A 60,948-nucleotide genomic window follows, 5' to 3' on the forward strand; every position below is an offset into this window, starting at 1 on the left:
CAAAAGAATATTAGTTGTGCTTTCAAAAGTATATGTATACTTTTAAGCCCCACAGAACTATGTAGTAGATATACAGTAAGCTGACAATTACAACCAAAAAAACTATTGCAAGGTAGAAATGGGCTGTGCTAAGAAGAGTGCAGCAGTGAGATGTGTGGCAAGCTAATGTCCTGTGTCGTACAGGAGCTGTGCTACGTGTGTATGCAGAGGGCCCAGCGCAATGTGCCCTTCTACGTGAGAGAGGAGAGGAAGAGGCAGGAGAAGGAAGATGAGAGACTGCTGATGATCAAGCAGCAACAGGAACTGCTAGAGGAACTACAGCAAGAGCAGGTCCGACCGCCACCCTATATCTGTATCAAATTCTCAGGAACATTCCTTTAAAAAAGTATTACACAATATTTCCCTCTATTAGAATTACTATAGTATTACTATTACTGTATTCTAGAGAACTACTATTATTTTCATTGCCGTCAGGACAGATGTCTAATAAGAATTCCCTTTGGTACACAGGATAAACTACAGGCCGCCAGAGAACAAGCCCAGAAGGTTGCTGCCATCAATCTGAGCCTCTCTGAAGCCGCAAAAGGGAGGAAGCCTGCGAGCTCCACGCAGGTTTGTGTAAAAAGCAGCACACACTCCACTTCAGCTTTATTAATGAGATGGGCGTACCCTACTTGGATTTAAACACCTGTCTCTCACCACAGCACCACTGCTGTTGGACTGGGCGATTTTGGCTCTGATCATCCTCCTAGTTCTTAATGTCATCGTTGTCAGGTTCAAAATGAAGCTGTTTGAAAAGATCCAGTACTTGTAGAATTAAAATCTGAGGCCACAGTACACCCATCGTATACACATCAACACATCCAGTTTGTCTGAGCTCAGACACACACCCCCTCACCGCATCTTGGATAAAGGAGTCTACAATAACAGTGACATTCTTTGTGTCTGTGTGCCTTTCTTGAGGAATCCTGTACCTGTCTGTGCACCTGTATGAGTGGTACTTATTCAGAATGTGTGTATTGAGTGTCTTGTTTTTGGACTTCTTGCAGAACTCCTTCATCTTCCCGAATCGGCCCCTGACACCCCCACACGACCCAAAGCAGCAGCACTACCACCGGAAGCTGAATGAACAGATCAGGCAGAGGAAGGAAATGGAAGCCCAGAGGAGGAAAGACAAGGAGCTCAGAGAACGGCGCCGACAGGTTCAGCTTGCTCAGGAGTGAGTCTGGTGCTTTTCTCAACCGTCTGTCCTGATCAGTGCTCTGAATCCCTCTGTGGACAGCACTAGGAAAGGGAGCCTGCTGTAGTCCGGAGGGGTCCCAGCCTTATAGGATCATTCCTGTTCCTGATTTATAATATTGTACACATTGTCCATGTTCATTATTTTGTTACAGAATTGCAGCCCTGAAAGAGCAGAATTGGAAGAAGAAAGCTGAGGAAATCCAAAAGTACAACAAGGCATTGGATATGCAGGTAATGCCTCACACATCTGTCCTGAATGTTGTGAAGAGCAGCACAGTACATAAATGTGACTTGAAAAGGCAAAACTGCAATGTATTATGCCTACTCATCAATTATTATAATAGCCTATTGTATTGCTAGGGGTTTCCTCTAGTTTGAAAACTTGGGTAGTTATGTTCCTGGTTACGTTCCTAATGAGGTCTAGTATAAATGTGGCCTGAAAGAGGTGACATCAGCTCAGTGCACACCCAGGCGCCAGCCAGTAGATTAATTATCGTTAAAACAGTTGACATTTTTATTTTTTTTAATATAAAACTTTAGTACCCTGGTTAAAACTCCACTTTGTTGTGAACAGATTGAGCAGAAAAGGCAGAGAGAAGGGATACCAAACAGGATCAGCGTCAGGTTTCCGAGCATCCACCCAGAGAGGGTAGGGAAACGAGTGAAATCACCGGTGGGCTTTTTGTACAAACAAGAGACAACAAAATATTATTCCTTATACCCATTTTAACCCCCCTCCTCATGCACAAGAGAGACAAAATTCTTTCACAGCAAGACAATCCATCACGTCTTAGTTTTCAGCACATTTTGGGACTGCTTGCCTAAACTTAGTATCAAGACTAAGCTTCACTTTTCTAGAGCACATGTATCGTGTTCATTTTGGACACCTGTTGCTACATAACTTGAGAATACATACAAACCCTTTAATTGATATTTGATTGGATAGTTCTCCTTGTATATGGAGAGTTGACATCTTTTAAGCCCATGCTGTTTTTAAGCTTTAAATGCTGGTGTATGGGGTCAATTCTTCCTTATCTGAGCCTCTGTCAGTCACACTGCGTTCCCATCCCTTTAGGTGAAGGTAAAACCATCAGGTCTACCCACCCACGAGACAGATTCAGAGGGGCTCGTCTTTGGGGCCTATGACACCACCTACCAGGATCTGCAGGAGCAGAGGAGGCGCGCACGCCAGCTGCAGAAGGAGCATCTGGAGACGGCCACCCAAAAGAAGAGAGAAGCAGTCTTCAACCACATCCTGGAGCAGAAGAAGGAGCAGGAGGTGTTCAAAAGGACCAGGAAGGAGTGAGTGACCCAGGGGTGACGTGGGGTGGGGTAGGATAGGCTTTATAATAACCCAGGAACTATGTGATATTAGTGTTTTGTTTTGATTATCATGACCACCTGACTCACTGTGAGAAGGATGTTTGCTTGTCATAGAGCCTGATTGAATCCATGTGGTCTCAGGCCTTACGCTGGACTGACTGCACCTTACAAAGTGTCTGGAGGAAATCTGTACTTGCTGGGCTTGCATATGAGACAGATGCACCTCATAACACTGCTCTCTTTTCTTCTATCAGGCTGGAAGCAGATCAGATCGCTCACCATGAGAAGCTCCACAGCATGCGCGTGTGTCTGGAGGACGACTGGGCCCACAGCAAAAAAGCCAAATGCGTCAGAAATCAGGAGGAGCACAGTTATATTAGGTAACAGTCAAAATAAAACTTTTATTTCTGTGTTTTTTAAACCATTTTTGAGTTTCAAGTAGCTTAGTAAATATCTGGTAGGGGTGGTGACAATTACAATAGTGCATTTTCTGTAATTCTTTGGCCTGCAAGAAATGTGCTCACAATCAATGTTTTGGAAGCATTAGTGTCTGTTTTCTGTAAGGACTGTCAGAAGTAGTTGCAAGCATTTGTACATTCTTTGGATTATAATCCTGACTTTTTCAAGACCATACAAGGTGTATTAGCTTCATAAATTTGCAGGGTGGCATTTGCATATTTATAATACTGAACATCAAAAGGCCAAGTCATTAGAGATCAAATTGATATTGAATCCAAACGTCAAAACTATTCCTTTACAAGTCAATTTGTGACAATGATAAATTCTTTCTTCTTGTTTTATTTTATATTAAAATAAAAGATTAAGGGACAGATTCAAGAAAAACTGACCCACTCGGTATTAGCAAACTACAGACATGGACTTCACAGCAGTTACATTGAGGAGAAGGAGAAAGAAGCATCTTACAAAAAAATGAAGCGGCCACTGAGCAGAGTTTTGTAGTTTTCAGCAGTGGGGGGGTCAGAGGCTTGTTTTCCATCCCGCCTGTGTCTGTCTGCTGAAGCTTGTTTGGTATTGTTTCTTCCTCCAGGTCTGGCAGCCGTCAGCTATTGGAACAGTGTGAGAAGTACCGCCGCTGCTACCAGTGTAAGAGACGCAGCACCAACCATGGAGAGTCCAACCTCTTTATGCTCTCCAAATACACCCCTGGATCATGCCTGATGAATTAACAGGATCCCGTCATTTCATCACAAGCTTTTCATCCCCATCAAATTCAACAGCTTTAATTCATCAACAATTTGGATATTAACTTTTAAATTGGGACCACCCGGGTAAAGATCGGGCAGGCGAGTCCTTCACCAGGATACGACATGAGAGTGGGAGGGTTGACAGACTTCCTGCAGGTCAGTTCCACCATTGCAGCACTAGTCTCCTTGCCCCCCCTGTCTGCGTAGCCCCAGGACCTGTCCTGTTCCAACAGGCATTGAGTACCAGGTTACAGAAACCTTGCTCCAGAGGGCCTGTGAGTCTGGAGCCAAAGCGGCCCAATACAGAATGCGCAGTACAGAAAGCCTGTGGGCCCTCTCTCCGTGGCCCAAGGGGTGCAGACACTGTGACGCCTGTCAGGGAGATAGTGGCGGCAGCTAACTTGTTGGTCATTGTAATGTGCCACGGTACATGGGCCAATGATTGATCGCTCCCAGGTAGCCCTGGTGGTGGCACACCGCCAGCTCTGGCTTTCGCAAGTGAGGGGAGTGCCAGATGCGGATAGGACCCACCTGATGGACGAGTTCATATCCCCCGGCTTCATGTTAGGCCCATAAGTGAAGGCAAGACTGACACACTCCTTCAAGAAAGAGAGCAATCACGGCAGCTGGACTGGGTTTACCCCCGCGCCGTGCCTCCAGCTCAGCCCACAGGCAGACAGCAGGAGCGCGGGGCGCGGGGGTAAACCAAGGCCAGCTGCCGTGATTCCTCACCTTCTTGGGGGAAGTGTGTCAGCCTTGCCTCCAACGATGGCACATCCCTCGCTTGCGAAAGCCAGAGCTGGCAACGTGCCGCCACCATGGCTGCCAGCGAGCGAGCGTTGGCCCGTGCACTGTGATGCATTACAGTGACCAACAGATCAGCTGCCGCTATCTCCATGAGGGGCCACGTAGAAGACCCAGAGGCTTTCTGTATTACACAGACAGGTCGTTTCTGCTCCATACTCACAGGCCCTCTGGAGCAGGGTTTCTGTCACCTGGCACTCCCAGTTGGGACAAGACAGGTACTGGGGCTCTGCAGATGGGGGGCAAGGAGACAGTGCAGCAATGGTGGAACCCTGTGAGCGGATCTGCTGTCCCAAGCACAGGGCACACTCTGGCACCCGCACCATGGTAAACGCAGACCGTCTGAGTGTCCAGGGTCTGCAAATCGCAAAAAACACCCTCAGGTAGGCAATCAATCTATCTAATCAAATTGCAAAGAATAGTCAACTTCCAACCAATCTTGCTTAATAGCCTCCAAGGATCCGCCTCCAACTGCTTTGCAGGTTTGAAAGAGCAAAGGAGGGAATTCGATTTGAAGGAGGCGAGAAGCAAAGGCAATTTCATATTGTATTTAATACCATTATTTAAAAAATGTAACCATGTATGCATTTACATATATATTGAACACATTTAGCTGACATTCATTCAACATTCATCATACAATTTTGCATTGAATGGCTACGTTTGGTGTAAAAGTAACTGTAGAAGATAGTTTAACAGTTATTAAAATTATTTTGAATATACATCATGACACATAAATATATTTTACCTGTGTATTTGTATCCTTATTAGTAAGACTATGTCTAGTGTAGCAACCTACTGTTTTTAATTGTGCAATACTCAAGTACTCAGTTCTGATATACGAGAGCAAAAAAAAAAAGACTTGTATGTCCTTATATATTAAATAAGACGGTATACATACACTACATTACCCCAGATACTCTTTCTTTACAATTACCCGAGGTCATTCAATTAGCATTTCTGTAATTCCTGTCCTATATACCGTAGCCTATATGTAAATGCCAGTTTCAGTGCTATGAATGTGGTTAAATATATTACACATTTAATATTAGTGCCAGCAATTTCAGATCTAGTGATACACTCTAGGTTTATTTCCTAGACAGGACTGACAAATGCTTTATGGAATGACCTGGGGTGCTCGTAAAGAATGAGTATCTGTAATGTAGTGTATGTATACCGTCTTATTTAATGACCTGTGGTATTCATAAAAATCTAGTACTTGGGGTAATGCAGTACGTCTGCTCTACATGTCATATGTGCACAGCTTCACTGAATAACATGGGGCATTTGCACAGGATGAGTACGTCAGGTGATATATATGACTAAACTCAGAAAGCACGACTGCATGAAGTATAAATGCATGATCGAATGCAGCCTTTAAAATGAGGATTTTCCATAAACAGCGTTCAACACATCAACACGCAGATGGTGCACTGAAATGACTAACTCATTGCTGTAAGGATATGTAAGTCTTTCTTTTTTCCTTGATCTCTTACATCTTTTCAGTACTGAGTACTTGAGTATTGCACAATTGAAAACAGTAGCTAGCTACACTAGAATAGTCCTACTAATAAGGACACAAATACACAGGCAAAATATGTGGCATGATGTATATTCAAAAATCATTTTAATAACTCTTAAACCGTATCTTTGGTTCTTTAACACCGAACATACACCGATCAGCCATAACATTATGACCACCTGCCTAATATTGTGTAGGTCCCCCTTTTGCTGCCAAAACAGCCCTGACCCGTCGAGGCATGGACTCCACTAGACCTCTGAAGGTGTGCTGTGGTATCTGGCACCAAGATGTTAGCAGCAGATCCTTTAAGTCCTGTAAGTTGCGAGGTGGGGCCTCCATGGATCGGACTTGTTTGTCCAGCACATCCCACAGATGCTCGATTGGATTGAGAGCTGGGGAATTTGGAGGCCAAGTCAACACCTTGAACTCGTGATTCATCAGACCAGGCCACCTTCTTCCATTGCTCCGTGGTCCAGTTCTGATACTCACGTGCCCATTGTAGGTGCTTTCGGCAGTGGACAGGGGTCAGCATGGGCACCCTGACTTGGACCACTTTTGATAGGTACTGACCACTGCAGACCGGGAACACCTCACAAGAGCTGCAGTTTTGGAGACCCAGTCGTCTAGCCATCACAATTTGGCCCTTGTCAAAGTCGCTCAGATCCTTACGCTTGCCCATTTTTCCTGCTTCTAACACATCAACTTTGAGGACAAAATGTTCACTTGCTGCCTAATATATCCCACCCACTGACAGGTGCCATGATAATGAGATTATCAGTGTTATTCACTTCACCTGTCAGTGGTCATAATGTTGGTAGGTTAATCATGCAAAATTGTATGATTAATGTTTAATATGTTAATCAACTAAATGTATTAAATCTATGCATACATGGTTATATTTTTTTATTAAGTACAGTAAAATAGTATTATACAGGCTATAGCCTTTCCTTCTGGCCTCCTTCAAGACGAATTCCCTCCTTTGCTCTTTCAAAGCTGCATGGCAGTTGGAGGCGGATTCTCAGAGGCTGTTAAGTGTGATTGGTTGAAAGACTCTTATTTCTTGTAATTTGATTGGAGAGACTCAACGACTACCCGAGGGTGTTTTGCGAGTCGCAGACCCAGAAGGCTGATGGTCAGCCGTATACCATGGAGCTTGGCACCCCAACCTGGGCCTGCTCCAGCTCTGAGCCTGGCCCCCAAACGGGACCGCCTCATGGCTTGGGGTCTGTCATATGCCAGTAGTAGCCACTGTTCAGTCGGCGAGAGCTCAGTCTATGAGATTGCAGTACTCCTACCGCTGATGGACTTTCCAGACTTGGTGCCAGGACAGAGGTATGACCCAGTCACCTGCCATATCGGGGGCATTTGGCAATCTTTGCAGAAGCTGTTGTACCAGGGCAAGTCCCTGTCCACACTCAAAGTGTACCTGGTCGCCATAATCTGCATAACCCGGTTTTGGCTGCAGAAACGCGGTCTTCAGTGACACTATCTTGAGGTCAGCGGAGTGTAGTGGTTCAAACAGGGCCTTGGAAAGTGAGTCCAGCACTACATCAAGGCGCCCTGCCATAGCCTAAACACACCCTTCAAAACTTGGGAGGCCAGGAAGTGTGCCCCAGGTGGCTCGCCATCAATCTGGGTGTGGCATGTGGAAATGGCCCTCAGGTACACTTTGAGCATAGATGGAGCCTTGCCCTCGTCCAACAGATCTTGCAGGAACAGCAGAATGACCCCAATATGACAACTGATTGGGTCATGCACCCTGTCCTGGCACTACATCTGGAACGTCTGCTAGCAGTAGTACTGTGACCTCGTGTAGGGAGCTCTCACGAACTCTGACAGACTCTCGTGTCGGAGAGTGTGAGACAGCTCTTCTCTTGATTGACCCGGAGACCCAACTAAAAGAACAACAACAAATGAATGTGTATGCAGGTTGGAAGGTGCCTTAAATAATAAATATATATGCAACCTATCTGGATCGCAAGTTTTTTTTACTTGTTATAAAAGTACAGACAACAAAAGGCTCCATTCTTACAAGACCAAGGTAATCCCAATGGTGAAACCGGCAAGTTCCTGTGTGCACGTCACATTTAAACAAACAGGAAGTAGAAAGGGGTCTGTCTGAGAGACACACACGGGGGCCTATCGGTAGCTTTGACAGAAGAATGCTTTCAATAGGAATTTATGGTGACTAGTGTAGCCCCTCCCCCCTTTGGCAGTACTTCTGATTCGAAAGATGAACGCATTTAAGAACTGATATTTGCTGAATTAAAAGTTTGCACTAAATAAATAACTACACCACTCGGAACGTGAAAGTCACAGAACACTCATACTGATGGCTGTGTCCACCTTTAGCATCTCATTTCTGAAACAGTAACATATTTACTTTCATATGGTGCCATGAATAAGTGCAGATCTGGGTGTAGGAGCTGAAACAATCACTCACATATGGTACATGTTTTTTGTTTTTATATAATTGTAATTTATTGAATACGGGGTTCACTCCTCACTTATATGCTGTCATCCAAATGAATACAACAACAAAAACAATTTACAAAGGACATTTATTGAAATTGCTTTTTGAAAGAACATCACTGCTGTTTTCCTCATACTGTTGTTTGTACAGTGTAGGAATATATTCATCTCTGGTTTATCGGACATTTGAAATGCTGTACTGAACATACGATCCAAATGGAGAGAACAGGGCAGATGTGTTGGTTGAAGTCCCTGAGAGTGGATTGGACTGCAGCAAAGGTTTCAGTGGTAGTTGATATACAGCATGCCAACTAATGGTGGGGAAAAAACAATACCTTCAGCTTTCTGAAACAAAATAACACCTTAACATTCAATATAACTGTTCTGGATTGTGCGCTTAAGAGCCTTTGTACGTACTAATGAAAATAACGAAATACCGTGAACTGATGGGAAGCAATAGAATGCCAATAAACTATTGTAATTAACAATGACTCTGCCGTCAATGCTTATCGGTTTCTGAATTAAACAAATCAATTTCAACACAATTGGGATAACATATTCCACTTCATTTGAACATCCCATTGGCAGCTGGAAAATGATATGTAAACCTACTGTAAAATTATTCTTCATAAAAAGTAGATGTTAAAATTAGTGTCACTTCAGCTGCACAGGCCACAACATGTCCAAATCGCACCATTAAAGTTTTACATTACTTTGGCAGACGAGACCCAAGAGACAATCCATGTTTAAACATGATTAACCACACAGTATTCATGACTTCATTCATGAGATTAATATATTTGGTACATGCTTCATTTATATAGTGCAGTACACAGTGTATGGTAGGCAATAATATACCAACAATTATGCCTGCCACTTACAAATAACCATTCCCAGTAGAAACTGTTCTAAAATAGAAATATTCATGTTCAATGATTTAAAAAGGTTGCCAATTTAAAATGTCAAAACCTACACCTAATATATATATATATATATATATATATATATATATATATATTAGTTCTATTGAAAAGGGTATTGGGGAACTATGGCATCTCAAAACCAATAGTAATCAATATTTTGTATGTGAGTGTTGCAGTACTACATTAATACCCAAAAGACTCCTCAGACTCAGGGATAAGTGTTAGACTAACTGTAAAATATGAAGCCAGGAATAGTCTTGGATTTTGAAGGCCTTCATTAATTACAGCCTGAGAAAGACTCTGCAAACCAAACTTTATGCGTAGGAACACATCATCATTAAAGAGGTACTAGCAGGAGAGTCTGGGATGCGTACTGTGGTGGCAGAAGACTCGAGGCTTCATGCAAGTGGAATTGGTGACAAGGCTTTAGTTGTTTTCTGAGGGGAGACGTTTTTGGCCAGCAAAAGCAGAGTATTAAGTCTGTTTCAGGAGTTATAACTTGTCACCCTCAGTCAGTGTGGCATTAAGAGTTTGCATTTATAAAATAAAAAGTAGATTTAAATGTTTTAACATTGTCTTAAATGCAAAGTAGTATTTTTATCACCCCCTGATGAAAGGTGATTTTGATTGTTCTGCTTCTAATGCAGCAGTTTAAAGATGCACGAGTCAGCATTGCGTCGATATGTCAGCAGTGTCAGATATATATATATGTAATAGGAGAGCTTGGCTATGTGCAGCTGTTTTACACATCCTGAACCTCCATGGCCTCCTTCGGCCAGGAGTAGCAATCCAGGGAGAAGGAGTCGTAGTCAGGGCTGTAGATGTGAGAGCGGATGAAGGCCTCTTTGTCTTTAGGCTCAGGGTACCACGAAGCAATGTCCTTCTTATAGGCATAGTCCACAATCTGAAAGGAAATAATTCGCATTCAAGATCATCTCATTGGAGTTAAAGGAATATATAATAATCACACACAATTAGTAGCTTTAGGCAAAATCTAGGTACTACAAACATTTAATTCAGGGACTGCTTGTAGACACTGTTTGCTTCAAGTGTTTTAAGGAAGATAATGTCCTGAAAGGGTGTTTTCCACCGAGTTAAAATTATTAATTTGATAAAACAACTGTGTTCCTAAATTTGAGTTCAAATGAACAGTAATGGAAAGCAAGGGATTTCAATTCACTCATGAAGGAACAAAAGTAGAAAAGCATTTTAGATGTAATCCAAAGGCTCAAAGACCATCTAATCCAGAGTCCAACGGCAACCCTCACCTTGACAGCGATTTTGAAGGAAACCTCCCTGATGGTGCTGAGAGGAGGGTACAGTCGCCCTTCAGCCAGGTTCTCCTCTGTCACCATCTCAGCGATGGCCTGAGGGGGATACAGTTTTCACTAGAGTTTGTGCATGTGAAGAAAACCACAGACCTCAGAGCAGCATCTTTCTGTGGGCTTCATGTAAACTCCAGTGGGTCATTTTGCTGTACTGGTTGCCAAACAGCTACATTTTAAAAGATTACATTACTGAGACTCAGAGTGATGACAATTAGACCCAATTTCAATCACCCAAAAACTAAGGTGACTTCATGTCATTAAAAGCAAAAACAAGGATTTGATATACAGAGGTGTGAGTGGCAGGCTGTACCTCTGCGGTGGTGAGGAAGATGTCATCAGAGATATGGCGTACGCCACAGGCTATCACCCCCAGAGCCACCCCTGGGAACACATAGGCATTGTTGCCTTGGCCTGGGATGAATGTGCGTCCATCAGGCAGCGTGACTTTATCGAAGGGACTGCCACTGGCAAAGATGCCACGACCCTGGCAAAAAGGAGTGGGGAAAAATTACATTACATCATTGAGAAATACCATAATTATTCTGAAAAAGGTTATGCGACAGAACTTTGCATCCACCTCTAACATGTCTACCTCTCGTTTTCTTTTACATCATAAACCCTCATATCTTACAGGCAAGTCACCTCTGTGCCATTCTTTTTTTCATTTCCCCTACAAATTATACAAAATAGTACACTAGGATTAACATGCAATGCCAAAAAGGAACAGCGTTTAATCACAGCTACAATATCATGTATGTTCTGTAGTTTTTCCGTTCACAGCATTTTCCTGCTCCTACAAATTAAAGTATGGATTTGGACAGCTTGGTTTTTGCCAGCAGTAGATGCACATGTGAGAACAGCACATGTGGGAGGGAGGCATACCTCTGTGAGCCGGTAGCACTGCTCAGCTGTACACTCCGCCTTACTGGTGGGGTTACTCAGGGCAAAAATGATGGGCTTCTCGTTGAAGGAGGCCATGTCCTTTATAATCTTCTCTGTGAAGGCTCCATTAATGGCAGCAACACCTGAAAACAAGATGACAGGCTGATGGTCAGACAGCTGTACATCGGAAACGTTTTTAAATAAGATGCTTTTCACTTCAGTTAGTCAACTGTTGTTGTATGGTTGAGGGAAGACCAGCGCATTAGTGTGTCCTTTCACTAAGTCGGGTTGGCCTTGTGATCACGTTATCAGCTACATACTAGCCTGGCCCATGTCTGCAGGCCCCTGTTCCCCCACTGGGAGGGCCCAGTGTGCCCTGCCTACCTATGATGGCCGTGGGCTTGACGATCTGCACCACCTCCTCCAGGGTCCTGACCTGCGGGTGATCCTGGGCGAACTGCTCCTTCTCGTGGTTCAGGTGTCCCCGGCCCTGCGGATCATAGCACAGACAATGTCACACACCCTGTTGTCCCCATATGTGTCCCCCTCACATTCTCACTTCAGCTCCTGTTCACTTAGTAACTGGGACTAAACCAGATTAGCCACTTGCTGTGCAAGACCAGCTTTAAATTGCATGAAGCTCAGAGCAGCAGGGCTTTCTGTAATACTGTGGCAGCTGTGTGGACAATTCACTCCAGCTTTCTTCCCAAAACAAAAAGCAAGAAATGTAATCGCTCCCACTGGTAGACTAATGGCTTCTAAACTGACATTACTTTTTAAAATTGAATTTAACAATTAATTTTTTATGTTCACATGTATCAGATGGCATGGGCAAAGGCTTAGTGATAATAATCACTAAGCTGTTCGTGATGTTTCAGGCTTTGCTGGAGTCTTCTCAATTGCCTTCTCAGGCATCACATGCAATTGAAGAATGCCTGGAAAAGAAATACAATCTGTTTTTTTTATCAGCTGCATCATAAGACTATTTTATCCTTCTCACCTATGAATCCTATTATGACCACTCCGATCACAGTGGCCTTGGGGACTTGGCACGTAACTTCAAAATGTCACTATAGTAAGCGTACTGATGAAAACTACCTTGCACCTTGCAGATTACAGTCAATTAGCATGATAACATGGGTCTCTGATGATTCGGCAGGGCTCTAGGTTCAGATGGCTTGGCTGGCCTCTCTTCAGAATTACAGTCAAGTTTTACCCACATAAAAAAATAATCAAAACTGGAGCTCTTTGTGATACTTTGATGTTCTTCCCCCCCTCTTATACTTCATTATTTACAATTCTTAGCAAACACCCTGATCCACGGCAACTTACAATCGTTACAATAAATCACATTATTTTAACATACAATTACCATTCATACAGCTGTTTTTGTTATTTTTACTGGAGCAACTGAGGTGAAGGACCTTGCTCAAGGGTACCACAGCAGAACAAACCACCTGGGATTAAACTCAACATCCAGAGCTCAGGAGTCCAGAGCCCTAACTGCTACTCCACACTGCTGCACTGCAGATTCACCAATGCAAGCACAAGCCATCTAAAGGAGTGGATTTGAGGAGCTTGTTCAATGTAGTCATGGCGCCCTTGAGGGTATGCTGACTCAGAAGGTGGCGAAGGAAAGGGTGTAAGTCGGGCATAACCTTGACAATGAGCCCCTTGGAGTCAACCATCCAGATCTTCTTCACAGCTTCGGAGTGGGGGATGCCTTGCTTAGCCATGGCCATAATGATCAAGTGGGCAATGCCCATGGCAGCCTAAAAGACAAGGACACAGATACAGGCCATCAGGAGACATGGGCAGGGACTGAAAGACTCAAATAGTCATCAGTAGCAAAGAGACCATAAATGAGCAAAGTGGATTTTCAAGTCACAAAATAGATAAGTAAATATATAGTTAGAATCATAGGGAATCTGTCATGAAATTAAGTCATTACAACTTTTGATGAAGTTCCAATTCATACAACATAGCTCTAAAGAGGAATAACTATCACAAAACAATCTCAATACATCAGGAGCAGTTGTAATTCACAGCATGTGGAGCAGTTCTGGCATTCTACCCTGATTTTAAAGTTCTGGCAGGACATGTGGCATACAATGGGTGGAAATAAGTACATTGTTGTTGATCAAGTCTGATTGGTCTAATTTTGAAAAGAGAAAGTTGCGACTTGGTTTTCATTGCAATAGGATAATGTATTTTCCTTACTTCATCAAGCTAAATACAAAACCAAGTTTATCAAGTTTTTAAATTAAACACATAAACTCAGTCACCCAACCTCAAATACACACAGACAGCCTCACCTCTCCGGCTCCCTGGAAGACAAACTTGTGTTCGGAGAGCTGGTTCTTGGTGATCCTCAGGGCAGCGAGGAGGCCAGCCACGGCGACGGAGGCGGTGCCTGACAGGGGAGATGAGGACCAGGGAGCTTGTTGGCACTTTTGTTTTCACCATTACGAACAGCATTAGAACCCTTTAAGACCTCGTTAATAAGGGGCACCTGACACTAAAACATAAGACGACAACCATATTGGAATACCTTGAATGACAACCCATGAAACTACGAAGCACTATGCCAGTCTCCATCAGGCCTCCAGGTCACAGACTGTGATGACGGGCAACCATAATCATGCAGCCTATTAGAAGAACTGCCAAGAGAATCTTCTGATCTACACTCCAAAAATTTCACGTCTCATGCATTTGTTTAATAAAATACATTCATAACTCATTAAGGAACTAAGAAGTCACGGAAAACAGACAAATGGAAGAAAATAAATCTGAAATATTGGAATGTTTCAGTTCTGATCAAATCTGAACTCTGATCAAGTTGCTGGAATCTGCCTAACACTATTTGATTTTGCCCCAAATGTTTTTGGTAGAAACCAAGCTTCAGCTGTTAGGCAGTTGAGAATAGACACACACACATACATAAATAGTAATGGACCTATACCATAGTGTGAACACATGAGGGCAACAAAGAGCCTCCTTCTACATCTCTTTCCTAATTTCTCAGTGGGATTTAATTTGTGTTGAGCTCCAAAACCTGTGCACTACAGGAGGCCTTCTTTTAAGAATTAGCCAAACTCGTGTTTTGGCAGTTATCCTTCTCACGACATGATGGAGATGTGTGCAATGTTGCCTGCACTGAAAATGAAATTCTGGCCATGGACTACAGGAAGTCTATAATGTGTGAGCGATGAGCTGTTCAACATCCACGACTTGATAGCAGTGCTACCTGAACTGATAGCTTCTCTCAGAGAGCAGTGGATAGTACTGCCTAGATAAGTGACAATCTCATGTGTGTCCCCAGGCTGCAGAGTCCTGGTGCATACTTGAGCTCCTATTCCTGTGCAGCAGCATCAGCCTGCATTACAAGTGACTCAGACGGATATCCTTTTAATACAGGGGCTTCCTGCTCCATTTGGCACTAATGCCCCCCAAACGAGCCCATGCTTTTATAAACACTGGTGGCATTTAGATGTTTATACAGAGGCTTTAGTGGATATACAAATAATCTCATCTCTTTCAACAGGAAGGTCACTCCGCTCCTTATGTGGTTTTTCAATTACATGTATGAGATTGTTCAGGAAAGCCATGACAGGGCATGGAGTTTTATAGAAAAACAAGAGAGATTCACTGGATGAAATGGGTGCCATACAGTTCCACATCTATGCACTTTTCATAGGATGTCATATTATGTATCCAGAGACACGAGTATTTAAGTATTTATATATACTGTGGCCATTTATCAAGTGAATACAACATCAGTTTCTGACAAAGTATGAACACTAAGTGTGCCTGCAGGCAATGAGTTTCAGTCTGACAGACGGTCTAAAGATCAGCCCAGATAACCTGCTTTATTTATCCTTGCAATTTCAGCCATGTATCGTTTTACTGCTAAATGTTGAGGTGTTTACCCCAGTGACACCACACAATTCAAAACAGATTGTTTATACATATAAATAAACAATGGCTAGAGTCTCCTAAATTTAATTAAATTTGTTTCCTGCCCCACCCCTGCTGCGAACTGTTGCTGTGGCCAAGCTGGTGTTCAGGGTTGGATACTGTGGCACCCTGGATGCGAGAACTTAGCATTGTCTAGTCGTTCAGTATCGCAACTGCTATGAAAGGCACTACATAAGAGCAAGATTTTACTCTAATTACATTTAAAAAATCCTGTAGCTGGGTCTTTGCAGACATATTCCACATTGAAGAGTCTAACATTTATTTATTTGTGGGATAATTCACCTAGGAACTGAAGCAGGAGGTCACGAAGACAGGCCTCTAACAAACAAAGATGCACTGTAATATCAGAGAATCCACTGAAAGACTTGTTCACACATCCCATCCCACTCTTGCTCCAAGTTCGGTTCAAACATTTTAAACAACTCTGGTAAATACAAGCCTCTGTATCAATGCAAGGCTGTCATTTGCTGTATAAATGACTCGTATAAAAAAATGTTCCTTAGATATCGACCTCCAGTCTTGAAAGGGCACTACAGTTCAACGCAGTATGATATAGTCTAATAAAATGTATAACTGCTTTCCCATATCCCACAGTACAATGACAGTTCATTCCATGTGGGGGGAAGGGGGAAAAGTGGTTTTGGAAGGACAGGGCTAAAAGATATGTGAACTGGGGAATTGTGTACACCACAGCTCCCCAGCGATTAGCTTCATATCCTTATATGGCTTTCTGAATGATCAAGCATAAGACTTTCTTAAATTAACATCCTGTTTTAGGTTACTTACATTCTTGTTAAATTGAATTATTTTTTAAAGTGTACAGAATATGACTTTTTTTAAAGTCACATGGCTGTAGATTTAAAACCAGTCCACTGATATGACTTGCCTTCTCTTTAACATTTATTTACCTGTAGTGAGGTAACATTGCACATAGTATGGGTTACAATAAGTGTATACATCACATCTATCCATGATACTGTGCCAGAATCCTTGTGCGCATGCTTGTTTGTATGGCAGGGAGATCATCTAACTAGTAATTTAATGAGGCAACTAGCCATTTAGTGGAGGTTCATGTAGATATACTTATGTAATAAAATATGTGCATGTGTAGTTGTGGTAGGGACACTTTCCACCACCTTTTGATAGAGGGCCAGAAACATACTTTGCCATTTCTCCTGCAGCTGTGTTTCCAGTGCAGTGAGGGGAGTCGGTCTCTATGGTTTCAGTTCCGAGTGGTTCCATCTCATCCAAAAAATGTTTTATGGGACTGAGGTCAAGATTCCGAACAAGTCAAGAATGTTTTTTTCACTGGATCAAAGAGATCTCCAAGCTGCCACAACACGCCCACTGGCCCACAGGAAGCAAACCGTGTGTTGCAAGACTCATCACTCCACGGGACGCTCCTCAAAATGGTTTGCCCTCAGCTATCTTCACCCAATGCTTGCGCTGTAAATGATTCTCACAACACTGAACATGTCCCAAAAGAGGTCTTTTACTTTTATTTTGTCTCTTTGGGTCCTGTCCAGTACCTCCTTGGTCCAACGTTGAACCGATCTTGTTACATCTGGCCCTATGCCATTGTAGTGTCTCCACACGGTGCACACAAATCTGTGTTTCTTCGAGATATCTACACACTTTTAGATGTGCACACATACATGAAGTAATCAGTGTATTACCTTTACAATTAGCCACAGTGAATAAGACACACAAGTGCAGATACTGGGCTTCTGAAGAGTATGTATGGCCACTAAGGCAGACCCTATAACTAAAGGATGGCAGAAAGGTTTCGTAGGAGAATTGACAGGGTGTTACTCATGGTAATACAAGGCATGGTGTTTTAGAACTGAAACATCTGAAGCTTCATGTCTGTTATGTGCTTTAGAGGAGAGAATGGCTCTCTAATCCCAGATGGGCCACTGAGAGATGGAGGAATGAAATTGTGGACTTGGGACAGAATCTTAGCTCACCTGTCACAGGCCGATCTAACTATTCTTGGCAACATCAGTAGTACATGTTTAATCAGTAGTGCTCAAGGAGAACTAATTCCCTGTGTTGGCAGAGACAATTGGTTCATTGCTCAATACAATCTTGACAAAAAAGAATGAGCCTTGAACAAATATCTGGCTTGTCTCCCACTTAAGTAATTTAGCTGTTATCATTTACATTACAGCTGGAGAGATTATATGATCTAAGTCAGTGACTCATAGTTTAATTAAAAACAAAAATGAAAAATGTGTGCATTAATTTCTAAATAAACCAAAATTAGTCTCTAATCCTCATGTCAATCAGAATTCAGTTCTGTGCACCCTCAACTCCTAGCTTTCGGCTGTATATTTAAACCAAGGCCTCGAGATTCTTAATAAACTGCAAAGGGCAGTATCAGTATTGATGAATAACATCTATTCATTAAAGGAACACCACAGATGCTGACTGCTTAATCCAGTCCTTTTTATTCTGGCCAACTGAGTGTTTAACCCAAGAATAGACTTCTGATCAAAGTTATTCAAAAGCTTTATCCTGCAGAGGAAAAAAATGCTCCAGATTAAAAGCAGCAAAGTAAAAGACAGCTAAGGCACAGAAGGGAGGAAATAAAATCATATAATTTTCACTTAGTTGGGGAGTTTTAGCTGAACCTAGTTAGGTCCCAGAAGCACTGGAGTTAACACTGCACTTCAGTAGAAAGCTTTGAAAGTCATACTGTTCATCTCTGGCCTTCTAGATCTGATATTAATTGGGACTTAAATATATAATCTCCGGAATAAATTAAGCCACTTCCTTAACAATGGGCTTTGGGTGAAGGGAACAAACTGTGAAGTCTGTACGGATTCTTTCGCTGTCACTGGGGTGGGCCTTTAAGGAGAACTGATGGAGTTATCTAACCATCGCGCAAGTCATCATTACCAGACTGTTAGAAAGGCATCCTCTCCTCGGTAGCCTCTTATGATCTTAATATTACAGTGAAAACAGGGAGGGTTGTTCCTCTCACTTTATTAAAAACATTTTTAAGAGATTTAACTAAAGTACGATCCCTGTGAAGGCCGGGCTGTATGTGTGTGGTCTAACCAAACATATAGCATGACTTGCACAATGAGTAAACAACCAGCCAACCATCCACATTTATACTTGTATAATAATTAAAGCCAGCAGCGTCGTTACAAGGAAAAATTTGCAGACAAAACAGCTGACCGTGATACAGCTCAAAGCTTGTTTTTCTGTACACACTGTACTTTACATACATTTACAGACCAAGGCCTTGGAAACTCATGAGGTTTTGTGGTACTTGGCCTGGTATCTGTCACAACAGATGTTTGAGGGGTAGAACACCATAATAGATTTTATAAAATGCATTACAGCATACACTACCAAAGTGTCCTAATAGAATTAGATTTGTAATATAGACCTATATATAATACTCGTATTATAAAAAAATGTACATATATAAAAAAGTTGCTATTACAAAGGTTAGATAAAGAGAAAGTGCTGTATTACTCTTCAATTGCTAGAGAACTATTGAAATGTCTATGAAGGCTTAATCTTGCACACAGAATTTCCTAAACTTGCAATGTTGGGCCAAATTTTGCTTACAATTAAATGAAGAGGTCAAACAGAAACACAGGTTAAGCTATGCTTTAATCAACAGGAGTGCAGTGATGAATGCAGACTAAATTCACAGGATTTCCCGGCAATTGCCGCTCAACAGTTTGCTTTTGAAGTCATAATCAGTGTGTGAGAAGTAGCACGAGTAGCCATGTTACTTTACTTCACAAGACATGAAGGACATCATATTCTTCTGCCAGCTCCTACTAGTCCTAAAGCACAGTCCAGTAATCAGATTCCAAACTCTCCACCATGGCCAAGACCAAAGAGCTGTCCAAGGATGTCAGGGACAAGATTGTAGACCTACACAAGGCTGGAATGGGCTACAAGACCATCGCCAAGCAGCTTGGTGAGAAGGTGACAACAGTTGGTGCGATTATTCGCAAATGGAAGAAACACAAAATAACTGTCAGTCTCCCTCGGTCTGGGGCTCCATGCAAGATCTCACCTCGTGGAGTTTCAATGATCATGAGAACAGTGAGGAATCAGCCCAGAACTACACGGGAGGATCTTGTTAATGATCTCAAGGCAGCTGGGACCATAGTCACCAAGAAAACAATTGGTAACACACTACGCCGTGAAGGACTGAAATCCTGCAGCGCCCGCAAGGTCCCCCTGCTCAAGAAAGCACATGTACAGGCCCATCTGAAGTTTGCCAACATCTGAATGATTCAGAGGAGAACTGGGTGAAAGTGTTGTGGTCAGATGAGACCAAAATCGAGCTCTTTGGCATCAACTCAACTCGCCGTGTTTGGAGGAGGAGGAATGACCCCAAGAACACCATCCCCACCATCAAACATGGAGGTGGAAACATGGTTTGGGGGTGTTTTTCTGCTAAGGGGACAGGACAACTGCACCGCATCAAAGGGACGATGGATGGGGCCATGTACCGTCAAACCTTGGGTGAGAACCTCCTTCCCTCAGCCAGGGCATTGAAAATGGGTCGTGGATGGGTATTCCATCATGACAATGACCCAAAACACACAGCCAAGGCAACAAAGGAGTGGCTCAAGAAGAAGCACATTAAGGTCCTGGAGTGGCCTAGCCAGTCTCCAGACCTTAATCCCATAGAAAATCTGTGGAGGGAGCTGAAGGTTCAAGTTGCCAAACGTCAGCCTCGAAACCTTAATGACTTGGAGAGGAACTGCAAAGAGGAGTGGGACAAAATCCCTCCTGAGATGTGTGCAAACCTGGTGGCCAACTAAAAGAAACGTCTGACCTCTGTGATTGCCAACAAGGGTTTTGCCACCAAGTACTAAGTCGAAGGGGTCAAATACTTATTTCCCTCATTAACATGCAAATCAATTTATAACTTTTTTGAAATGCATTTTTCTGGATTTTTTTGTTGTTATTCTGTCGCTCACTGTTAAAATACACCTACCATTAAAATTATAGACTGATCATTTCTTTGTCAGTGGGCAAACGTACAAAATCAGCAGGGGATCAAATACTTTTTTCCCCCACTGTAGGCTACCAGTGGGAGCTTGGATCTCATTTTTATTAAGCTCAACTGTGCAGTAAAACAAAAACAGTGGCTCCTTGAGAAAATCCCAGCAGTTGCCATGAAATACCATTAGCTGGAGTCAGTGCTGTGGGAATGTCTATTCTCCCATTCCTTCTCTCAGTTTACGCAGGGTAAGTAGGCTGGAAGGTACTGTGGGAGCCGTCTTACATTCCCCTGCTAAACTGTAGTAAAGGGAACAAGGAGGTGGGTGCTGTTGGGCCACAGAAGGTGCTGCTGTGTGGGTGTGCGCATACTTTCCACAGTAGAATTATACACAGGGCTTGGGAATATTTACTTTGCACATGTATGCAGAAATACAAATGTAATTATTGTTGGTCCATAGCATTGTTTGGGAGTAAAGCAATGGAATAGTTACAAGTTGTTTTGGTTATTTTTCTTTTTTTTTCATTTAAATTTTAATATGAGTAGTTTCCCTTTTCTCCACAATTTACAGAAAACCCTAACGGCCCAGTGTCAGTTAAAAGGGCATTGGAAGGCATTTTATATACTTGTGAGAAATGTCCTGTATTTGTGCTTTAAAAGAGTGAATTTTCTATGTGTCAGACAGTATGTAAAGCTCATCTTCCAGGTCAGCAATGAGTATAACTCCAGATGGACTGCTTAAAATAAGTTATGAGTTTTAGAGAAGATTCTAGTGGGAAAACACATGTTCCTGGCCGAAGCTCCAGTCTTCAATGCCCTCTAAAGACTCATATCCCCTGCCTTCAATGATGAGCAGCACCAAGGCAAGACTGTCTGACTCATTCTGCGGTCAAGGCTCTGATAAGCAGCACATATTTTCCCACATACAACCCTGCTGTTCAATACTGGAGGAACAAGAAGGGCAGAGTGAGAGCCAGGTCACAGCGCTTCTCGAGGCACAGACGGACTGAGGAGCTCTGCACTTGCCACTAAACGGTCCCATACGCCGCTCAGGAGGAAGCACAAGAGCCTTGGATGGCAGGCAAGCTCGCTTGTGGGACATTTCATACTTCAAGACAGTGCTTTAATAAATAATGACTTGTAACTTCTCACACAAAACCACTCATTGGCACAATCTATATTTTGGAATGTACAAATCCAGCTGGATTAAACGGCACATTGTGCGCTTTGAAGGGAGGGCTCTGAGACTGGGAAGTGGCTTGGCCAAGATCCACAGTGGAAAGAGACGATAGTTTGGGCTGGTCTCCTGCAGGGAGCTGTGCTTTAGCCCTGCAGGTGAAGCACTGCTGGGGAGGCTAGAGCTCACTTCTGATTGCCAAGCCTCCAAAACCGCAGACACACACTGTGGCTGCCAGGCTCACCTCTCAAGATGAGCCGTGACCTCTGAGGTTTTGGCAAGGCAATGAAGAGGCACATTTCTACAAGTCCCCTTGACTCATTCAGCCCATTTCCACTGCTTTCTCTCAGGTGCAGAGGAGCATTGTCACATTGTCTTTCATTTTATTTTTTAATCAACCAGTATGTATGTTCCGTCCTTCTCAAACAGCAACTTTAAATATTTCCCACAGAAACAGTTGTAAGTAAATGATAAAATGAAAGGCCCCTCCAGATATACATTCTACAGCCTGGGAGCTGAGCACCACAGGCCACCGCAGTGTTATTGTACAAAATAGCATGAGAGAAAAACAACAAACCGGTTCAAAGTATAAGTCCCTTCAGCAAGCTGCATCTTTAGATGAATAGAAGTCTCTCTTGGTGTAACAGAGTGCATTTCTATAGACTCCACACAGAGGATTAATAGTGACTGATGGGAAATGGGAGAAAGTAATCAGTTACTTACCTTGAATGTCATCATTGAAGGTGCAGTATCTGTTCCGGTACTTGTTCAGAATGCGGAATGCATTGGAATTGGCAAAGTCCTCAAACTGGATTAAGCAGTTCATTCCATATCTGAGGAGAGACAAAGAGGATGATATTTCCACTGATTAAATTACCTCAGGCAGAGATTATTCACACTTCCACATACTTTAAGATAATGATCAACAGTAAGTTAATATCTGACCTGATCGCAAAATAGCTGAAAATGTCTAATGTCCATTGACCGAAGCAAGCAATATCCTTACAATTATTCACAATAAGAAAGCACAAATGCCAGACTCAACACAAAACCCTGTACAGATTTTTTTTTTTTTTTTTAATTTCCCTTGCATTTCCTTCTAATTTGGGACCTTTATACCAACACAGATGAGATGAAGATGGACACACATGCCCTCTGTGCATCGGCCATCCTAATTGGTATACCATATGGACTTAAAGCAAAAGCCATATGGACTTAAAGACCTGTCTTTTATGTATGAAGTATGAAAGGTCCAGAAAGAATGCTTGCTCAGTGTTCAAGGTTGTTGTGCTTCCTTCCTAGTTCCTTACAATACATTGTGAGATTCTCCTGCACGTCTTTACTGGAAAATGTGGTTCACAGGTGATTATATACATTTTTAAGGTTAAAAAAAAGGAGAGGGAAAACCCTAAAATACAATACAATAAAATTCTGCATGCATTGCCTAATGACATTTCTGAAATAAATAACCTTCACAACCAAATTAATATGTAATGTAAGTTTTTATATCTACAGCCATTTCTTATTTCGTTCAAAAGACATGTATATTACACAATAGGTGACAAACCCCAAGCTCCATATGTCCCCAAGCTCCACCCCCACATCCACTATCTAGATTCTCTGAATGCAAACCAGATGGCAATCAGTCATCAATGAGACTCCCCAAAATAGCTGAATACTCAGACATCTGTGTTTAGTGTTCTTAACGGTGTGCTTTGAAAAACATCTCACAAGGGGAATAAACAGAACCAACTGCAATCGGATCGTGACTCCAAAAGAACAAACCATATTGAGTCATAACCCATCAAGACCAGACAGCCAGTTTGCAAAGGATAACCTTCAAAAGATCACCTGACCAAGCTGGCAATGGCAAAGAAAAGTGGGGCACCGGATAATTAGTAGCTCCTCAGCTTAAGAACTCTCTGCAAACACACACAACTATCCCTTACAAATAAACACATTTGAGTTCATTAAAATGGTGACTCCGAAATCGGACATTAGCATATGTTTAAAAACCGTGGCAAATGAAATCCAGATGATTATGAAAAACAAGCTCAGCGATAACTTTCTTTACCAGAAAACACCTCATCGAACCGCACCCACTCCCTCCCAATCACTATTCAGTCCCAAACTGGGTTGCTCAATGTCAGTTTTGGAAACTTGATTCAGACTCTGCTCTACCAAACTATACACAAGGAAATTATATAAAATTTGGACAAATATATAAAAGTTGGTTTGATGGTAGTTGTTTTTGACAGAGGTCACATTTCAAAATAACATTATGACAGATTTTTGGGTTATGAGTCTTTTGGCACAATTATTCCAAAAACTACAGTTGAGAAGCAAGAGAAGCCTCATCCCCACAACTGCCTCCCAGACACAGCTGTACATTACAGTATTGGCTTTCAAAGATTTCACCCTCACTATTCCAAAGGATCAGATATCAGTTGACATTTGTTTAGAATACACATCCTGATTGCAAGGCAGTGAACAGGAAGACACATTTGCAGGCTTTTATTTACATTTTTCTCACTGGACAGAATACAGTCTGTGAGCGTGCAAAAGCCTGGCACTAAAATGCTGTGTAGTTTCAAGGTTTCATGAGATAATAACTTAATTCTGTATTTCTATGTTCTGCAATGAGGATTATAATTCTGATATAGCTGGTACTAAGTTTGTTTGCTTCTAAAGTATATTGATACAATACATAAGTATATCAGGAGACAGAGTAAGTTAGGATAAATACCAACAATCCACACCAGTGCCACACAATGAATAGTCATTATCATTTCTAACCTTACTAAACCGGTAATTAATATTTATGGTTGTATGGAATTGTAACTATAATTAATAATCTGCCCCAATACTCATGTTGGAGTAGGCAGAGATAGCTGCTTAAGCAAGGGGATGTTTATGAACCCTATAGTGGAGTGTCAGAGGCTGTCAGGCTCAGCTCTATGTTGTGTTTACTAGAATGAAGAGTTAAGTAAATGTTCAAAGGAAAAAATGTGCTAGCTGGCAGGCACAGTCAAAACAGAAATCAGAAATGCACTGTAAAGTATTTTTCCGATCATAAAAGGAGGATGCGACTGATCTTTTGGCACCTCTACTGTTCTGAATCACAAAGCGTTCGCACACAATGTCACGGAGTTCCCCAGCACAAAGCAAGGGCAGTACTTTTCCTGCCCTCTGCTGCTGTAGCAACACACTGTGTCAGAGAAGCCCACACTTGCCAGAAATAGCGCAGTCTTGGTTTCAACATGGGAACAGAGCTGGAACGCACTACCATTCCCAGACACTCATCTGGGCTGATTTCACAGTGCAGCTGCTCGGGCGCAGTCTGGGCTTGGCGGCTCTGAGGAGAGGGAGTCCGCTCGTGAGCAATGCTGCACATTGATCACCACCGGCTCCGTCCTGTCCTTTAGAGCCACAGGCCCACAAACAGGACTCCTGCTGGATCATCTGTTAGTGGTCTTTCAAAAGCCTAGAGGACAAGATTCAATGCAGTGACATTATCTGCCTTGTCCTTGTTTAGTTTCCTATAACATTATTCAAAAGATTAGGCTGGCACTAAGTGTGGCACCACAATCCAGGCTTTTACAAGCTTGGACTAAATTAATTTCCCCTTCAATTGTATTGACTTTGTTATTACTTAATATATTATTTTGTGTGTAGTGAACAGTTGATAAAAAGCACCTTAATAATGGAAAATATTGTAATTAATTTATACAACAAGAGGGTGGCACAGTGGTGCGGTGCTTAGCACTGCTGCCTCACAGCTCTGGGGTCCTGGGTTCAAATCCTGACTTGGGGGGGAGGGGTGTCTGTGTGGAGTTTGCATGTTCTCCCTGTGTCTCCCTGTGGGTTTTCTCTGGGCACTCTGATTTCCTCCCACCCTCCAAAGTAATGTGGGTTAGGTTGATCGGTCTCTCTAAATTGACCTGTGTGTGTTGCACAGCAATGGACTGGTGTCCCATCCTGACCCTCACCAGGATAAGTTTTGAAGATGGATGGAATGATACAACAAGAGATACCCTTCCCACTCTGTATGGCCATTGTTATCATGTGCTGTTTGAGCATGAGAGCACAAAGCAGCAACCCTACAGATAAACAGAGCCTTTTGCTGTGGTCATGATTTAAGAGGAGGATTCAGAATATCATGGCTTCACAGCCCTTTTCCTCTACAGTAAGAGACATGCTTCAGATTATATACCTAGATGAAACGGCAGTATGTTCCAGAGAGATTTGTTTTCCTGCAATACAGGAGACCCACTAACTCATGGGACTATTGTTATTCAATTACAGGGAGGAAGTAGCAGCAGATTCCATGATGAGTCATACTGGGATTAAAACCAGTCTCAAGAGCAATATCATGCTTCAAACAAATCTCTAATTTTCTGTAATTGTAATACAAATGTAATACAAATGTAATGATGAAAAATGACAAGTTTCAGTAAATGATTCAAAACAGCAAACAGAATGGAGTTTTTTTGCTGAAGCGTTCAAACAATGGTCTTGTGAGGCTGTGAGAGCGAGGCTGAGATGAATGGGAACAGTGCATGATTGCTAGTGCAGCAGATCAAATCAATAAAGCAAACTTATTTTACAACTGAAATTATTAACTCCAGATGGGCAACGTCAAATAACAGCAATTAAAGTCCAGTGGGATTTGAACAGCTCTTATCCTCCTAATTTTTTTTTTAACAGCAACACCCATTGTATTTCACAACTTGCAGGAATTTAAAGGATGTGATTTTACTTTCACTTCACCTATTTCTTCTCCTCATTTTCCTTTATAAACTTGGAAAACACACAAAACACAATGTCAGGACACTGTGCCCAAGACTGGGAAATATATGAATCATCTATTGCCTGTCCTGTAACTGATAACTTTAACAATCCAAATGCAACCTTAAGACCTTATTACCATCTCTACCTAAAATCTTAAATGTCATACAGTGTGCAGTAGTGGTCAGGGCTCTGGACTCCTAAGTGGAGGGCTGTGGGTTCAATCCCAGGTGGGGGACACTGCTGTTGCACCCCTGAGCAAAGCACTGTAGACACATTGCTCCAGTACAAACCCAGCTATGTCAATAGTCAATGGGTTTTTGTATGTAAAATATTGTGATATACTGTAAAAATGTAAGTCACCCTGGATAAGAGCAAGCAGGGACAGAAATTGGTTAAGCTAGTACATATTCAATTTGTTTAATAAACAACTTAAAAAGCAAGGATCAGGTTCCTAAACAAGTATAGCTGATTCAGGATAGATGATCAGAGGTTAACTTGGCAGGGGGAATAGTGAAGCACTGATCAACATTAATCTTTGCATGGGTGTGACGCCTAATTTATCTGCAAGTTTAAGTTTAAGGCCACTTATTAATCCAGTCCCACTGGCCAATTTAGGATGAACCCTGAGAAGATGTGGAGCTCAGTCTTTGGAGACAGACACAGCTGCGCACAATATCATCATCACAATATCATTCTTTGTTAATCCAACATGAAACATCCTTGTTCTCTTCCTCTCTTGGTAAACAAACACCTCGCTTGTTTCGACTCTCCACTTTGAGCCCCGCCATCGGGCTCTGCTATTCCTGGATCCTGTGCCACAAAAGGCTGAAGAAAAATCTTGAACAGCAGCTCTTACGAGCAAAGGATGGAGGATCATTGGCTGCTTGAGGGGACCTGCGGTGTCCATTAAAAACAACTTATTGGCTTACCTTCTTACAGGGAGATTTTTTTTAATACAATTTTATTGCCTATTGTGAAAAATGATATATTCAACTAATCTCTTACTTGTTTTCTCTGCAGTGTATGGTTTATGGAAATGCAAATGTGTTTATTTTGCTTGCAAAACATCCCCACAATACCCAAGGTTTTGGAAGTTCAAAATGAAAAGTTCAGATGAGGATGAGGACTAGATTTATATCTCTGGTCAAGTTTGTGCAATCTTTCAGGCTTACATTTTGTGGGGAAGGCAAAAAGGCGAGTATATTAATACTCCGTATCGGGCTGTAAAGAGAATTTGGATGTCTTAAGTTCCCATGTTCCTGCAGAGCACTGCGTGACAATCGGCATGCGTGGGTGTGCCGTTATACAGTTAACACGTTCACTGACCATCTGTTATACAGCGTGCAGTGATGGGCTTGGGATAATAATGCTAACACCTGTCCAAGGAGAAAATAATAAGTAAAATCTTTCTCTACAATCATAAGTGTTTAGGGAACGCCTGCTGAAATTCACATCATAGAGTGCATACAGCTGTTAGCATTTTCCATTTCAGTATGTCTCTAGCCATAGAGGTGTCCAAACGGCAAAAATACTTTTGGTTCATGCAAATGTTTCATGTACATTTCAAAACAAAATATAAGTGGGTATATTTTAATACATTTTTTCCTCAGTTGCTCCCAGAAAAAGATTACTGATGAGCCAGATTCATAAAACTTTTCCATTGTGTTAACTTTACCACTGTTTTGTTTCTCTGAGGAAAAACAGACAAACAGAAATAAAAATTTAAATGTCAATGGATTAAATAAATACAAATAAAAAAATTATACTGACGTTCAAAAATGCAAGAATGATGTGAAGGAAAACATCAGCAGCAGAGAAGGAGGCTGACTGACAGTACAGAAGCATCACTCATGTATGGAGGACAGATCGGGCGGTGGCGTGAGAATACAAAGGTAACTCACTTGTCTGTCACGGCCTGCATGAACTCATCAATCAGATCATCATACTCCTTCCCTCTGACTCTCTTGTGCTTCAGTCCAATATACAGAGGGTCATCCAAGAGACTCTGCAAAACATTCCCATAAATATCAGCACACAGCAGTTCACTGCAAACCTCTAATGACCTTTCTACCAAAACATATGTTTCCGCGATGGGTTATGCTGTCCGTTATCTTCAGATCCCCGCTGTTTATCCTGTGTAAACAATGAACCAGTCGGTTAGAATTTGTTGTTATGCTTTAGAATAAAGTTTACAGAGGCCAATTGGCAAACATTAGTCATTAAGATCTTAGCAGCTCAGTGAGCACAGAACCCCACCAGGACTGACCCCGGAGGCTCCCAGTGACTGGCCATCCACAGCATGACTTCGCAGTTTATTTCAAACAAGACTAACCCTTCATGTAAAGTTGTGCTGCCAGTGCATCTTTTTAATGGGGTTGGACTTATTTCCCATTTACGATGGCTGGTCCTGGTTTCTTAGTTGAGTTTAAAGACAATATTTTGGTATGCTGTGTCTCATCCTATTCAGATTTTGTACACCTCAATCCAGTCTCTATGTTTTCTGTTGTTTGTTTGCTAAGGATCAACAAAAATCAATACATTTTAGTCTGGCCACATATTACATGCCGTTCAGTCCTGGTATCTTAGTGATGGCCCTCCTTTGGGCTCTTTTTTAGTGCTCAAGAAACCAACCCTTGATGCCACCTCTCCTCAGAACTACCGCCCTGTCTCCCTACTTCCCTTCCTCTCCAAGACTCTCGAGCAGGCGGTCCACCGTCAGCTCTCGGATTTTCTGTCCCAACACTCACTCCTTGATCCTCTGCAATCACAGCTCACTCCACTGAGACGGCTCTCCTGGCTGTCACTGACGCCCTCAGCCGTGCTCGGACAGCCTCCCTCTCCTCAGTCCTCATCCTCCTTGACCTCTCTGCAGCATTTGACACCGTTGATCACTCCATCCTCCTCTCCTGCCTCGCTGACCTTGGGATCTCTGGGACTGCTCTCACCTGGTTCTCCTTCTACCACAGTGACCGGTCCTACCAAGTGACATGGGGAGGCTCCTCATCCACCCCCCAACTTCTCCTCACAGGCATTCCCCAAGGCTCCGTCCTGGGCCCGCTCCTGTTCTCTCTCTACTGGAATACCTCATGCTGGAATACCCATCCACGACCCATTTTCAATGCCCTGGCTGAGGGAAGGAGGTTCTCACCCAAGATTTGACGGTACATGGCCCTGTCCATCGTCCCTTTTATGCGGTGCAGTTGTCCTGTCCCCTTAGCAGAAAAACACCCCCAAAGCATAATGTTTCCACCTCCATGTTTGACGGTGGGGATGGTGTTCTTGGGGTCATAGGCAGCATTCCTCCTACTCCAAACAGTTGAGTTGATGCCAAAGAGCTCGATTTTGGTCTCATCTGACCACAACACTTTCACCCAGTTCTCCTCTGAATCATTCAGATGTTCACTGGCAAACTTCAGACGGGCCTGTACATGTGCTTTCTTGAGCAGGGGGACCTTGCGGGCGCTGCAGGATTTCAGTCCTTCACGGCGTAGTGTGTTACCAATTGTTTTCTTGGTGACTATGGTCCCAGCTGCCTTGAGATCATTAACAAGATCCTCCCATGTAGTTCTGGGCTGATTCCTCACCGTTCTCATGATCATTGAAACTCCACGAGGTGAGATCTTGCATGGAGCCCCAGACCGAGGGAGACTGACAGTTATTTTGTGTTTCTTCCATTTGCGAATAATCGCACCAACTGTTGTCACCTTCTCACCTAGCTGCTTGGCGATGGTCTTGTAGCCCATTCCAGCCTTGTGTAGGTCTACAATCTTGTCCCTGACATCCTTGGACAGCTCTTTGGTCTTGGCCATGGTGGAGAGTTTGGAATCTGATTGATTGATTGCTTCTGTGGACAGGTGTCTTTTATACAGGTAACAAACTGAGATTAGGAGCACTCCCTTTAAGAGAGTCTCAGCTCGTTACCTGTATAAAAGACACCTGGGAGCCAGAAATCTTGCTGATTGATAGGGGATCAAATACTTATTTCACTCATTAACATGCAAATCAATTTATAACTTTTTTGAAATGTATTTTTCTGTATTTTGTTGTTGTTATTCTGTCTCTCACTGTTAAAATACATCTACCATTAAAATGATAGACTGATCATTTCTTTGTCAGTGGGCAAACATACAAAATCAGCAGGGGATCAAATATTTTTTTCCCCTCACTGTACATGTGTACACATTTCTCCTTTTATTAGGGACAGCCTTGCAAAAATAATGCGTTTTTAAACTGCATGCAACACTATAACAGTGTTTCCAGTATTTCACCTACTTTTGCTCAACATGCAAGTTCACAGGTCTGCGCCAATTTGACTGTGTAGACAAGATCTGGGAATCACAGCAAACATAAATCTCTCTCCAGTGTCAGGTAATGCTTAAACGATTAATGTAACATGACGCACACTTCTTTTCACAGATGTCAAACCCTGGCTGGGCTCAGTGCATCTGAAGTGCACATGTAACGGACTGCTTAGCTTTGTCGAGAGGCTACGTTGTCATCTGAAATAAACAATAACATAAAGCATCCAGATTACTCTTTTCAACTTCCCCAGGCAATGCAAATGTTACTAAACCGTTTCTACCATGGCATGTGAAGATTCTAAAGTTCTGTTTTCATGGAACATCAGATATAATTAATGGTCACCAGTATGCAATGTTACAGAGTAATAAATGAGTAATAAATGTTGATGTTGGGTCAACTCCGGCCGCACTGCAAGGTAATGAAGCATCAGCACTGGGTTCTGCTCCACTTGCACTAATAACTGAAGAGTGATGACACGGAGAGGTTAGACAGAAAGTAAAATAAAACCGTAATCCCCCAAACACTTGTAGAGAAGGGATGCCAAAACACTGGTCTGGTGTGCAAATGTTTCAACATTGGTTAGGCCCCATCATTACACTCAGTATAATGTTGATGCAGATATTTTTACATCTTATTCAAATTAGAGTCTTATTTAAATCAGATCAGCCAAATAAACAGAGGTCAAGAATCAAATGTTTTCTGAAACTTGATGATATTATTAGGAAATATCCATCCCATAATGAAGTCCTCATACTTAGTAGAAAAATCTCTTTTTATAATTAGCCTATAAAGCTAATTATTCCCCTTGGCTAGCAGGATGGAAATCCCACACAATATTTAACATGGCATTGTAAAGATTGTGTTTGTTTGTTTACAAATCATATACCGTACCTGTGTATCTAGATAATACTGACACTGACCAGACAGAAGGGCTGGCTCCAATTATTTCGAGACACTCCTAACCAAGATAAACTGTGGACTGCTAAGGGAGGCAATTTTTCAGCTGAAACCTCTCCGAGACAAAGTGAAGGTAAAGCTTTGAAAAGCCAAATATTAGTCTCATTTATCTTTTTATTCTCTGGCCTGTTCTCTTCTGAAACAAAGTCAAGCCAAGCAAGAATAATTAAAATAATTTGCAGCCTACAAAACTATGTTTGCATAGCAACTACTGCCAGAAAAACATGCTGTGAGTCTACACTAGGACCCTTCCAAGATAATGGTCTCTTGTGATGCAAGTGGTTTAGTTATCTTTTGTTAAGTATCCCAGTTAACAGTCTTTCAAATAAAACTTAATTTGAAGTGACACAGGTCACTTTTAAAAGAGCTCTAAATCAAGGGATGTCATGACTTCAAGTATTACGGGTTTCAAAAGTTGTTTTAATCTTTATTACTTTGTGTCTGATTAAAAACTATAAAACCTGAAAGTTTGTACATGCAAAGGCAGAATGAGGAGTAACGTGTATTAATCACTTCAAGAAAATGGCAGGACTGGACTGTCACAACAGTTTGCACAGCAGTTTGCAATACCAGGCTTGTGCTCGCACTGGGTTTTTACCACATCTTCTAGATGAAGGGTCAAAACAATAACATGTGAAAAGTACTGTGCACAGTATTTAATTTCAAGTACAATTCCTGTTCTTATTTTCTAATGGTAAGCACGTGTTCATCACAAGAGGGTCTGCAACTGCACCCTCGTCAAGATGCACCTTGAACGTTTCCAAATAAATTAGTTTGAAAGCTGTAACTATTTGAAATTCAGAAAGCCAACATTCTGTTGAGACCCCAGGCAAACACAGCCAAATGTAGATTCAGTAGGTGTCTGAAGTAAGACCCCCAACATGCCTATAGAGGCTTGAGAACCTCAGTCCAATCACCGGTCACTGTACCTGGTTGTCCGTGCCCACGTCCAGAAGCACTGGCAGGCACTGCTGAGGCGGCACTCCCCCGCAGGCTGTATACAGGGCCAGTTTCCCCACAGGAATCCCCATGCCATAGCTACCCAAGTCTCCCAGGCCCAGGATCCGCTCTCCGTCAGTCACCACAATGGCCTGAGGAACACAACAAACCTGCTTCACCAAACATGCTTCTCATTGGACTGTTGTGCAGTCCATTTTTTATGCATCTTAATTTCAGGATAAGGGCGTCTGCTAAGAAATAAATACAAACTTACAATTTTGAAAGGGGGTGTAGTGTTTCTATAGGTACTGCACATACTCTTGCAGTTTTCATAAACATTCCACAACAGCAAAACAGAAATTGTAGCATGTGAGGTTGTTAGTAATGAGAGAAATGGCCAAAAGCACTATATTTTAAAGTTCTCAGCAACCGTTCAGACTTATTTTATTCTATTATCTGTCATCACAAAGATAAACTCATGACTGACCATGGCAACACCACACCTGAAATATGATACTGATATTCCATTTTTGTTCTCTTGGCTACAGGTAATAATGTATTAATATGAAATATAATAATAACATAGGTCCCCAAATTGAATCTTTAGTATAAGTATACAGTATAACAGGCAGACTACCAAGCTGAAAACAGAATGGAAAAAATAACCATTGTACAGTTAATCCCTTGCTGTACAAAAACGCTTGAATGAAACTGGAAAATCTCACTAAACACTACCTTGATGTCCTCCTCTGGCCAAGAGTCCAGCATTGTTGCAATGTGGCCTTTGTCATGAATGGTGATAAAAAGCCCTCTGAAAGACACAGAAACAAATAACAAATAAATCACCAAACCCTAAAAAGATTGCAGCATTCATTTCTCACATGAATGATGTGACTCATATGGGAGCAATAATAATATGACTAGTAAACTCCACTGGACGAAGCTCTTCTACTACAATCACAGTTCCTCCTTCTTTCCATTACCGCCCAAATGTTTCATGTTATAAAGGCAGCATCCCCAGTCTTGACACCACACCTTCTAACTGTGGAATGTGCAAGATACTGGACTCCTTTCCGGAGAACCTGCTGTTTTAATCGCGGTCTTGATGCACATCGCTACAGGAGACTGAATGCCACAGGCACATAGGAAGCAACAAACATCTTAGAACAGCTGGCTCATACTGTAACACTGGAATCCATTAGAAAAACCACAAAGCATCCCTTAGTAAAGAAAAGTACTTTGCCAGTCTGCTGTTTAGGGACATCTACCAAAAACCATCACACAAATGGCAACATGTAGCTGCAAGCAAGTTTTAATCCGAAAGCAGTAGAAAAAAAAGAGCTAAAAACAGTAAAAGGAATCTTAAGAAACTATTTAAGAGTCTCAAAGTCCAAATAAAATGAAAAAAGGCATTTTGGGAATTGATGAACTCCAAGGCAAGCCTATTATTTATACACGTTCGAGCAGTGTTGTCCATCAATGTGGTTTGGAATGATTTATCATCATTATGTTCAGCGGATACTTGCATGCCACAGACAAACCGACCTCAGCTCGGAGCAATCATAAAACTTGACAGCACAATAGGATTCAGATTTGCTTCACAAAGCATTTATAATACACAATTCTCCTCAATTTTTTATTTTGTAATTTCTTCTTTAGTTACCCTGAACCTTTAAATTGACTTGATTACACATCTTAAATGTTCTTTTAGCATATTCCATAGTCTGCAGTATAGTTTTCTTTTGGAGTAGTTTTCCTCACCAAATTGGGGGTGAACGCTCTACAGAGTATAGAGGAAATTATGTCACTGTAACAGATTCATTTTACACAGTACATGCTCCCTTAAAAATTTGCATCACAGACATTCAATTGAATTGATAAAGGAAGGATGTAACCTTGCTTAGTGGAAACAGTTGTTTAACTGAATGAATATGTTATTTCAAAGAAGAAAAAAATAACACTAAGCAAATAACAGGGTTGTGACATGTATAGGTCCCTTATGTAAAATGCATTTATAAAGGACATTTATAACGGTCTGAGCTTGTTGAAACGGTGAAATAAATGTGAACTGAAGCTTTTAGCAAATAAATTATACGAGCATCTTAACTTGATATTTGTTTATTGTAATAAAACATATTTTTGTGTTGAGGTCTTGCAAACATGTCAACACTTCCACTACCTCAAACGTAAAAAAATAAAATAATCCAGGCAGCTCAAACATCTTGATATTATTAAACACATTTGGAATGTAAATATGAAGTATATATCTATTACAAACACATGAATGTCTTCTCAATGTCAGGAAAAAGTGAAATCTGCAAGAAAAGTTTGCTTTGAAATTTTTATTATTTTTTTGGGAAATCATAAATCAAACAAAATAAATAAGATGGATAATGGGGTCATTTTAAGGGGACCATATCACTGAAAGAGGATACCACCGACCAATTTCAACCCACGCACTCTTGTGCTTTCATGGAATAAAAACGTTGGGAGAAAGGACACTGAAGTCTGCTAGCAAGAATTAAACAAGCCATTTATATTGCTGCAGTGAACAAGCTGACAACTCAATACAGCATTAAGGCTGACATCAGTGTTGGATGCGATTTATGCTAGGGAGAACAGTGGAGGGAATTGAATAGCTTCCGATAAACAATCCCACCCGTTATATCAAACTTTTTTGTGAGTTAATTCAACAGGGGAATAATATCATGGTCGAAACTGGATATCATTTTCAATTCCGGTAAACTGGTACCAGTTTCATTATGTCAAAAGGTCATATGTCAGTTAATTGGAGCTGAGTAATGGTAAAACATGGAAGAACTTTTCAGACTTTGTTTTATGCTTGTATCTTGGCTGTTGTTTTTCAATGAAAAGCTGTCAGCTGTGAAACACTGCAGGGTTGCAAAGATTGCAATGGAACTGGTTTCTCAGACATAGACGTACAAAGGCAATCTGCCGATTGAAAATTCACAAAGCAAGGTTATTAATTATATTTATATATAGGATTGTATAAATAAATAAATGTGAGTTTGTAATTTATGAACCTCTAAATCAAATTTTTACTCTAAGTTATTTTATCTTCATCAAGTCACTGAGGTATTGTAACTTTAGAAACTACACTTAAATGGTATTTGTTTTGGAAAAGAATAGGCTCCAAATGAATCATACACGTATTAACATTGATGGCAAAGACAGAGGCTCTCTCTGTATTTTAAATGTGTCGGTAAGGAATTATAATGACACACCTTTTCACCTGAGCCCTATAATTAAAGTATTAAAATATTATAAATAAACCAAAGTAGCATGGGTTTGCAAATCTGTTAGATACTGACACAGGGATGACGTGTTTTAAAACACAAGTTTCTTCCTTTTTATATATATATATATATATATATATATATATATATATATATATATATATATATGCATTTTGTTTTTCCAGCTTTTCTCCCATGTTGGTAAATCCCTTTGTTGCTCTCAACAGGAATGAACAAAAACCAAGATCCAGGCAATGGTGAAAAGCCAGAAGGTCTGCATAACAAGAGAAGCAGATGCTGACAGTGAAAATATTGATATAGCTTGGGTAATCACAGGAGATTTATTGAGTAACTGAAATGAAAAATAAAAATATTGTGATGCATGCTGGGTAAAACACTTCTCCAGCATCACACAGCAGGCTAGCTCAGTCGGTGTGGCTGCAGTTTGTGTGAATTAAGAGTCCAAGGATCTCAGGATTGCATCCCGACCCAGAACATAGAGCCGCAGTTTCATCAGCAGTGCTATCTGAACCAAGCTGAGCCAGCAGTTTCTTTGGTTGGTACTATGGTACATATACCAAGCAGTCAGTGCAATTTACTTCATCACTATCCTGAGAAAATTCTGAGAGTGGTAGTTTCCCTGCTGTTTAAGGATGAGCTTTTTCTGATTGGGAATGGAACATGATAAATGAAGTCTACAACAGTTAAATACAGCTGAAGTATGTGCGCTAGCTTTTTCAGTCTATTGGTCAGTTCAGTATAGACAGTATAGTCCAGACCATTAGCTTACAGAGAAATGCACTGACATCAGAACTCATTTCCCATTTTGTTTCCAGCAACTTTTCATAATATATTATGTTCAATAAACTTTAAGATTTAAAACCCATGTTTTCAAACAAACAATTAGCCTACATAGTGCCATTATAAGCACAAAGTATTGTTCTGGTCAGCAGACACATGGTTGCCAAGTTTATTCCCATGCAGTGACCAGAACCCTTCCATAGCTCCATATGGATGGTGGCCAATTAAAATCAGGCCAGTCAAGTTTTTTTTTTTCCTGGCACCAGCAGATTGGAGGCAGTTTATCTTGAAAAGCCAATTTATATCAAGTGTCTGACAAACCTCTAGAGACCCAGCAGCCAGGGAGAATGAACATTGGATTTAAAAATGACTAACATAAAGAATAACTGCACTGTTTTCCATTTATTGGCTTTGTCTTGCACGTTGTAGGTCAGTTTTTCCAGTTCCTTGCATTGTCTCCCAATGTTCACTAAAACACATTTGGAAAAACAAAGGCCAAAAGGAACATGTTCAAAACCTCACCATGGGTTTTCAGGATACAGTTAATACCCAGATTGTTATTATACTATTATGTGTATGAATGAACTGCAAGGGATATAGCCTTAAATCTAAATCAAAGGTTACTTTTTAATTCATTTCTAATAGAAAAACAAACCAAACTCAAAATCTGAAAACTGGATCTAAACTGTGGACACATTTTTAAACAATTGTCCACATTAAGGTAGAATTACAACTTTTTTAAGCGTTTTGTTTTGCTTTGCCCATGTTCTTCAACTCAGTTTCTTACAGTAATATACATCCATATTGCCTATTGCATCGAACAGGTGACAATTGCACTGAATTATGAATTCAACAAGAGGCAGCCTTCATAATGTTATCTGGCCAAACATTCAATGTTTCTGCAGAACAACATTCCAAACATGATATTTTTTCTTTATGAAAGGTTTGACAGATTTTTATATTCCTATTGGTCCTAGGATGCATACAATCAGTATAGAATAACTGTCATGAAAAAGTTCAATCTTCCTATTGGAACCTCCACAGAACTGCTGGTAGAATTAACTTGTTTTCTGTGTGATTCTTTTAGATTCTTTTCTTCTGAGCTATATATAGTACTGAAGTTATTAATGTGGAGAGTAACTATATAACTCTCCCCCCCCAATAGAATTTCACTTTTATGAAATCTGTGTTCTGAAACAAAAAATACAAATAAAAACATAAATGCAACTACTAACCACACAGTGGACGTGCACCTGTAATTGGGGGTATATTTCAAGAACTAGCACCCAGCACCTTGAACTACACAGCACTTTATATGCCTTTCTTAAAGATTTTATACACAATCTTTAAGGAGAGATTAGTATAAGAGTGACTTTAATTTCAGTTACCAGGAAAAAAAAAATCTGACTGAGAATACTTTTCAACTTACATCAAAAGACCCTAATCTGAGGAGAGAGAAAAGATGACATTGTGTAATTTACAATTACCAACCATCACTGCAGATAAAGAGAGGGAAAACAGGAGGTCTTTTCAACCCATCAAATTAGGTATTTAGTTTTACTTTGAAACTGTGCCAGTAGTCCTCATGGGACCGTCGTTGCCAGGGACAGCAAACCCAAGGAGCCCGGCAGTGACATTTGTGACTGTTATCCCACTCTCACACCCAGTTTCTGTAACAAAACCATTCTGTTTGCCATCGAGGTCTGGACATAAAAAGCCTATAGACCCTGCACACCCTCCGTGGGTCTGTTAAGAGAATAAGCACCAGACGTGTTGACTGTCGGCCTTTTGATGAATCATAGGGAGCTTTTTATTGTGCCGCCCACTGGCAGATGTGTGTGCTGGGCTTGCAGGCTACGAAGAGGAGCCTCCTCAGTGACAAGGTTTATTTGTGTGTGTTTATGATAGCAGACACATTTAAGAAGTAGAGATACTTTTGCAAGTCACAAAACAGCAATCACAAAAATAAGCATTATAAAGCTCCTCCTCTGACTACATAGCTACAGTGGTTCAAGACAGTACTTGTACACCAGTCTCAGTAAACAAAACCCATCAGATGAATGGAAACTTATTCTGTAAGCTCTGATGATGGATTATACAGAACAATAAATATTTCTACAAGAGACCTACTAATAAATATCACAGCAATTAATTATAATTGTACAAATGTTTAATGTAATGACCATATAACTGTTCATACTTTATAAGTAACTATCAAGTTTCAGTGGTGGATATTAAAACATAACCATCCTGTTACTGAACTTAGAAACACTAAAGCAGTTAATTCATTCAACTCATGGGGCTCCAGGGTGTGGGGCAGTGCAAGGGTTCGAGAGTGTATTCTCACCGTGGTCTTCGAAATGCCAGGCCGTATTGCTGGCAGGCCAGCCCCACAGTGGGGGTGTAAACAATGGGCATAAACTCCTCAATGTCAGAGGTCAGCAGGCGGTAGAACAGCTTCTCATTTCTGTCCTGCAGGGTCATCAGCAGAATGTACCTGAGGACGAGAGGAAGACACACATTCTGAACATCTACACAGAGCCCCGTCTCAGCAGCATGAGAGATGTGTGAAAAATGAATTTAATTAACATATAAATAATTGATCCCATTTATAAAAGTACAAAGATAAGTATTTTGTGCATGTAGTGGACATTTGGTAGTGTCATTCAAAGTGATTAACTCTCTATGAGCCTGCTGCTCACACTCCCAAGCACTGCTTTTTGATCCTCAGCAGATTACTGCATTACTAATCACCTCACGATCACTCTACAGATCACGTGAAGCTACTTTATTGTTCCTTAAGTTCTCATGGGCACACTGCATTCTTGCACAAAGCCTGGTGCGGCTTTGCTGTAACTCTTAAGCAAAACTGGTTTAGTTAGGTTACAAAGTCACTCGTGTTTGTTGCAATCTGCAGCACCCGGCAGGTGTAATCATTGTAGACCGCAGTGACTGACTTGTCTAGGGGGTTGCTCCTGGTCTCGTAGCTCTTCATGACACGGAGGACCTGCACGTCCTGGGTGAGGAAGCAGGGGGGTAGCAGGCCATGGATACCCAGCTGCATCCTCTCTTCCAGGGTGAAGGCCATGCCCTGTTAGGGGAGGAACACAGGGTCAGAGGCAATGCAATCACAGTGCCAAGGTATAGGACAACTGGGGACTACCTGGTGAAACTGTAATTGAATGGCTCCTTCAAAGCTAAAGTAGATGTACTTGATTGTTTCACTTGTATGGAGGATTAGATCTCTGTCATATAAATATACAAATAGTTACATCTTGCCAGCTGGGATAATGTTACTGTGTTGCTATTAATCTATTTATTTGTTCTATGTGTTTTTATTTTTTTTGCTAGTCCCAAGATCATTTCATTCTGCCATTTCCCTAGCAAACTGTCATGAACCAGGTTCATAACTATATTTTCTTAATAATTTTGGATCAAGTCTGGACCATGCGATAATGAGCTTTGACAGTTCTTATTCAAAATGCCACCAAAATTGTTTTGTACAATATTTCTCGACAAGCTTGTCACAAACTAGCAAGAAAAACTATTTATTTTGAAATGTTATCCTGCAGATATAGACAGAAAATGTATGCTCCTAGATTTGGAGTTGGCTCTTGGTTTACCATTCATTAACAGTCTTTGTCTACTATGCAGGAAATGGCTGAGTAACCACACAGGATTACAGGAATTCCTATAAATGTGTAACTGATAATCACTGCCCAAATCATATGCCTTAATACTATTTGTCACCAGTTCCTGCGTTTGATGTCCATCCTCATGCCCCTACAAAGACCCACTACTTCCTCATCTTGACAAAAGTAATCCTGGCAGAACAGCACTGGGCACCTGGTTCTTGTTTGTTACAGTTATGACAAAAGGATGGCTCTCATGTCAATACAGTAAAACTTGAAAAAACACTCGGAAGAGATGCTTGCATCTTGCAGTTATTAAGCACATATGTGTGTGTGTGTGTGTGTGTGTGTGTGTGTGTGTGTGTGTGTGTGTGTGTGTGTGATGGAGTTGGTTATCATCCCCAAAACACGTCACACTGGAACCTAGGGGATCCAGGCCAAACTGGAGAACCAGTTGTTTATTGTTGCACACACATATTGTCTGGCTGAACGATGGGGCCAACAAAGATACACAGCTCCACTCCAGCCACATGTCTCTGCTCAAGGACCACCATAAAGGCCTCCATGGACATCCTGTGCTAGACCAATACATTATTACTCTCCCTTAGCCCTCTATATACCACTGTGGGACACTAGCAAAGCTTGGTGTTTTGACAGGAAACGGATTCCAATGAACTGAAAATCATGATGCTGTACAGAAAGAAGAGTCCTACGACTCTTTTCTTTAAGATATTCTGTACCTGTATAACTATTAAATAAGAAAAATGAAAGGCTTCAGCTGCTTGCGATTAGCTACAAGTCTGCATTAATAACAGCAACTAAGGAAGCACCTCTTATTTCAATATGATAAATGACAGCTGAAGTACAGTAACTGTCAGATCCATTTATTAGTTATGGTGCTAAAGCTTCACAGGGGTCCTCAGTGGATGACCTCACTAAAACAACACACTGGTGTGGTTAGCACTGGAGTGGTTTTCCCTAGTTGAAGAACATGCTGTGTCCAGCCCCTGGCTCAGTTGCAGGGGAAGGTCACTGCATCTTGTGTCCCTCTGAGGATCACCTGCTCTTCTGACAAATACATGTCCAAATGTCTGTTTGGTTGCAGAATGACTAAAATGTTCATGCAGCTCTTTAGCAATATACAGGCAAACGGTCAACTTTCTTGATCATTTTTTGAGTCAAAATGCCAATTCCTTACACACTTGGGAGCTTTTCAAACTGATCTGTAATGGTACTAATTAAAGCACTGTAAGTCTTGGATTTCATCTTCCTCTTGAATGACACAATACTTCCTTCAAAGATGTTTTGGGGCAAAAGTGACTGTTTCTCAAAATAATTTAACCATCTGTGAGTCTCCAATGTATGGCATTACTGTGCCAAACATAATATTTATCTGATCAGTGAATGAGGGGGTAAGTTATGAATCATTTCTCTGGCATGTACTAAAAAAGACCAATTCCCCATTTAATGTAATAAGATCTCAGCAACATTACTTTGGCAATACAACTCTCTTAGCGACAGAGCAACCCTATACACCTCGGTCACAATGCATGTTCAATAGAAAGGCAGTGAGAAAAGATGTTCCCCTCAGTTAGTGACCTTCCTATAGGCTACATAGTGCTGTGAATCCACTGAGGTCAGCCCACACAATAGTCACCCAGGAATCTCCCTAGACAGCCTCTTTATTGGGAACAGATTGTGTGCTAGCTGGGAAAGGGATATATATATATATTTTTTTATAACTGCATACCATGAGTAATAGGAACTCTTGCTACAATATGCTCCATGATTGCAGAATGTACTTTGAGAGTCAAATTAAATAACAAGACTCCATATTGTTTAGCCTGTTTATTAATGTATTTCAATACTTATTGCTATTGTTTTCTTTGACTGTTATGTGCCTCTTCCATTCAGCTGAGCATTCTGCAATGGAATAATACAAAAAGCACTCCATGAAACCGATGTTGACTCGACAGTGTTGTGTCTGCTCTGCTAACTTTTACTGGAATCATAAAAGCAGTAGCCTAATATTTAATTTCCCTTTTACATTGATATTAATTAATTTCTTAATAGATAGCTTCACTACCAATTCATTTGATTTTGTACTCAAACTAAAGAGCAGTAAATTCTCTAAAAAACATTTGCAGCATTAGGCCGACCAAATTAACCAACCCCCCCCAACACACACCTATCGAATACAGAGGTTTTACCCATTTAGCCCAATTCTAACAATCCCACATTGTAATAAATAAATAGTTCATATACATTTATATGCAAAAAAAAAAGTATAACAAATGCAATTATTACTTACAAAAATGCAAAGGGTAAAGTAAATCACTTTTATAACATCATTTAAAGAATATTCAAATTCCCCACTAAATTCTGACCACATATACTGCAATAGAACAATCATAATTTGTTTTCCGTTTCTTCTCCTACAGAATTGCATTGTTTTCCTGAAGTGCTCTTTGTACAGTCTCCACAGAGTAACCACCCTTTTGTATCCCTTACCCAATACAGAACCTCTGGCCATGGAATCAGCCAGTGTATGTTTTTGATCAAGCTTAATAAATAGCTGGCCACACCCCACCCACTGCATAGCTTAAAACAACTGAAACCACAGTTAATATATGTGTGCAGGACCTTGTGCATATAAATCAAAATATCTTCTTTATTTAATTAAAAGTATATATTTGAACATAAACATGATAGTGTGTTTTGCATATTGTAAATGATAACGAGAATATTGCATCACTTATTTTGTATTTTGTAAAAGGTAATTTAGTGCAAAATTTTCAGGCTTATGCACTGAGGAATCATAGGTGATTTTAGTTTTAACATAGTTCAACTCATACACACATATACTCTTCTTCTCATGCTCTCCAGCACAAAAAATAGAAAACCTTGTACAGAAAGGGGTCCTGAAAAATTGCCAAGAGAGGCCCTCTTCACACTGATAACTTGTATTCTGAGAATGCTTACAAACTGACAGAGATTTAGGGACACATCAAACTCAACAAAAAACAGGAATGGTCCAGTATCAGGTCACGGTCAACATGAGGAGAAACAGTCCCCTTGACAAGTTATGACATTTTTTAATATATTGAAAACATCTACATGTGGACCAGGAAACTTTAGAAAAGCACAATTATAATGTCAAACCACACAAAAGTGATTATCCCACATTTAAGGTCACCCTGAGAATAAAGCCTTGGGTATATTTCTGTATGCAAAAGACTATGGTGACAGAAGAGTTTTACAGTTGCGAATGTTATACTAGAATTCAGTACACCCTTTTCTGTGCAAGAGGCACAGAAAACATTACTTCTCACTAGAGATAAGTGCTCCACTGCAGCACAGACACAAGGTAATTGCAAAGGTTTAAATGTTCCTGTCATAATGTGGACACATTTTGGTGTTAATTTTAGTCATCTCAGTTAAAAAGCACAACTTTATGTGAACAACTGCACGGACTACATTATTCAAATGTTTTTCTTGGTCCATCGTTGATTTCAGGAGTTAATCTTCACTGCGGAGATGCTTCTCTCAGCTGTAACCGTGAACAAATGGCCCAGTAAGGAACTATCGCAAATGCAGATGGATTTCTGAGAACAGATGATTCCAGGCATCCTTCAAACATCAATTAAACTGGTGCATTAGCTCTGGACTGGAGAAAGCTTTTAGACACCTCCTTATATCCACTTTATAAAGTAAAATGAACATTGGAAGTTGACTATTGTTCAGGGACGCACATAAGGATAAGATATATAAAAAGGAGCTGATGTCAGATATTAGTTCTACTTTGGATTTTAAAATGTTTTTTTTTTTTAGTATATTACAATATTTTGCTCTGCATTTATAGGTATTCAGTGTGACAATCTGAGCTATATTAATCCTACTCAGGTAGAGGAATTTGCGTGCGCTAAACAAATGTGACTGTGGTCATCAATAGCCTTGTGTAAACCCTAGATACCCTACAGGACCAATACACTTCTAAAATGACGTTCCTTTAGAGACAGTACTCAAACATCATCAACACAGCCATATAACTGTAGGCACTTTATATGAGTAATTTTGAAGGCCTTCCACTTGACTGTTTCAGTGCGTCATTCAGGGTCTGAAGATCAGCAAAGGATTGCAACTGCCAATACAAATGGGTAGCCAAGACAACAATGAACCAACACGGCCCGCAGCGCTGAAAAAGCAAGGAAAATGCAGCTGATGTTTTTGGGTGTGCCGCCTTGACAACACAGCACCCCTGTGTTGTGTGCGGCCATTCAACAACTTGTAAAAGCCGTATTTTAACCACCCATAATGAACAGCAATTGTGCACAGATGAAATGGAAAATGAAAGGTTTAATAGCCTTATTTGTCCAGGGGGTAGAGCTGATTGTGCCTGTAAGCTCTCTAAGGAAACCCTGGCACTCAGGGCATCTGAAGTATGTCTGCCGAGAGCCAGAGGAACACTAACAGCTTGCATTTCTCCAAGGAGACTTGTTCTTTTTTGTCACATTTATTTAATTTTTCATATTGCAAATATTCCCTCTTGGTGTTGCATCAGCCAGCATAAGGTGCCAGTTGATGTTTCTCCAAGGGGCAGGGAACATATTCATCTTTCTGCCCACAGTGAGATTCCTTCACAAATCAATGCTCAAATTTGATTACAGCTTTGGACGCAGCCCGAGAGCTGAAAAAAAAAAAAGCTGTATAGTTCAGTCCATACCTCCCCCACCCTACCCTTGCCTATTGTATTTGTAAAATAGGAATGCCAGTAAGCCTTGATCCCTGTGTGCTACACAAACTTGGCTAGAGGGCTGACTGCCTTTTCTAGCTGCCAATACACAGGCAAAGTAGAGCAATTATTATGGAATATATGTCCAAATGGTCAGGGCGTTTGATTATCTATTGTAATATACAGATTTGGATATAATGCAAAAAAATTATAATAAAAAAAAAAATCACTCAGTTAAGAGTGAAGAGAACATAAATTCAAATTAAACTTCAGTTACAATTGGGATTTAAAAACAAACAAAAAGATCACAGTAGTGAAAAAAGATGCAGTCCTATTTAAAAAAAACATTTTTTTTGATAGCTGCAAACTAATGGATCATTTTACTGTCTTTTGAATTCATAAAACCACCATTGATGTTTTTAGGAGATTTCACTATTTATATTGTTTAAGTGGGGTATTACATTTCCTAAATATTTGTTCAAAAACAACAGGCAATGACTGCTGCCACTTGGATAGCTGAGGAAGATTAAAATAACGTTCTGTTGCTGCGTTTTTATAACCTTTTGAAAGCTTTCAATGTAGTTGAATAGTTGAGGTACTTGACAGAGTCTCCTGTATCCTGCTTAACTGTTCATATAGAGAAGAAAAAGTAAAGAATTTTTGGTTTATTTTTTTCCAGAAATGCAGTTTTCCCAGTGTAACAAACTAGCAAATAAAAGACTTGGCATAATTTTCAATAATGTACAATGACTTTCTCATGGCCCTTCAAGTTCAGTGTCTGCAATTGGTGGCCTCTCTGTACAGACACTGCTGAAGTGCACTGCTCAGTTGTGATGAGGTCATGGAATTAGTGCTGCCATTTCATTTGTGACAGAAAGTTCAGCTCAGTCCAGCATACAATAAAACACCAACTGAAGCCTTCTGGTCGAAAATAGCATTTCAGGAGTTGAAACAACCCAATAGATGTAAATAGTAAAAAGTAAATGGAGGTTAAAACTCCATTAAAAACTATGTTGTGAAGTCTGCCTGATCTTCAGTAACAATCTTTAAATGGATAACATAATTGAAACTGGCTTTGGATTTCATTTTGTGTATAGCTTACATTGTCATACAATACATATGACAATGTAAGCTATACACAAAATGAAATCCATAGCCAGTACGGCTCAAAATATACACCTTACTTAGGCTTGTGCTCTTAAGTGGACTTCAGACACATGCAATGCTGCCAGACTTCCAGATGGTGGAGTGAAACAGCACTGCAGAGAAGTTTCCCAGACTGCCATGGCACACTGGCATGCCTTGAGGCATGAACAGGAGTGCCACTGAATTTTTGAATTTTGAGTCATACAGGAGAAAAAAAAAAAAAGAATGACTCTCTAATGTATTTAAAATAAGTCAGGATTGATGGAAACAAATGTTTACTGCAACCTTACATCGAACCCTATAGAAAATGTAACTTTAATTTGATCAGTAAACTTCACTGTCATGTGAAATCTATACTCTGCTGCAAATCACCTAAACGTAACTCTAAGACTCAGACTCTTTAAACTTTAAAATGCATCTAAAAAAATAAAAAATCAAACCACTGAAAATCTGAGCTTGGATTGTTAACTTATTTGATTTGTGATTATGAAAATCAGTTGAAACATAAATGGACAAAAATAAGATGAACACCTAAATAACACTGAGAATCTTTACAATTAATTTGAAAGGAGATAAATTACCCTACAACATTTCATTAAATCAATAGTTTAGCTGACGCATTTTAGACCCCAAAACCAAACCCTAGGCAAGACCAAAATGTAAAGCTATGCCCGCATAAATTTACATCCGATTATATGAATTCCACAGAAAACCAATCTAACCTTAACAAAAACCTATGTATTCTGGGGGATCTAACCCCAATCCTGGCCTAGACCAAAACATATCCCTAATTTGAACAATAAATGCAAGATTTGTTATACCATTCCTAGCACCATATAGGCTATATCCATAATAGTTTAGCCTGGCCAAATTTTAACATTCAGATTTTTTCATTTTTTATATTGTGAAATTATTCTTAAACACAGAAATCTACATTTCACACACACACGCCAATTAATTATCCTACGCCCTGAATAATATTCTGAATCTTTAATACAGGATTATGCTGTAGAAAAAAAAGGCCTAACACCACTGTACTACCAGTTTATCAGTGGATAAACTGCCCCTAATTAAAACTTACTATTGTCAAATGTTCTAATTTCAGGTGTTTGGAAGTTTGGAACAATTAAATCTAAATTAATAAATATATAAATCCTACCAGATTTACATAACTCTGAACATCAGCACAAGCACAGGTGGGCATGTGTAAAAGTTTGGTGTGCTGCCCACAATTGCACATTTGCAAACTTTGGTTGGGAATCAATGGTGAGTCACAGCCACTCCCTTACTACAGACCAGGACAGAGACACATTCTCAGCACAGCTTCACAACAGTACCAAAAGTATTTTTATATACTTTACCAATTCATTTACCAATTTTTCATTATTGCCAATCGATTTATCCACAGGCAACTAATTAAATACATCTTATAGCATACACTAAGTACAATAGATCAGTAAGAAAATATTCGAAATGTTATGCTCTGCTTCTGGGCAAAATTAAAGAAAACTTGGTGAAGCTGGACCAGCGAGTTTAGCATGTTATTTCTTTTTCATAATCCTATTTCAACATTTAACAGTATGTTTTGTTTGTTTAAGCAGCCTTAAACAGAATTTGAACATTCAGGAAACTTTTTTTTATCAATATCATTACACAATATTAGCAAGTGTCTTTGAATTGAATTATAAACGTGAAAAAGAATAAAGAAATATTTTGCTGGCATTTACAGTAATTTTCCTAAAACATCTAAACTTGTTTAATTCTGTTATTGACATGCTTATTTAGAATCAATTGTTTAAGAAGGTTATGATTGAAACTCTTCATTATGATGCAGAAAATAATAGTCAGCATATAATACAGAAGAAAACGCCAGTTGGTATCCGGTCTTAAGCCTTTGCCAATAAGCAAGTTAACAACAGTTTCCATGGATTCTGCCTGAGTGGGTAATGTCAGTAAATAACTGTCGAACCCATTCTACCGTAAAACACTGTGAGGCTATAGCTCTAAAACGGCTTCCAAAATACTCCAAAAAATGTTTGTTTTTTCTCTAAATTCCAAGGAAAGTGTCACTTGGCATCAGTAAAATAAACAGTTTCACAGCATTACTTTGTTTCACTTCACAGTAGCCCTACCTACAGTTTCCAAAAGCTCTACTATGGAGCCTAATGTACTTTAAAACTCCAGCTCAGTTCCTTAAACTGCACAGTCAGCAACAACAAACAAACAAACTCTCTCTCTGTTATGTCTACCTGTAGGAGTCTGTGATGATAAATAACAGTTAAAGAATCATGATTAGAATAAAATACAATAAAAAAAATCCTTAAAAGGTTTATAGATGGTGCTGGTAGTAGTATGTAAGTAAAGCTCTGTGATCAACCCTTATAGCCATCTTTGGATTGAGCCACTTCTGTGATTTCATTTAAGTAACATGTCTAATAATGTATTCCATGACTTTTCAAACCAAATGTTTCGTTATTCCGTGTACAATTACTGCAGGAGGGGTGGGAAAGACAAAAGGAAAAATACTGTTTTGTAGAATGAATCAACTCCTTCACCACAGAGCCCTCAGGCAGAGCTATTTTAGGTTTACTGGTTAAGACAAGAGGCAGTCAGGGAGTCTCCCCCATTACATTAATCTGATCTTCTAGAAAACAGACAAGGGGCAATGGAAGGCCCTTGAAATGCAGCCGTGTGCCTTGCGATCTCAGCCCGACACCAACAGCAGGCTATCTGGGATCTGGATACTCCCAAAAGGAAGCTGATTCAGTTTGAAACGTTTTATTTGAATACAGGAAAATCAGCCTGCAAAAGGCAAAGGCACAATTAATGGAGCCATCAGATAAGAAATTAAATTTAGCATTTCCATAGCCTTTTAAAAATAAAAGCTTCACCCCTTATCAAACTACTCAATATAGGATAACTCTTCTGCAGAATGTCTCAGATGACTGACGAAGCCCAGACAGCTGAGCAGTTTAAAAGCCTGTTCAATTTAGTCAAGAGGATGAGAAGAGGGGGTATGTTAAAGGCCTGTGAACCCAATGACTTGAATTCAACCATTTAAGTCATGACTATATTGTGCTGTATAAACACAAAGTTTATATATACAGGGTCCAAAACTAAAGGCACAAGAGCAGTGCTCTGGAAGAGTGTAGTTCATTTCCATCCTTTTACCACAGTACAAGTGACATCATGGTGGTGCTGAAAACCATGATAACCATGCAGAAATTGTTGTGTTTAATGTCTGACTGATTTTAATGTTATGTTTAAGACATAGCTGCTGTAGCAAACATGCAGTGGGAAAGCCACAGGAGGTCAGTATGAGGTTCTGCAATGAGAGTTTTAAAGTGGTTAAGACTTTCAAACACACAACTCATAACTATACATAAGCCATTAGAAACTTTGATTTGTATTCTTTTTAATGACACAAATTATGTCCTGATTTATGAAAAGAACAATTGTACACACACACACCCAGACTGGCAGGAGATATTACTTATACTTCCAAATTTTGGAAGTGCCCCTAAGCAGCTGCACTAATCCTCATGCTGAATTCTGCTGGGCCTTAATCCAATGATACAAATACACATTTTAAAATCTGAAGCATATTACTTTGATTGTAGTTTGATCGTGTACTAATGAAATACATTAGTTAGAAAACCCCACAAATTTGTGCCAAAGTAAAATGATCCCAGACAAGCATGGCCTTTCCATCCTTACAGAACAGGCTGTTCAAAGTTTCAAAACACCCCAGAAACATTATTTGGACATTGATTTATTTTCATGATTAATTTGACAATTTGAGCCCACCTACAAAAGACACAGATACAGATCCGTTTTCTCCTTTGCTCTTAATATCACTTTTACACACCTGCCTGGTTCGGTAAGTTAACATCAAGCAGCCTAAGTTTATCAGACAAGAGTCTCTCTCTCAAGCATCACTTCCATTCACACTTGCCTGTGGAAGCATGATCAGATTAACAACAATCATATTTGCCTCTTACAGATAAGGTCAACATGGCAGTACACACTAACAAGAAGACAAGTTCAAAATTACCACTACAGATTACTTGGGGGAGTGTCCTCACACCCCAGAAGGTCAGGCTGATCCATTTTGTTTGTATGTCGTAGTAGTTCTTTTTAATTAAATATAATTAAAATTGATTAAATATGATGTGCTCTTGATATGTATATTGATTTTTTACAACAAATACAGTAGACAGTGCATACACACCCAATTCCTCTGTAACAATTTTTAATCTGGAGGTTCAGTCCAAATGTCTCATGTTGTTTTTTATGATGTGCAATAGTTTTGGAGGCTTGCGTTTTAGGCCAAGGTGGATATTGCTAAAAAAAATGCATGTCACACAGACATACACACCTATGCACACCTTCACAAAAAGCTTTAAGAGTATACAAATAAAATGATGCACTACAAAACATGTTGCTTAATGAGGCTCACAGTCATTAATGCTAACCTCACAAATCTCATTGAAAAACACTGTGGAGTTAAAATGTCCCTTTGTAAGTTTGTAGTTGACTTTACTGAAAGCGCTCAGTAGCTCTGCTCGAGCTGGGTGGGCTGATACTGGGCACATCTTTCATCTGGACAGACCCTTTGACAGCACTGAGTCCATCGAGGACACAGGCACATTGTTTCGGTCAAGACAGGACTCTAATCACACTGTAATTTTCTTTAATCCATAAACTAGTACTCCAAATGAGCTCCTGCTCTGAACAAGGCCTGATATCAATTTTTGCCAAAGAACAATTACAACAAGAACAATCTCAATCCATTATTTTGGCATCTTGTGAAAGCTCTAGAGTAGGTGGAGAGTAAAAAAAAGACATTACTTTATTGAATAGCAGGAGGCATTTTTAAGTACTGGTCAAGACTATTCTTGGGTTAGACACATAATGTTATGCTGGTAAATGTATGCGTCCTCAACATATAATTTACTTATTGCAGTAGCACACAGTTAAGTCATCAAACGGTAGTGTAAAGCAGATCTGATGCCCTTCACAAAATCCAACTGCTACACAGCAAATGACCTCTGGTGTTGATCACTGCCAGGCTAGTGTCAGTACTTGTGTTAATATAGTGTATATACTTTGCATTTAAATACTTATTTTTCACATTTTACCATAGAGTGCAGCAGCGACCTAAAACTCCAAAACATCACGCTTCTCAATGCGCAATAGTCTGTGTAAACACCAAGCACTGTTTGTTCAGTAAACACCACTGTCCCACAAACCACAGTGTGGTAAGTTATGTTAATGTTGTCGGACATGTATTTCTAGTCTCTTTGTTGCAGTAACCTCAGTGCAGACTGCCCTGTAACTGGCTCAGCTCATTTCTTTCTACTTAGGAATGTTCCGCCAACATGGTTTCTGTTAGAAATTCTCATTAGACTGGGTAAGGAAAAAATAGAGGCCAAACATTGAAAACAAGATGAGTATGCATCTTGGGTCAATGTGTATGCGCAGGCATTTCAGATCACTTTCTTTTGTTCCTATCTGGGTACAGTTTTCTTAATCTACAGTTCACTATAAAACATTTTGCTTCCACAAATTTGTTTCATGAATTGCAACGTGTGTATGATTTTCAAAGAAACATCAATGAAAAATAAAGAAAATGCCATACTGATGAAAGAAAGCAGAATAAAACAAACTGCAAACCAAGCGTAGCAGTACAACAAAAACAACATATCCGTTGATGAAACAACATACTGATGTATTGGTGTGTTTTTAAAGCTACTGGAATATCCACATCTATGTCAGTCCAAATGAGGTAGTTCATAGTTTGTTGGTTCCTGAAATTCTCTCATTAGATGAACTTCACGAAAACAACCGTTGCAAATTCCTTTCATAGCCTCAATTAAATGATGCTGTGGGTACCAGCATGAACGAACACCACAGTATCTTGCAGGTAAATGACACTGTTTTAAAAGACTGAACCTTCTGAAGAATAACAGTCATCATAATAGCTTCACTTCCTGCTCAGGAGCCTTGCCTTGCAAATTAGATCTCCCACCTACCAGCTGATATCCATCTCTGGAAAAGGCTAGGGTGTCTGGAATATGTTGAAATGTTCCAGTCCAATAAAGCCACATTGAGCCTAAGGTGTTAAAGGCAGCACTTTGGATTTTGAATGCCTTTATATCTGTTGAGAGATGTTGTTGTACGTTTTTGTACTTGTTGATTTTTTTTAATCAACATTGACTTCATGCAAAAAAAGTGCTCCAATTGTAGTTTGCTGAAGAGCTCTTACACTTAACAGTAAACAGTATCATCTATTTCAGAGCAATAATTAAGGCTTCTTTTCTAGAATCATAATTATGCTTCCCAATGCCAAATGCTGGAGGTACGTGGAAATAAGCTTATGTTGCCAGAAATATATTTTAATTTGTTTTGGTGGAGGGCGTTATGATGTCATCAAAAGCAGGTGACAGCTCCCTCATTCAAGGGCAACATCTGACCTCAGGGTATCACGCACAATTTTCAGGACTGGCATCACAGAAGCACCAGCTATAAATACAGAAATGCAATATTGGCCAGGGTCCGCTTTGGAATGGAGCCGTGAGAAACGCAATCCCACAGCCTCTATTTATTTCCACCCAATCGAGTTGCACACTGACCACACACCCCTGCCTCACATGTGTCCTGACCAGCTGCACAGCACGTAGCAATGCCTGCTGTACTAGTTATTCCTATGCGTTCTGTGTACGGACACTGTATTTATTTATTAATATCGGCCTAGCTGCCTCAGAGAGGGTTAAGCTGGGTCATCCACACTCATAGCTACTTTTATGGCGAGTGCTTTTTAATGCCACCGCAGGTTTGTGGGAATTACTGTGCTAGACAGCATGCACAATAAACAACAAACACACAAGAAACAACTACGGGGAAGCACTAAGGGGGGCCAGGTGATCTGAAACAGAAAATAAAAATCATAATGTCTCACTACTGGGAAAAAGCAATAAGTACTAAAACTCCCATTTCCCCAACCTCTGTCCAATGTTATTCATGCAATATCAAATTCACTTCTGCACTGTGCTTTTCAATAAAATTAATCTAATAAGGTCACTGTTCTGAACATGCAGCACTTGCATTATTGGTGTCCCTCTGGAGCAGTAGGAGCAGTACTCCAGGAGGATCCCTTTAAATCCTATTTAATAAGCCATTTCCTGGCATATATGTAGCCTGTCCTAAAAATGACATACAATTCACAACATGATTTAAAGTTGCACATCACTACACAGAACTATACCTACAGAATATTAACCAGAAGCACAATACTCTTGGAACTGATCACACATTCTTGGCCCATATCCAAAACAAAAAGAAAAAAAGTATTTTGTCTCACGCAAATTAATTTGTGTGGGAAAGGTGCAAATTCTTTATTTTAAACTTAAAGTACTGCCCTGCCCAACTCATTTTGATCAAGAAATATCACAGCTCAAACAGATATCATGATGACGCACCTAGCATCAAGCAATCAGTTGCACACAATCAGAGGATATGTATTGCACTAAAATAATACTGGAAACCCCTACACTGAGGAAAAATTAGTCAACCCTAAGGGCTTTTCTTGCAGGAAATTTGAAATAAATTAAATACATAAACAGTGGATTGCTTTTAACTCACAGAATATAATACTTCCTCTTTGGTGACCAGTTTCCATAGTAATCCCATATTTGAGTGCGTGTAAGTAGTCGCTTCCCTGCGGTCAGTCCATCACCCTCACACACCGAGTCCGAGGGAAAGAGGGTGATCTAATCAGCCTGGGAAACTGTGAAAATTATACAGCAGGTGAGGATTTTCCCACTGCCAGACTCCATCACCATCAGTGTTCCTTGGAATGGTACCAGGCATATTTCAAATATTATGACACCTGCTGTGATATTATTGTAAGGTACACGCAAAGAAACAATGAGGGCTCTTCCTTCCTTCAGGGGTGGAACTTTTCACTTCCGTTTCTGTTGTGTGCCCCTTCATCAAAAGTGAACAGCTCACTCCAGGGGAGGTAGGGTCACTGAAGCCAGACTATAACTACAGATAAGATGGGAAAGGGCACCAGTTGATCTTTGCTTTTCATCAAACTGGGATTAAAGCAATCATATAGTGTACATACTGGATCTGTAATCCTGAGAATTCACATGCTATTTACACTTCTGAACATCCTGTCCAAGAAACATTATTAATCACTGCCCTTTGGTCGGTTAAATTCTACTGTAACACTGAAATTAGAGTCTTGTTTTTCTTCCCCCAAATCCACAGAAATGGAGTAGTACTGCAGTGAAATGTCACAGTGTATTTCCATGTAATTCACTGGACACAGTCAAACACGCTGCCTGGAACTCTTTATGCAATGATTCATTTAAGGAAAAAATACTTTGCAATCAATCTTGTGAGGGGAATGGATGGAACAGTGTGAAAAGCAGTTGGGTGAGAGACTGTACAAATGACCGTTAATGCAAGTCATCTGTCCTACAGCCCATGGTAACAACTCCTCTTGGTGCGCAGCCTGAATAACAAAGGTGAAGCATACACATGCATAGGTTGGCTTTACCCAGGAACAAACATGGATAAGTTCATACTAAGCAATAACCTGACTCTGGGATCAGATTTCTTTTACAGTATCAATGGTAAAACATGACAAGCCAAAAGGTTTATTTCTGGATCACAGCATGATAAGAAGTGTTCAAATGAAACCCCTTATGCCAAAAACAAGTCAGATAAAATCTAGACACTGCTGAACTGCAGGTTATCACAAACACTTAGTGAGAAGCACTGGTTAATGAGCTGAATCAGGATACGAATGACAGGACCACTGAGACGGGTGGCCGCATTGTTCCAAACCCTTTGAATCATTCATGAATTCTCAAGTTTATCTCAAACTTGTGGATTTAATCTTTTACAGATGGCTAGCAGGAAGTGGAACCTTAATGAATCAATTAATGCTTCTTGACAAACAATTAGTGGTAATTAATTAATGTTATAACAGCGGCAGTTTTAATTATTAAAAAGTGCAGTAGAGGAAATCACAGGTAGAGCTGCTTCCCCTTAGTCTTGCTGACAGAGGCTGTGCTTAGCCTTTCTACTTGTGTACAGGAAACAGTCACACATCAGTTCAAGGACTCCATAAAGTGTTTCCCCAAGACTGACTCATGGAAAAACATTTATAAAAAGACACAAAAGGGTTATATTAGAAGACAATTAATCATGATTTGCAAGACATTAATGTCAACCTAGCAGTAAAACCCTATCACTCATCATGCCAGAACTTGGGTATCATCAACATTTTGTAGGAGGAGAATCATCCCTCTTTAACGTTTAAATTCCCGCAACCCATCAGGTGAGTAAGGCTGGAGTGGACCATTTCAATATAAAACAGTCTCTTGTAATATTCAAGCATGGCAATTAATTAGCCTCACTCTAACTCTAACCAACCCTAATCCTAGCTCAGAGCAAAATGTAACAAAACGCAACCTTTAGACCATTTCAACCTTCATCTATATCCTTAATTCAAACTTAACAATCACGTTACGTCCATGAGATACCTACCACATACCCTAACAGCAGCCTGAACCTCAGACCTAGACAATGCCAAAATGTCAAGCTGGGCCCATACAAATCTACACCCTAAGTCAGTAGGAAAGCAACCCCAATCTTAACAAAAGCTAGCATTATGTATCAATACATCCAATTCTATATTAACCAAAGCATCCTGCAATTCCCTTTTGCCTTAAATGTTAGCTGTACCTGAAATGAATTATGGTTATTCCACATATTATGCTGTTTATCACAGCAGCACATACTTCACTGGAATAAATTAGTCACCAAGAGCAGCATATTGCTGTGTATGCTGACTAAGAAAAAACAAGTCCCAGGATTTCCTGCTGTGACATACTATCTAATAAAAGGATCTTGAGAACTTGGAAATCTAGACCTATATATGGAGGAACAGTGAAAGGGCCATGTTCATTATAAATCATTCAGTTGAAAAGAAAAATTCCAGAGCCATCATCATCATAGTGTTTGGAAACAGAAGTGAAACCGGGTTCTGTGTGCTGACCTCTGAATATGATATGCAGGTGTGCGGTGGCAAAACAGGAAATGCTGCAGTGCAGAGGAGCAGTTCCATCAATTACCCATCCTGCAGGAAACTTATTTAATGACAAACTGAACATTTTCTTTTGGTTTGCCTAATTACTACTGTGGCCATCTGATATAATTTGCACTTTATGTTCATTAATAGAAAGGAGCCATGATCACAAACATTTTTCTCACAATTCTGTTTTGGTAAGAACATATATGTCACAATGTGTTAAAGACACATTGCCATTCAGAGAGAATCTGAGAAAAGTTCCTTGCATCTAATTAATGACTCACTTATTAGTGCTTCACATCTTTACCACTCACTGCAGCTCAGTTTTCCATCTCTTCGGGAGAAAAAAAATCAATAATGAGAAATAAGGCTATCAGGCAATTTTTAATCTCATAGAATCAGGTCGATAAACTCTCAAAGAAAACCTGTATTGTTATGGGTCTCAAGATAACTTTTTAATTAATTACCAGAATTGAACAGAAACACTGCTATGCTCTGAAAAAAATAAACAGCAACTCCTGCAGCACACAGCTAAATGTTGACAACTCAATTGCAACTCAGTTTCTTCAAGCTAACCTGCTTAAAAATCTTTTATGTATAGAAAGGGTTTTAAAATTGGTGTATGGCATTTAATAACTTTGCCAGGGATCATCAAGGTTATGTTTGTTCTGTAAACTCATTCAAATGTGTTATCAGTTTCTCCAAACACACTATCTGTTTATTCTGGCAAGGATGTAGTATTATCACTAAATCCAAAATATAACAGAAAGACACGAATTAGGCCACCTAAACTGTTTCCTCAGTTCCACAGATCTTACTTATATTGGACTGAAGTGCATAAGACACAAAGAAGTGCTTAGAAGAAGGACTTAGGCTTATTCGAGGAGTCATTGTTTCAGGTTGATTGTTTCATTTTACTGTGGTAAAACACGAGGCAAACCTTGAAGAAATTACTATCTTGAAACAATACAGCCTTCAGTATTACAAAAGGCCTGGGAGAATGCAGTGGAGTCACATAGACCATTTACCCATGATAGTCACTGTTCTTCCATTACTGTACTTCCACTTTATCAGTTGGTTGTAAGAGTCTTTGATGATCTGAATACAAATTAATATATGACAGATGTGTTTTATTTTCATTATAGTCCTGTCTTGAGTTTGCTTTAAATTAATGCACCAAAAAAAAAAATAAGGTTATTTCCAATAAATACTACATACACAGAGGCTATTATTGCAAGACGAAAGTTTGCTTCCAGCAATTAAAACGCGTACGGAAAGCAGCAACCCTGAAAGAAATTATATTTTATTTGCTGAACCTTTGATCCTTTTTATAGTTCTGATTACAGAAGGTGCTACGTGCGCAATTCACACACATCAAAACCTAGGTGTGAATATGACCTACATTAAATTCAACTGCTAAATCATTATTACAAAAACACTATAATATGTTTGCTCAAACTTTCTATGCTCAAATGAAGATGTTTAGGCTATTGTTTTTGTTTTTATAGGGCCTGGTTGCATTAATGTACATGTATAAATAAGGTAATTCAATAATAATAATAATAATGTTGAAGACTTTGTTCTTCAGTTCAATAAACAATGTCATGTTTTACCATCTGAGAGGCTATATATTTAAATGTAGGCCTAATTGTAGAGTGCAAATTTAGGTAATTCACTTTAGGGATGTAGAGCAATTTGAAGCTATTATATACAATTATATGTATAAGATGCTGCAATTTTATAAACTGTAGCAATAAAGCATAAAAATAAAATAACTATATTTTACTGGTATAAATCCATCTCTGTCTGTGCACATTCATGCTACTCATAATAAGGTAATACAAATGGCTCTAACTGCTGTATATTACGAGTCCTAATTCCTTTTATTTTAATACTTGGCACTACAGATCTTTATTTTGCAGTCCATTCAGAAAAACATGACTGCAAATGCCAACTGTCCTCAGAGGAAATGAAACCTTACACAGGCTAATACTGTCAACGACTTAGTTTACAAAACAAATCAGATGTGTAGAAACTGCTATAAAAGCCACAGAACAAGATGCATGTGTAATTGCAAACATGTCACAAATGTAAATGCATGTACAAATAAGATGGCGTAAGCAAATGCAAATCGGTAACCTATGTCAAAGACCAAAAGTATATCTGTTCAGGCCAGTTTTATATGTCTTGCATTGGTGTAAAGTCACTTGTTCGTGCTGGGCTTTACCTTATTCAAGTGGGGGTTTCTTGTGATGTCATAGCCCCTTCTCTTGGTGCTGACTGATCTGCTGGTGTTAGTGTGACCCGGGCCAGAGTGGCAGACCCTAACTGCAGCCCAGCAGGCTCTAGGACTAGATGCTACTAAAGGTACACCTGTGCTACTGGAGATGATTTTCTTAATGCTATTCGTTGCGTTTCTGCAGAATGACAGCATGCTCTTGCTTGGCATTGTGTTCATAGTTCCTGCAAGAAAAGAAAGATGGAAGAAACCATAAAGATATGCTTCACAGTTCGAAGGGAAATGCTGGTGTTAAACAGCAATCCAAATCAAAATTACAATGTTAAGTCGTGTTTATCCCCAGCCACATGTTTGGCGCTCCAGCACTAAAACAACAACGCTGCGGCCTAAACACTGGTCAATCGGGGGTATATCTCACACAGCGGCAACACACACAACAGGTTGGCAAACGGCATGTACAATTCAATATCTGTGTGAGCATCCATGTTTTAAAAAGGATATCAGCTGAAGCAGACGCAGACGCAGCGGAAAGAACAATGGCTTTAAAGCAGTGAACCCGTATTACATTTTTATTCAATTCCCCGAAAAACTGCGTACCTGAAAAATCCGTCTGGCGAACTGAGCCGGGTGTTGGCGACGTCTATATCGATCTACTCGCCGCCGGGCTTATCTGTGGATATGCAGTATCTGCAGAAACAGCTGATGCAGGGTTGTTTCAGTATGACATTGACACACACTTTCTCTTCCCTGGCTCCTCCTGACGGCCCGCCTTTTTCTCAAAGGGCCTCCAATGAGTACTCGAGTGAATAAGGCATGGCTGGTACTCAGGTCTAAACGGGACAGCCAACAAAAGGGGAACGATGCTCACCCCTTCTGCCCGCCTGGGAGATCCCGGAAGACACAGTGAGGGGTACGTTCGAGCTACGTTCGATGCAGCCTGCGTCATGACGTCACTCCTTCGCCCAAGCAAAAGACGCGCAGACGCACAACATGTTCATATTTAAATTGCATTTAGTTTTAGCTAGAATATATGTATATATTGAAATTTTGTAGAGAAGAAATCCTGCCCGCAAAACTGCATATAGGAAAAGGAAAAAGTAATCAAAAATGTATTTCTTTTCAGAATCATCTCGTCTTAAAGTACATAAACTGATCATGTGAATTAAAAAATAAAACGTTTTTCAGCGCTATTTTCATTTTTTTATTGAAATAGCAAAATTAATTAATTATGTATGCTGATGTCAATATTAATATTATATTCTAATTACTTGTGTTGTGTATGTATCCCTGTATTTATATGTATCTTTGTGTATATCTGTATGTATCTCATAAAGAAAGAGTAGCTATACATTTAATTCAACATTTTAATTTCAACTGGAAGCTATAACTACATTGTTTGTTATTCAGTGCTGTAGCAGTATTATTTTTAAACATTGCTTTTAAAAGCAGTTGAAAAAAACTTTACTCTAATTAGCTTACAGACCTTTACCATCACAGAATGAACTAAATAGAGGCAGCTCAGGCTAATTAGAGACAGGGACTAATAAAACCCAATTAAGTCAGCATTGCAGCAATAACCACAGTGTTCCAGCTGAAATTCACACGCTCATCTCCACCCATGCCATATGAAGATGTCGCATCTGATTTGAAAATAAGCCTAGCTCTTCTTTATTTGCAACCACACTCTGAACAGTAGACCAATTACACCATGCTCATCTGGATAACATGGAGAATGTAAAGGGGACAAATGGAAGTATCAAATATAGGACAATGGTTTCCTTATTATCTGGATGGGATTCTGCTTCTATTTATTTAATTTCCAATTAAAGAGCACAAGACAAGATATAACAACAGGATTCATACGATCTAATGGAAGGTGTGTTTCTCAATTACACACAAGCAGTGCTGAGTTGGTGGTAAGAGATAATAATCTGAAATGCTTTGAAGTGTTTAGGCGTCACTGGGTCTATAGATCGTGATTAACCCATGCCAAGAAAAATTGGCTGCCCTTCTGTAACTATGCTGTGCTTCCTTACCGCAAGCACTCTGAACCTCTGAATATACTTCCCTTTACACAGGAATGTTTTAATGCTAGCACTGCAAATTTCACTGCACGTGATCAGTCTTCCAAATAATGCTAAATGAATGTATGGTTGCTTTACTGACTCATACACAGCAATAATAAATTCAAAGCTGTTTCCACT

At 40.1% G+C, this 60,948-nt stretch overlaps 2 protein-coding genes across 3 annotated transcripts in view; one reads left to right on the plus strand and one right to left on the minus strand.

The window, feature by feature from the left end:
• LOC136751036 (coiled-coil domain-containing protein 81) overlaps nt 1-4,392 on the plus strand; it is a 9,254-nt gene extending 4,862 nt beyond the window's left edge. The window contains exons 9-16 of one of the 2 annotated variants that reach the window (XM_066706280.1): nt 184-330; nt 511-612; nt 1,050-1,219; nt 1,395-1,473; nt 1,817-1,915; nt 2,318-2,544; nt 2,820-2,945; nt 3,614-4,392. In XM_066706280.1, coding sequence (XP_066562377.1) covers nt 184-330; nt 511-612; nt 1,050-1,219; nt 1,395-1,473; nt 1,817-1,915; nt 2,318-2,544; nt 2,820-2,945; nt 3,614-3,752 — 1,089 coding nt within the window. In that variant the 3' untranslated portion in view covers nt 3,753-4,392. The remainder of the gene's footprint in view (nt 1-183; nt 331-510; nt 613-1,049; nt 1,220-1,394; nt 1,474-1,816; nt 1,916-2,317; nt 2,545-2,819; nt 2,946-3,613) is intronic. The other variant, XM_066706281.1, reaches the window with a different exon arrangement.
• A 4,248-nt stretch (nt 4,393-8,640) lies between these two features.
• me3 (malic enzyme 3, NADP(+)-dependent, mitochondrial) lies at nt 8,641-59,645 on the minus strand. Its single transcript, XM_066706284.1, has 15 exons — nt 59,342-59,645; nt 58,733-58,968; nt 39,845-39,978; nt 39,235-39,384; nt 33,565-33,640; nt 32,820-32,981; nt 28,533-28,636; nt 22,564-22,673; nt 14,017-14,114; nt 13,360-13,473; nt 12,086-12,191; nt 11,702-11,844; nt 11,130-11,303; nt 10,760-10,858; nt 8,641-10,395 (listed from the first exon to the last, which is right to left on the minus strand). The coding sequence occupies exons 2-15, from the start codon at nt 58,961-58,963 to the stop codon at nt 10,234-10,236; spliced, it is 1,863 nt and encodes a 620-aa protein (XP_066562381.1). The 5' UTR covers nt 58,964-58,968; nt 59,342-59,645; the 3' UTR covers nt 8,641-10,233.
• Nucleotides 59,646-60,948: the final 1,303 nt, after the last annotated feature.

This window comes from Amia ocellicauda, chromosome 6, assembly GCF_036373705.1.
Source record: "Amia ocellicauda isolate fAmiCal2 chromosome 6, fAmiCal2.hap1, whole genome shotgun sequence".
In the NCBI taxonomy this organism is placed as follows: domain Eukaryota; kingdom Metazoa; phylum Chordata; class Actinopteri; order Amiiformes; family Amiidae; genus Amia; species Amia ocellicauda.

Excerpts from the sequence above, each read along its gene's own strand:
- me3 (XM_066706284.1), bottom strand. The coding sequence starts at position 58,963 with ATGAACACAATGCCAAGCAAGAGCATGCTGTCATTCTGCAGAAACGCA. Across the intron at positions 22,674-28,532 it reads ATGCAGGCCGTGACAGACAA|ATATGGAATGAACTGCTTAA; the intron begins GTGAGTTACCTT and ends GTCTCTCCTCAG. Across the intron at positions 11,304-11,701 it reads AGTGCTACCGGCTCACAGAG|GGTCGTGGCATCTTTGCCAG; the intron begins GTATGCCTCCCT and ends CCTTTTTGCCAG.